Source organism: Meriones unguiculatus, chromosome 8, assembly GCF_030254825.1.
Source record: "Meriones unguiculatus strain TT.TT164.6M chromosome 8, Bangor_MerUng_6.1, whole genome shotgun sequence".
NCBI classification, from domain to species: domain Eukaryota; kingdom Metazoa; phylum Chordata; class Mammalia; order Rodentia; family Muridae; genus Meriones; species Meriones unguiculatus.
Window position 1 is genome coordinate 67208871 of NC_083356.1, and position 72089 is coordinate 67280959.

The 72089-nt window shown below is 39.9% G+C and overlaps 1 protein-coding gene across 1 annotated transcript; it reads left to right on the forward strand.

Annotated features, from left to right (window-relative positions):
* Window positions 1–9728: 9728 nt before the first annotated feature.
* On the forward strand, window positions 9729–39131 carry Tbpl2 (TATA-box binding protein like 2). The gene is made up of 7 exons (XM_021660480.2): window positions 9729–9791; window positions 11501–11964; window positions 12779–12866; window positions 15733–15824; window positions 22082–22249; window positions 26907–27001; window positions 39055–39131. Exons 1-7 carry the CDS (start codon window positions 9741–9743, stop codon window positions 39129–39131), a joined length of 1035 nt encoding a protein of 344 aa, XP_021516155.1. The 5' UTR covers window positions 9729–9740.
* The last annotated feature ends 32958 nt before the right edge of the window (window positions 39132–72089 follow it).

The following is a 72089-nucleotide window of genomic DNA, read 5'->3' on the forward strand; positions in this document are numbered from 1 at the left end:
TTTTTTTAATTATATATTTTGGATATTAGCCCTCTGTCGGATACAGGGTTGGTCTTTTCCCAGTCTGTAGGCTGTCGCTTTATTCTGTTGACTGTGCCTTTTGCTTTACAAAAGTTTTTAGTTTCATGTTTATTTGTTGATCTTAAAGTCTCTGCTGTTGATATTCTTGTCAAGAAGTTGTCTCCTGTGCCAATGAGTTCAAGGTTCTTTCCCACTTTTTCTTCTAATAAATTTAGTGTGTCTGGTTTTATGTTGAGGTCTTTGATCCACTTGGACTTTAGTTTTGTGCAGGGTGATAAATATGGATCTATTTGCACTTTTCTACATGTAGACATCCAGTTAGACAAACACCATTTGTTGAAGATGCTATCTTTTTTCCATTGTATGGTTTCGGCTTCACTGTTAAAAATCAAGTGTCTGTAGATGTGTGTGGGTTTCTTTCTGGGTCTTTGATTCGATTCCATTGATCCACCAGTCTGTTTCTATGTTAGTACCATGCTGTTTTTATTGCTGTTGCATTCTCTCTCTCTCTCTCTCTCTCTCTCTCTCTCTCTCTCTCTCTCTCTCGATTAGGGATGGAGATAACTCCAGAAGATCTTTTATTGTACAGGATGGTTTTAGCTATTCTGGGCTTGTTTGCTTTTCCATATGAAGTTGAGAATTGTTCTTTCTAGGTCTGTAAAGAATTGTATTGGTACTTTGATGGTGATTGCATTGAACCTGTAGATTGCTTTTGGTAAAATTTTTACTATGTTGATCCTACCAATCCATGAACATGGAGATCTTTCCATATTCTAATATCAATTTCTTTCTTTAGAGACTTGAAGGTTTTTTTTTTTTTTATACAAGTCTTTTAGTTGCTTGGTTAGAGTTACACTAACATACTTTATGGTTGTTTGGGTTTTTTTGTGTGTGTGACTAATGTGTTGTTTTCCTAATTTCTTTCTCAGCTCATTTGTCTTTTGTATACAGGAAGGCTACTGATTTTTTGAGTCAATGTCGAATTTGCTGAAAGTGTTTTTCAGCTGTAGGAGTTCTCTTGTAGAATTTTTGGGTCGCTTGTATATATTATCATATCATCTGTGAATAGTGGCACTTTGATTTCTTCCTTTCCAATTTGTATCCCCTTGATACCCTTGAGTTGTCTTATTGCTCTAGCTAGGACTTCAAGTACTATGTTGAAAAGATACAAAAAGAGTGGGCAGCCTTTTCTTGTCCCTTATTTCAGTGGTTGGTTTAAGTCTCTCTCCATTTAGTTTTATGTTGGCTTGTTGTATATTGCTTTTACTATGTTTAGGTATGAGCTTGTTTCCCTGGTCTCTCAAGACTTTAACTGTGAACTGGTGTTGGATTTTGTCAAATGCTTTTGTTGGCATCTAAAGAGATGATCATGTTTTTATTTTTTCTAGTTTATTCATATGGTGGATTACATTAATGGATTCCCTTATGTTGAACCACCCCTGCATGTGGAGGCAAATTTTAAATCTAAAAGTAAACAGAAACTAGTTCACCAAATATTTTAATAATAGTTTTCTTTAATTCACTGACTAGAGGGAAAGTGTCACTATCGATGTGACCACAGGATTCTCCTCAGTTAGACACTAAGGAAGTAGGCATCTTTGTCAGAGTATCACTAATGGACTTTAAAGTTATTATTGTCATTTTCTAGGCAAAGCCTGAATGGCTTGCAGGAAGAAGAAAGAAACCCAGAAATGGCTTTGTATAAAAGTGCATGGTAGCTTTTGGAGTTGGAACAGGAAGGTCAGAAGAGGTCCAGCAACTTGGTGGGAAGCTTAGGAGAGAAGAGGAACATGGTCACAGGAAGTTCTGCCAGGGACAGAAGGCCTGAAGATGGATCCATACATTCCACTGAGCTGAGGTGAGAAAATGTGTTGCAAACATTTCAAACACTTGCACTGGTTTAATTAATTACGAGATGCCTCCCACATGCTCGTGTGTTGAATCCTTGGTGTCTAGCTGGTGGTGCTATTTTGGGGGCTTCTGGGAACTTTGGGAGGTGAAAGCAAACTGGAGGAAGAGTGGCTTGGAGGGTGCATCCTTGACAGCCTTGCTTCCCAACACTTCTCTCTATCACAAGAGGAAAGGGCTCCTTTTTCATCCACACTCTCATGTTCTACCTAAAAGTATCCATGGACTGAACCCTACCCTGAACCATAAGCTCAAGTAAATCTTTCCTCCTTTATGGTGTCTGTGTTTGTGTCAGGTATTTGTTCACAGTAACATAGAAGTAACTAATACAACCCCTAACTCAAACATACACATGAAAACACAACTGTGGGTTGAGTTGTTGTTGTAAGTTGCTGTTAAAATTTACTATTAATTATCTTTTAGTAATGCTGCTGTTAGTCTTAAACAGCTATATACCCAAATCGCCACACAGAGACTGTGATTTATTTAATTAACCTAGAACACAATGCTGGGCAATAGTTACTCCATCCTAAACCTCCAAGCCCTCATAGTTTCCTAACATTTAGATTTACCCATTATACTTGCTTTTTGTGAAATCTTAGGTCGGGTTCATTCTCCACATGGTTCCAAGACCTTTGCTCCTGCCTCTGCTCTCCCAGTATCTGCCCTCTCTCCTCCTCTGCCTCCCACCTTCCTGTCCTCTGGCTCCTCCCATCTCCCATCTACTCCTTCCTCTCCACTGCTAAACATTGTGGCTGGTTGTTTTATTTTGTCATGTTTACACAAATTTGAGACAGGTGATGCTTAGTAAAAGTATCTCAATGCAAAGTCCAGATTGAAACCAGAGAACGGGGGGAGTGAAATCAGCATTTGAATGATCAGGGTTAAGCTGTACACATTCCAAAAGAACATTATACCAACAAGTTGTCATGATTTCTGTGGTGAATTTCTAATGCCCAGTGTCTCTGAATATACACTTTTGATAATAGAATATTTGCAGACAGAGATAAGATGAGGTCCTTGGGAAATAGAGTGAATCCCTGATCCAATTTGACTGTTTTCCTTGGAGAAGGAAGACGTTTGGAAAAGGCACACAGGGGAGTTGACATGTGAGGGCTGGAGTTACACCACCACAAACTGAGGAGCTACTAGAAGATTGAGAAAAGACCTGGAACAGAACATAGAGAGGGCACACAGCTCTGCTAACACCTAGTTTCTGGATGGTTGTAAAACTTCAAGACTGTATATTCCTCTTGATTAGACCATTCAGTTTGTGTTACGTCATTACTATAATTAGGAAACTACCACTGTACCACACCATTACCACACACATATATCATACTACTGTCACCACACACACACAACACAACACATAAAATCTCATCACATCAAAGACATGCCCTCATCCATACACACCATATCTCACACACATATGTGTATATATGTATATTAAATTGTATAAATTACACACATGTATCAAACACTACATATACACACTACACCATATCACATACAATATCCACACATTTCACACACATATACATACCACTTCACTCATACATATACACCATACCATGTACACTATAATACATACAGAATTACAGACACACAGACCCCTGCACACATACATCATCTCTCTCTTACACACATATACATATGCTAACTTGTATAAACTATACACATGTATCCAATGCTACATATATATACCACACCATATCACATACACAGTGCCTACACATACTACACACATATACATGCATCACTCATGTGTATACACTATACCACGTACCATAGCATACACACAGAATAACAGACACACACACACTATTGCTCAAATGTTTACTAAACTCAACACAGCCATGAATAGTGACACCCTAAGGACTGGGAGTTTGTGGAGGAGTCCAGTATGGAGTCAGGTTGTGCCAGAGGGTGACAACATGTCAGAGGCAGAATGCTGAGTGGGGAGGTCTAGAAAATGGCAGCAGCAGCAGAGAGTAGTAGAAGGGCATGGACTCATTCCGGGGCCCTTGTACAAGAGTTCCCAAAGTCCTTGGGAAAGTAGCTCAATTACTGGCGGCATATGGGGTGGTGGGGTCTGTTTTCACTGAATAATGAAAGGTGAGCTAAGTGCAGCCAGCTCCAGAAGTTAGAAACATCTAGAAGCTGACATCTGGCTCCCCATTTCACTGGCAGAAAGTAGTATAAATAATGAGCAACAGGAGGCAACCAGGTCCACCACCTCCTCTTAGCCACCCAGGCTGCCCACCCTTTGTTCTCACTTTTATGATTTTCTGTGTGGAGGTAAGAAGTTGGCTACTTTGTGGGTCTTTGGGGTAAGTGGGTGGTGGCTTGATTTAATACCTACTGACTGGGAGGAGGATGGGACCCTGGCTAGTTTCTGATGCAGATGTATTTCTATTTCTTCTCTAGTTAAGAGCTGGCTAAGGGAGGATAGCCAAGCATTCAGAGAACTAGGAGCCTGTCTCTGCTGCTGCTTGGGTGAAAGGAAGAGGAAAGGAAAGATATTGCTTTCTGGCCCTCTCCTTTTAGCCCCTGCCCCCTCCCAAAAGCAAACTGTAGCTAGAAACCATGAAAGTTGCTGTGGATTTTTTCTATATAGGAATTACACCAGGCAGGGGAGTCGGTGTTTAGGAAAGGCTGCCTGGCTCACTACTCCTCAAGGAATTCTCCATGCAGAAGGAAGAGAAAGTGGTCAAATATAGGACAAGGTGAAACAAAGCTCCGACTGAACTGAGTGCAAGTGACATGATTCAGGCATTCAGAAGAAAAGACACCATGACTGTACCCACATGAAGGGTGGTGACCCACATGAAGGCAGAATAGACCTGAGAGTGGCATCCCAGCACAAGAGGGCTGGAGGGCACCAGAGAGCACTCAGAGCTGGGAGGTGGAGTCTGGAGACTACAGAGGGAGAAGTTTTCTGTTTCTGAGTCCAACCTTAGGAATTTGTATTTTATTTTAAACACAGTGGGGGGGGGGAGGAAGTGCCTGAAGTTTGTGGGGTTTTATTGGTTTGTTTGTTTATTTTTGTTCTGTTTTTTATTTGTATGAAAAGAAGAAAATGATATGCTTTAGTAAGATGATCTGTTTTCTAGAAAAGTATCTGCAATTCTCTGTGCCCTTGTGAAGGCTAGGCACCTTGATTGTCTGGAAAGTTGTTTTGTTTGTCTGTTTGAGACAGAGTGTCACTGTATAACCCAGACTTGCTTTCAACTCATGATCCTCCTGCCTCAACCTTCCAAGTGCTGGGATTACAGGTGTGTGTCACCATGCCTAGTGGCAATTGCTTTCAATAGTCTCTATTCAGAGATGAGAAGACTGTGGCTTAGAGAGATTGAGCTTCTTGGCCAATCAAGAAGGACTCCAAATCCAAAGCTTGGTACTACTCTGCTTCCTCAAGAGAGGATTCAGATGAGAGCTTTTCCTTAGAAATTTTTAAACAAAACAGGATGAAAACAAATAATATGACTTTAAATTCTTGGATGCGGTTTGCTTCCCTATTGTTTGCAACTTTTCTATTTTTCATCTTTTTTTTGCCAAAGTATTGTATATCATATATGTAATATTATAAGTATTATAAATTCCTAAACAAAAATAAACCAGACTCAAAAGAGATGTGAGGCAGTGTATCCAATCTAAGTTGGCATGTGTAATTGCTGATAAAGGACCATGCAGAGAATACAGGCCCAGAGTCAGTTGCTCTGAGCAGGAACTGATAACTGAGACAGTCTCAGTATACTCAGATCCCGAATGGGGTTAATGACAGTGCTTCATACTTGGGGTGGGCTCAGTGATGGAATGTGTACCTGGGTTCAGCCCACTGCAATGCAGGAGGTGGGGAGAGTACTCACTCCCAGCTTTGTTGGAACACTTACGGGAAGCTCTTAGCTTAGTGTGTGAGGCCTAACAAGGATGTTAGCAAGTAGCTCTTACCCCGTGGAACCGTGGCAATCTTTAATCCCCAGCAAAGAACAACTTTAAGGTTTCAGATAAACTAATGTTCACCCAAACAACTGAAAACATCTCAAACACCCCTTTTCTTTTGAAACTTTTTATTTAAAATAACTTCAAATGTACAGAAAGTTACAAAGATGAAAGTAGACAGAAAAAGATTTTATCAAATTTGCTTACCAATAACATCACATTCCTTTGCTTTGTCACTTGAGCGACAGATCACTGCAAATTTCTGTCTCTGATTACTACTGATAACTTATTTTTTATTGTTTTAGAGGTTTGGAACAGGGTATACTGTAGCTCAGACTGGCCTTGAATTTAATAGGTAACTGAAGCTGGCCTTGAATCAATCTTGCCAAGTGCTGGAATTTCAGGTATAAGCTACAATGCCTAACATACTTATAACTCATCATTTACTCATTTTCCATTGCTGAGAAACAATTCCCACACACTTCTCTATTTACAACACTATAGTCTCATAAGCTCACATTTGTATAGATCCCAAACTTGATGACAGTGTAACCAGAAAAACTGCTAAAGCTAAAATCAAAGATAGGCCTTTCTAATTACAAGAGAAAATGCTCAACACTCTTAACATCAGTGAAGCACAAATATAAACTACAGTGAGTTGGGTGTGGTGTCATACAGCATTAAGCCCAACAGAGGCAGATAGATTGCTGTGAGCTCCAAGCCAGACTGGTCTATGTACCAATTTTCAAGCCAAACAGAGGTTCATTGTTTGGCCCTGTTTCAAAGAGTTAGACAGACAAACAAACAAAAACCCCAATTATCTTGAGATTTCACCTTACCCTAGCTAGAAAGGCTATAATTAGAAAAAAAAAAGCAACAAATGCTAGTAAGGATTCAGTAGTGGGAATTATATAGCATTGGTGAGAGTGTAAATTTATCTATCTCCTATGGAAATCAATATGGGGTATCCTCAGAAAACTAAAAATAAGATTTATATGTCATCCATCCAGTTTTGCATTCAATGTTGGTATAGTGTTCTTTTGAAATGTATACACCTTGCCCTTGTTCATTCAATGCTGATTTCTTCCCCCCGCCCCCCGTGCCCGTTTCAATCTGGATATTGCATTGTGATACTTATTCTAAGCATCCTGTCTCAACTGTGTGTAAACAGGCCAAAATAAAGCAACTAGCCACAATGTGGTACAAAGGGAGGAGCCAGAGAGCAGGAAATGAGTGGGAGGAGAAGGGGCAAGAAGAGAACTAGGAGAGAGAGAGCTGGAGGACAGATCTTGGAACTATGTGGAGAGATGGACTGGACCTAAGATATAATGTGGAAAATATAAATGTTAGGAAAGTATGAGGGCTTGGAGGTTTAGGATGGAGTAACTATTGCCCAGCATTGTGTTCTAGGTTAACTAAATAAACCCAGTCTCTGTGTGGTGATTTGGTTATACAGCTGGTTAGGACTAATAGCAGTGTTACCGGAAGGTAAATCAATAGTAAATATTAAACACCATTTACAACATAAGGATTCAATAGTGGGAATTATATAGCATTGATGAGAGTGTAAATTTATCTATCTCCTATGGAAATCATTGTGGGGTGTCCTCAGAAAACTAAAAATAAGTATTTATATGTCATCCAGTTTTGCATTCTTGTATTCATCCCTGAAAGAACAGAAGCACCAACGGATAGAGATACCTGCATATCGTTGCAGTATTCACAGAAGCAAGGTTATAGCATCTGAATGGGTGCCTGTCCATGATGAGTAAGTGATTATAGTGTGTCTGTGTTCATGTGTGTGTGCATGTGTGTGTGTGTGCGTGTACATGCATGCACCAAGTGGATAACTATTTTGCTACAAAGAAGAACAAAATTATCTTCTCTAGAGTACAGTAGGTAACCATGTTAAAAAGAGTAATAAACTAGCTAAAAAATCTCTATTCAAAAAGCCAGGGCACTGGTAGCCCAGAGAGCTGCACATGACCAGCATGAGATTGGGTCCCTTAGCATCTGCTCATGGGTAAATGTCTAAATTAGTGAACCAACACATTTATTACTTATAGAAGTAGGGGTGACTCAAAGGCAGCTACATCTCCAGGAAGCCTTCCTGGGTACTTTCTGGCAGCTACATTACTGAAGAGTCTAACCTCAACATGGAGGACTTGTGTAAAACTGCAAAGTTAGCAACAAAGCCAGACACAGAAAATGAGTGTGACATCTTTTCTGTCATATGAGGAGCCTAGAAAACATAGAGATAACATGAAAGTAGAAGGAGCTGCTAAGGAAAAGGAAAGCAGATAAGGGAGGGATACTTGAGGGTAATGCAGCACTGTCTAACTGAAGAATATCATATGGATGTATGAAAATGCCATGATGAAACCTAGTATTTTGTACAGTTATTATGGGCTAAACAACAACACACAAGAGATTACAGATTGGTCTAGCTATAGGAATAAGCCACTTCAAAGGTCATTTCTTTTGATGGACAAATTTACTTCCTTATAACCACAGAACTGAGGTATTCACTTGCTTGTTAGATATCAAGTATATCCCACTCTCCAGCCCAGGAAGTCACCCAGATTTCTTGGACCATGATCCATCTATCAGTAGTGAATAATCTTCCTCATGGCAAGGTCGCTTCATGCTCTGAAATCCCTCCCAAAGGGCAGCCAATTCTTTCTTGGTAGGGCAGCAAGCAAGGCCAAGCTTAACCAGGGTCCTCTTTCCTAACAGTGGACTTGAATTATTAATTACATCTTCAAACCCAAGAGCATATAGATTTGTTTTTAGCTAACTGGGAAATGTGTTTTGTTCATCAGGACAGGTATTTGGGGAGGCACCTCAGCATTCTGCCTGCAACATACTCTGCAAACTCATTAATAATCTACTTAGAGGCTAGAGAGCTGGCCAAGTAGCTAAGAGTGCTTGCTGCTTTTTCAGAGGATGGGAGTTCTCTTCCAGCACCTATAGTGGGCCTTAATGCCAGCTCAACAGGATGCTATGCCCTCTTCTGTCTCCACACACACAGGCACAGGCTCACTCAGACAGAAGCACACACACGCACTCTGTACACACAAGGGGAGGAGATATAAATAATAAAATAAAATTTGTATCTATTTTAGTCAGTTTGAGCTGACATAATAAAACACCACAAACTGCCCCACCAAGCCTGACTGAGTTTGAGTATTGGGTTTCTTCTACATGCTGAAAGGGTAGAACCTACTCCTGAAAATTTTCCTCAGGACATCACAGGAGCTCTGTAGTATGCACGTGTCCATGGACACGTGAATAAAGATGAATAAATATAAGAAATAGCACACCTGAGAATCTGGGTATGTGGTGCATGCAGTAAACCCAGCTCTCAGGAGCTGGGGGATATACAAGCCTGAGCTACACGAGAAGAGAAAGGGAAAGGGAAAGGGAAGGAAAAGAGAAAGAAAGGAAGAAAAGGAAAGGAAAACGGGGAGAGAAAACGCATTCCTTTCTCATGGTGCACTGTGTTAACCTTACTAAGCTGCTCTCCGGGAGGCACGGCACACCTGCGGGCCCAGTGATGGCAGCGGAAGCGGCAGTCGAAGCCTAGCCTGGCCTGCTCCAGCCAGCTCAGCAGCCCTCTTCATCTTCTGGATGCCATCAGCTGTGTCTTGCCTGGCTCATCAGCTCCTTCTGTGCATCTCACCTGGCTCCTCAACTTATTCACATCATCTGTGCAAGGGTGAGCTGGCCCCACCTCGTGCATGCTGCTGAAGGCTGATAAAGGGCTTCTGCTCCCAGAATCAGGCAGGTTCTACCGGGCTTCCGCAGCGTGCGTGGACGCTGGCACCTTTGCTTGTTCCCAGCTCTACATTGTGTGCTCTCCCCTCATGGAAGAGGACATGTACCTGGACCTCTTTCTGGAGCCATATGCCATCCAGGTGAGCCTGGCAGCCACATCGCTGAGGGCCAGGGCTGATGCTGGCCTTGGAGATATCTGAAACGCCAAATCTTCCCTAAGAGGCAGGCTGGATTATCCAGACCGTTCAGCTGAACTTGGAAGTTCATCCAGATAGCCAGGGTTGCCAATCAGACACGCTAGCTGTGAAGTTAGATGGCTCGGTGCTGGTGATAAAGTGCATGCTGCCTGCAGTCACGCCGGGTTCCTTTCGCTTTGCTAGGTCCAGGCCAGTCTGACGGCATTTGACTTCTCAAACCAACAGCGAACAATTAGGCTCTAGCTGGGCTCCTGCCTTAGCCTCTCCAGTAGCTGGGACTACAGGCCCATTCCACCACCTGTGACCTGATTTTTAGTCAATCTTCCCTACCCACCCCCCTCTTTTGAGACAAAGTGTCTGTGAAGCCCGGGCTGTCCTGAAATTCACTATGTAAACCAGGCTGGCTTCAAAGGTATAAGGATTAAAGGTATAAGCCACCACTCTAGAGGCTGAGGTCAGCCTTTGCGCTAATGAGACCCTGTCTCCAAAACAAAACAAATATCAATTTAAAATATTCTTAACATTTAAATCTCAGTATATTATTTATCTGTCCTAAATTCATATAATTTTTTTCATCTCTCTTCTGATTAGAAAAAGAAATAATGCTGAATCTTTTTATTAGTGAGTGTTGAGCCAAGTAAGACTATATCCCAATGTTTATACTCTAAAATGTGAAGTTATGGGGCAATAGAGATGGATGAGTGTTTAGGAGAAAGTACCAATCTTGCAGAGAACCTGAGTTCAGTTCCCAGCACCCATGTCTGTGGCTCATGACTTTCTGTAACTTCAGCTTCAGGGAGATCTGATGCCATCTTCTGGATTCCTTAAGCATCTGCTCTCATGTCCACATGTCCTCTTCACATATACATAATGAAAAGTAAGAAAAGCAAATCCTCAAAAATTAATATGTGAATAGGCAGTGGTGGTGCATGGCTTTGATCCAGCACTCAGGAGACAGAGGCAGGCAGATCTCTGTGAGTTCAAGGCCAGCCTGGTCTAGGAAGCAAGCTCAGGACAGCCAAGGCTACACAGAAAAACCCTGTCTTGGAAAAAAAAAAAAAGGAAAAAGAAATCAAAGCTTACAATTAACTGTTAGAGTACAGCTGCTCTCTTTAATTTTATAAATATCTTGAATTCAACTACACCTATTACACAGCTGGAGTTAGGGACAATTTAGTAGGCTATAAGTAAGTGAAGTAGGAAAAATATGGCATGATAAATGCTTTTCTATATTGTAATACATACTTATGAAAAATTCATTTGTTTTAATTTTCTGTGTATAGGTGCTCTGCTGCATGTATGTATGTGCACTCCGCATGCATGCTGCCCAGTGAGTAAATCCAAGAGGCTATCAAATCCTCTTGAATGAAGTCACACGTGGTTGAGAGCAGGCATGTGGGGGCCATGAAGTGGGCTCTCTAGAAGTGCAGTCAGCGCTCTCATGGGCCATCTCTCTGGCTCTTAAAATATCCGTTTAAGCATGCTGTCACTCTGTAGTAAATCTTGTTATACTTTGTAGTAGGAGGCAAGGTATGAATTTAAGTAATCTTGGACCACTTTTCAGACTGAACGCATTGCCTTCCTGTCACAGTGAAATCCCACTGGTGTAAGACACTGGCATTTTGCTTTCTTTTGCTTTGCAAACTGCCTAGGATGACTTTCCTCCAGCGATGTCTCAGCTGTTCAGCCCAGGAGCGCCTCTAGATGTGCACCCACTTATTCCATCCAGGACAGAGACTGTGTTTAATTCACATGTTGGTGGAGTGAAAAAAACACCCAGTGACTTTTCATCTGTGGATCTAAGCTTCTTATCAGATGAACTTACCCAAGAAAATAAAGTCCGAGCTGTCATTGGAAACAAGCATGAAACCAAAGAATGTTGTAAAACTCAAGGTTGGCAAAGTAAGCTGCAGGTGCCCGGTGAACAGGGCGATGGGCTGAGCTTGAATAACAGCAGTTCACCGGATACCCAGCCACATCTGTGCTCTGATGGTACTGACTCCAAACAGCCCTCTGCAAAAACACCAAACTCCAATGTCTTATCTATGGCATCCATAGTGTCCATGGCACCAATGAACCCTGTGCCAGAATGTTATGGAATTATGCCTCAGTTACAGTAAGTGTACTTGTTTTTTTATTATTTTTATTAATTACAGTTTATTCACTTTGTATCCCCCCTGTACCTCCATCTCTCCTCCCTTCCTAATCCCACTCACCCATGTCCCTCTCCCAATCCATTAATAAGGGAGGTCCTCCTCCCTTTCCCTTTGATCTTAGTTTATCAGGTCTCATCAGGAGTGGCTGCATTGTCTTCTTCTGTGGCCTGGTAAGGCTGCTCCCCCTTCAGGGGGAGGTGATCAAAGAGCAGTACTTATTTTTAAAGTGAGGGATGCTTCTACATACATAGTTGATATTTTAGAACATGACAAGTAATTTCAGGATAATGGTATAAGAAGAATTTCAGATTGCCTTATGCTTTTTCAGTTCTTAATCGATTATAACTAATGAGTCTTATTAATTATAAAGGGAAGCACTACTTCTTGGTCCCCTAAGAGGAGGTTCAAGATTAAAAGACCTTTCAAGAATAAGATTTTATTGTTTATGCCAACACACTCAAGTTGTTAATAGTGGCAGTTAAGCTGGGTAAAGACAAAGGATATAAAATTGAGTTTGATTTGCAAACTCTTTTGTGGCTTCTGTTTTGAGACAGTGCTTTTTATTATAAAACTAAGTTTTAATTTAGGTTACAAAATGTTAGAAAATGTTATTTTAGCACATGAAGTTTACAGCTGACTAGGGACCACAGTACTTTATATTTCCCACTGAGAATTCTTTCTCTAGCAAGTTGCTAATGCAATCGATGAGATAAGTTAGGAAGCTGGTGTTGAAGCTGTACTGTTATGACTTTCTGGGTTTACTTGTTTGTTTAGGAATGTAGTTTCCACTGCAAATCTGGCCTGTAGATTGGACCTGAGAAAAATAGCTCTGAATGCCAAAAACACAGAATATAACCCAAAGGTAAGATTCCTCAGTGTTACTTTCAACCATTATTTTTTTTTTCCTTAGGATATTTTCTATTGTATGATTTTGAAATTGGCTTATTTCTTTATTTTCTAAAAATAAATAAATTCTTTTAAAATTATTTCCTTTTTTTTATGTTGTTGGTGTTTTGTCTGCACGTGTCTGTATGAGCGAGTCAGATCCTCTGGAACTGGAGTTACAGACATGTGTGAGCTGCCATGTAGGTGCTAGGAATTGAACCTGGGTCCTCTGGGAAAACACCCAGTGCTCTCATCCTCTGAGCCATCTTTCCAGGCCTAAAGATAAATTTTTAGTGAAAATTTTTGTTAATTCAGAAAGTTAACTATCTCAAAATTTCTTACATTAGAAAAACCATCATTCTCAGGGCTGAATAAAGCAATAATTGAACAATCCTAAAACTAGATCATTCCTTGTCATTCAAAAAGATTTTTCACTACACGTCTTTTCAGCCCTGTGGAACACTAGCTTTCTTGAATTGCCAATGTCTTGCTATAAAGTGTAACCATGCCTGGTTGAAAAATACTGTTTTTCTAAATGCTGGCTCACATAGCTGACACATCTATGTTTTCCTATTTATAGTTTCTTTTTATACAGAAGCTAAATTGTTTATAAAGTTTAAGCCTCTGTTTGCTCATGGATGATTTAGTGATCTCCCCACCTAAAGTTTCTCTCACTGTGTAACCAAGCTAGCCTCCATCCATAGAAATTTGCCTGCTTGTGCCTGCTGCCTGCTTCCTGCTGTTTAATAAAATCTGTTCCCTGTGTCTCACCAAGGACAGGCATCCTGTTTTCATTGGTTTGTTTGCTTACAGAATTTGGATTTTTTAGTCCCATCTACATTTAATGATTTCTCAGGGTCTATACTTTGTAGAAGAAGGCAGGGTTTGAAGCTAAGACCTATACAACGATGCATAATTCTTTGCTCCTACTGAAAAACAGCTTTCTGGATTCAGTGGTGGAACATTTGAGGGGTGAGATGATTAAAAAAAATCACAATGGTAGGAGAGACAGTGCATATCAAATCATTAGAGATAAGCACTTGGTCTCAATGACATCTGAATATAGTGTTACTTATTACCCAGACACAGTATAGCTTTCCCTTTTATGTGTCACATATATGACTACAGATAAAAATAACTGGTGAGTCTGGACATGGTGCTACACACTCTATAATACCAACACTTGAGAGGCTGAAGCAGGTGTAGCTCTGAGTTCAAGGCCAACCAGAGAGTCACAAAGCCAGCCAGGGTGACAGAGTGAGACCCTGTCTCAAAAAACAAAAGCAAAAGAAACCAAAGTAGGTGGTGCATTTGAGAGACTGGGGCAGGGCACTGTTTGCCTGGATCATACAGGGGGCTGTAGAAAAATTTTGCTCTCCCTTCCCTTTCCCCCTCTTCCTCTCTTTCTCTCTCTCCTCTCTCTCTCTCTGTCTGTTTCTGTGACACATACACACACACACACTTTAATGAGTACCAGAAGGTGATACATTTTAAAATGCACATGAAAAGCATTAATGAGTATTTATCAATTCTCTGGTCTGGCTCAAGGTTTTTCAGTGTTTACAGTTTAAATTGCAACTGCTTGTCATTTGAAGTGATCTATGATTTTTTGGAGTAGCTGGCCCCCACAAGAGGTAATCTTGCGTGGGACTTACTCCTATGTCATTACTGGCCTAGTGCGTAAAGGAAAGTTGGAGAAGAGAGTGTAGAAGCAGTAAGAGGTCATTTAGTGCCATGTCACTGTGATACGCTGACTGGTCTCAAGTGCGTTAGTGTCCTTGAAGGGTGTACCAATGAGCAGGCCTAAAGATACACAATGAGGATTGTGAAGGCTACAATCTGATGAAACAGATTTTTCTCTTAATTTTTGAGCATGTCTGTCATTATGTATATTGTGTTCTGTATCTTAGTTGTCTTGGTGCAGTCTAAAATCTTACAACAACATACGTGATTACATGCTTTTGTTTTCTGTGGTGGTTTTGTTTTTTTCTTGAAATAGGATTTAGCCATGTAACTTCAAATTTTCTTAAATTTGAAATTCTTCTTCCTCAGTCTCCCAAGTGCTGGGATTATAGGTATGTAACCACATGTTGAACATATGTATATGTATATATATGTATATGTTTATATATATATGTGTGTGTGTGTGTATATATATATATATATATATATATATGAGTTCAATATGTGAGTTCAGTATAGTTTTGAGATAAGATCTCATGAATTCCCAACTGGCCCCAAACTTAAAAAGCTTAAGAATGATCTTGAATTTTCTTTCCCCATCTCTACATCCAGACTGCTGGGCTTCTAGGTGTGTAGCACCAAATGTGGCTTGTTCCCTGCTGGGGATCAAACTCGGAGCTTCCTGTGTTCTAGGCAAGCCCCCTGCTGAGGCAGCCATGTGCTCAGCTCTTCATCTGTACTTTATTCTCTTCTTAAAAGGGTTCTGTAAGAGAAAATGGAAGTATGTCAATATAAATATAACTAGGTGTGGTTTTATTTCATATCCTTATCAAGTTCTGATAATGTTGAAGGTTACTTAATTTTTTGGTGTATTAATTGAGGACAACAGTGAACTCAAGTTAGTCTTGTTATGAATATAATTGAAGGAAATAAGACAGGTCCTCTAATTTTAGCTGTTACTTTCAAAATATAATATTTTATATAAAATAATACTTTATGATTATAATTTTTGTTAATGAGGCAAGATCAGACCCAGGTATTGCTTAATTTTCTCGTCCAGTTCCAGTTTCCTCAAGAGTTCTGTACATAGCCCAACTTTCCAACAAGGTTAGTGGTAACTCCCAGGAAAGACTAATTCTCCCATTGGCTTTGGTTTGCAGAGGTTTGCTGCAGTCATAATGAGAATCCGAGAGCCAAGGACAACAGCCCTCATATTTAGCTCTGGGAAACTGGTCTGTACAGGAGCCAAAAGGTATGAGGATGACGTTTCTACCCCTTTCCTATAGGTAACTCATTGTGTAAGAAAAGAAGCATAGCATTTATGTAAAGGCTCACTGGAGGAGCAACATATTTTTCATTGCCAAACAGTTAATATGACATTAAAAGTTCTTAGTCTTACATACAATACAAACCTATATTCCACACTTGATAGTCACCAGTGTTTGGTTAAAGTTCAACAATCTTGATTATAAAAACCTGTTTTCAATACATACACATAGGTTATATATTTAATATCTCTAATATAAATCTGTATATATTATATATATCTGTATAGATCATATATAACACTTACATATGTTATATATAACACTTATGTTAAAAAACAAGTACACACATGCACCCATTTGCAGTTATGACAAGATGTCATAAACCTAGGGACATTACTGTGGATTTTCTTCGTTACAGATAAGGTGGTAGAGCTTTCTAAATGGGACAGTTCTTGAGTATTCACTCCAGGGGTCTCTCTGAGAAGATTTATCTTTCATGAAGCTCCTACAGAGGCTATTCTAGCTGATGTTTGCTTTTTCACTATAAAGCTGGGAGAAGAGCTGGTGCCCTCCCTGTGTCAAATGGAGAGCAACCTCCCCTTCTGACATTAAAGTTGCTACAGCTATTACCTAATTTCTGTCATAATCCAATGTTTATATTTTATATATCTGTTTCTATTTTGTGGAATAGTTTGAAGAATACTGGAGTTAGCTCTTCTCGAAGGATTGATAGAATTCTGAACTGAAACCATCTGGCCCTGGGCTTTTTTTTTTAATGGAAGACTTTTGATGACCACTTCTATTTCTTTAGGGGATATAGGACTATTTAATTTATTTACCTTATCTTGATTCAGCTTTGTATATGGAATCTATCAATAAAAATGTCCATTTCATTTACATTTTTCAAATTTTGTTGCATATGGGCTTTTGAATTAAGGACTAACGATCCTTTGGATTTCCTCAGTGTCTGTCATTATATCCCCCTTTTCATTTCTGATTTTGTTGATTTGGATAGTGTCTCTCTGCCTTTCCATTAGTTTGGCTAAATGTTTATCTCTCTAAATTTTCTCAAAGAACCAGCTCTTGGTTTCGTTGATTCTTTGAATAGTTCTCTTTTTTCTAATTTATTGATTTCAGCTCTGGGTTTGATTATTTCCAGCTGTCTCCTCCTCTTGGGTGTGCTGCTGCTGCTTCTTCTTTTTTTTTTTTTTTTCCCCTAGTGCTTTCAAGAATGCTATTATGTTGCTTGTATGAGATGTCTTGAATTTCTTTATGAAGACACTTTGTGCTATAAACTTTCCTCATAGAACTGTTTTCATTGTGTCCCCTAAGTTTGGGTAAGTTGTACGTTCATTTTCATTGAATTCTAAGAAGTCCTTATTTCTCCCCTGACCCAGCTGTCATTGAGTAGAGAGCTGTTTAGTTTCCATGCATTTATAGGCTTTTTGCTATTTGTGTTATTGTTGAAGTCTAGTTTTAGACCATATGATGTGGTGGTCTGATGTGATACAATGGATTATTTTAATCTTCTTGCATCTGTTGAGGCTTGCTTTGTGCCTGACTATATGGTCAATTTTGGAGACAGTTACGCAAGGTGCTGAGAGGAAGGAATACTCTTTTCTGTTTGGGTGAAAAGTTCTGTAGATATCTATTAAGTCCATTATTTCTCTATTTAATTTCTGTCTCAATGTTCTGTTGCTTGGTGAGAGTGGGATGTTGAAGTCTCCCACTATTAAGGTATTGGGATTGATGTGTGATTTAAGCTTTAATAATATTTCTTTTACAAATGCGAGAGGCCTCATGTTTGGGGCATAGATGTTCAGCATTGTGATGTTCTCCTGGTGGATTTTTCTTCCCTCTTTTGACTAATTTTGGTTGAAAGTCTATTTATTAAATATTAGGATGGCTATTCCAGCTTGCTTCTTGGGTCCGTTTGCTTGCAAAACCTTTTTCCAGCCCTTTATTCTGAGGCAGTGTCCATCTTTGTTGCAGAGGTGTTTCTTGAATACAGCAGAATGCTAGCTCCTGTTTCTGCAACCATTCTGTTAGTCTTTGTCTTTTTAGTGAAGAGTTAAGTCCATTGATGTTGATAGATATTAGTGACCAATGATTTTTAGTACCAATCCTCAGCTACAGAGGCACAAATAATTCATTTCTGCCTACGAACATGGGCTACAATATGCTAAATTTATTGAAAAGCTTACATTGTTTAAATTTATATATTCATGATTAGTGAGATTTAACATTTCTTCATAAGCATGTAAAGTGCTTACTATATCTTTTGCTCAGTAGTCTAGAGATATTTGTCTTTTGTTAACAGATTTTGTTAACAAAATTTACATATTTTGCAATTTTATGCTGCAGGTATTTTTCCAGATAACTATTTATCATGTTTTAAAGAAGGTTTTTAAAATACAACTTAAATTTGTTGGTACATAGTCAGTTGGTTCATTTTTACCCTTTATTTGATTATTTGGAATCTTGTTTGGAAAACATTCCCTTTGTTGAACATTATATATTTCCCAATGCTGTGACCCTTTAATACAATGCCTTATGTTGTGCTAACCCCCAACCATAAAATTATTATTTTTTTGCTGGGAACCAGCCCTGGGGTTAGGACAGGGCCTAAAGAAGGGTGGATGTAAGGGCAGCAAGGGAGGAATGAGTCAGGCACAGAGATCAAGAGGACTTTTACATCCTGACTGACTGGCAGTCTAGGTACTTCTTTATTTATACAGAATTTAGTAGGCAGGGATAGATGCATGCTGTTCCAAAATATAGATCATACCATGTTTGTCCCTATACATGTTTTAACTTTCACTTGGTCATAAGTTTAGTCATTATTGATGACATGACATGACAGAGCAGTGCTATCTTTTAGAATCACTTTCCCTCATCAGTCCCACAACCCAACTTTTAACAATATTGCAATTTTATGGGCATGTTTTGCCAAAGCATAACAGCCTGTTCTTAGACTAGTAGCTCTTGCAGTTTCAAAGGGACTAAACACAAAGAAAACATCCAAGCCAGCCTGGGTAAATTGTCATGTCCCAAGCAGTGTGTTATCAACTTTTAATAGAGTGCTAATTGATGTTTTGTGTCAGGAACTTTTCCATTTTTATGTTTTCTTTGAGAGATGTATCAATTTCTGCAATTGTATCTTCAGCACTTGAGATTCTCTATTCCATCTCTCGTATTCTGTGGTGATGCTTACCTTTGTGATTCCTGATCTCTTCTCTAAGTTCTCCATCTCCAGGGTTTTCTTGGTTTGTGTTTTCTTTATTGATTCTAATTTCAATTTCATGTCTTGAACAACTTTATTCATTTCCTTCACCTGTTTGATTGTGGGTTCTTGTTTGTCCATGATGACCTCTATTTGTTTGTTTCCTTTTTATTTGCCTCTAATAATTGCATAATCATAGATTTAAGATAATTTCCTGGTGTTTTAGCTGCATTAGAATATCCATTGATTTTGGAGGGAATTCTAGTAAAGTCGTGATGTCCTGGTTTTTGTTGATCATATTCTTATACCAGCCTCAAGCCATCTGGTTGTCTATAGCCTCGATTGTTCCTGGAGCCTGTCTCTGGAGTCTGGAGTAGTCTACAGGAAGATGAGATATATCCAGGGGCTTAAGAATGGTTGTTGGAGATTCAGATGTAGCTAAGCAAGGGAGGGCGCTGTGCTGAGTTCAATGTCTTTCCTGGCCCACTGTCTATGACTCAGGTAGGCCAGGCAGCTGGGGCACAGGTAGAAAGATCTCCAAGCCTAGAATTGCTTCAGTGCCCCACAGCCTTCTTTGGGATGATGAAAAATGGGACTTGGGTCCTGTGCGTAGCTCAGCTCTGCTGGGTTCACTGTCTCTGGTGGGCTAGCTGTTTCTAGCCCAGGTGGGCCAGGCAGCTGGGGAGCAGGCCCGAGCCTAGAGCTGCTCCAGTGCCCCACAGGCCTCCTTGGGGAGGAGACTACAAGAGTCTCTTTGAGTTAGAGCCTCATAAGGAAGTCTCTGGAATTATTTGAGTTACAACCTCCATAGCATAAGAAAGACCTTCAAGTAGGCTCAGATGATGATATCCTCCTAAAAGTGGGAGAGGTAGTACATTTCTTGGGACATTCCTGAGAAAGCATAGAATCAGTACTCCAGGGAGAAGGCATAAATGATTCATAAGAAAATTTCCGGGGCTTGAGAGATGGCTCAGTGGTTAAGAGTACTGTCTGCTCTTGCATATAGACCTGGGTTCAATTCCCAGCACCCACATGGCAGCTCACAACTGTCTCTAACTCCAGTTCCAAGGGATCTGACACCTTCACACTGATGCACACTAAATAAAAATAAAAATTATTTAAAAAAAGAAAATTTCCATCAATGGAATGTCCCCAAGTTGTACAAATAATAAAAGACCCCCAAGCATGCGACATGTAGAGATCAAGGCAATAAGAGTGGGAGACTGCAGCACAGTGATTGCATCACTAGGCTCAGCTTTGCTGGATCTTTGTCAAGCAGCTGTGCTGCCTTTATGATTTTTGCTGTTCCCATTAGATATGGCTGTGCCAATTTTTGTAGCTACTCCTGAACTTTAATTTTGCTACTTTTATGAATCATAATATAAATATTTTTGTAGATAGAATTTTGCAAAAGGGTTCATGATTCACAGGTTGAGAACTACTGATCTGGACCATATTCTATCTGAAGAAAGTGCCCTGTACCTCTGCTGCCCATTGGGATAGCTACTGGTCAGTGTGGCTGTTAAAAACTGTATATATTTAAATAAATTGGATTGAACAGGTATAAATTTTTTTTTCAGTATAAGATATCCATGATAAGACATTAGGGTCCTAAATCTGTTTTCTAATGTTTGTGCACATACACACACATACACACTTTGAATTGTGGTTAAAATAGGAACCTGTATGAGAAATTTACAATGAAATAAGCCTTCCTTTTCTAAATGTCTTTATTCCATTCCTAACTTGTGACATGGCCTTGTTAAGCAATATCAGGAGTTAGAAAAGGGTTGGGAGAAACAAGGATAAAGTGCATGAACACCATTCATAGAAGAGAACAGTGAAGGATTGAGGGAAGAGAATAGAACACTTCCAGGCAAGCAAAGGCAACCTGGCTTTCTTTTAGGAACTGCTGATTTACAACTTAAAGATGGGGTCACCACAAGGAGCACTTTGTTCACATAATTCACTCACCAGGCGTGGCCTCTGTCCAGCAGCCCCTTCTGGTCATTGTTGTTGGGCCAGGGGAACAATGTCAAATGAAAACTACAGGCTCAACTCTTAGGACTTCACATTTTGACATGGAATTGAGCTGGGCCTTTGGGAGAATGTAGCTACAAGTTTGGATACATTTCCCCCTCGTATCGAATATGAACCAGAGCAGTTGTTTGAGAAATCTGAGAAGCTTGGGCAAGTTTTAAGAAATTTAAATTTGTTTTTGACAATTTGTCTCAAAAAGACCTAAGTCTATGCCACTCATTTGGCACATATCTTTCTTCCTTGTGTTGGTGTTTATTTTTTAATGTCTTCATACTTCTTTTTGTTTCTATATTAATGGTTTACACACTTTTAGAGCAGGTTATTTAGGCTACAATGCGTACCAAAAGCATTTTGAAGGCTCTGGACAGCAATTTGCTAGACCCCAGATAAAGAGCATCTTGTGTGTCAGACGTCAAATCTGGTCACGGCTCCTCAAACAAGATTTTAGGTCTGAGTACACACTTTGAGAAATGGTGCAGTAGTTAGTTTTTCAAATAACATTTAAAACAACTAAAACAAAAGTACTTTCTAGATAAGAAATGACCAATCAAGGTTTTGAGGTTTGGTTCAGTTCAACAACTAAATTGTCAGATCCTTGGGAAGACATTATAGACAAAGGTATGAAAGGAAGGTCCTTCCCATGGAACTTCACTTATTTTTCTTTTATTTTTATAATTCTGAGGATCACATCTTGCACATGTTAAGCAAGTAAAGTCACTGAGCTACATAGCAGCCTACAGACTCATAGGTACATTGAAAGATGAACATAGTCTGTATATGTAATAGAAATAGTAAAGGAGTCAGAGTGAATAAGATGCTGTTAATCAACTAGGTGTGTGATGCATCCCTGTAATCTTAGCAGTTGGGAAATGAAGCAGGAAGATTGCCAGGAGTTACCCAGCAGCCTAAAGAACCAAAGAGCCAGGCTATCTCAGAAAACAACCAAAAATGCCTTTAATCATATTTTCATCTCCCCAGTGAAGAGGAGTCTCGACTAGCAGCAAGAAAGTATGCTCGTGTGGTGCAGAAGCTTGGGTTCCCTGCCAGATTTCTCAATTTTAAAATTCAGAACATGGTTGGAAGCTGCGATGTGAAATTTCCCATCAGGCTGGAGATTTTGGCACTAACCCACCAGCAGTTCAGTAGGTATGGTAGTTATTAAGAAGTTAGAAAATTCAGGCTGCTTATACAAGATAGTGTTCAGAGAAAGTATCCATTTACCAAATAAATAAATAGATAGATAGGAGGAGGCAGGTGGCTGACTGGATCATGATGCTGTGTCAGTGCTTTGAAAGAGTGGTTCTCACAGCAAACTTGCATGGTGATCACTTGGGCCATTTTAGCCAACATCTCTGATTGGGCGGCTCCATCAGGAAAGACTCAGTCCTACAAAGTTCATACCCAACATTGGTACTGCTGGCCTGAAGCTCTCTATGTCCAGGTCCACTAACTGGTTAGATTTTTAAAATAGGCCTAAGTAGCTTTGGAAATGGCAGTGGGAGAAGTGAAGGGGTGAGAATGATAGCTGGAGGGGGAAATATCGGATGGGGGAAAGATGGCTGGGGCCTATCCTGTGAGTATGATCCCATCCTGATGTGTTTATTTAGGAGGGGGCATCTTTGTATAGTTGTAACTGTCACAACAATGCAGTATTTATAGTATTGCTAACCTAAGGGAGTATTCGAGCCTTCCTTGCTTCTTTAAGCCTAATCTCCATAGCCAGGGTGACTCCCTGTCCTCAGCTCAGCCCTCGAGAGGATAGTTCAGGCTTCAGAGATCACACCCTCCATCCCTGAATATACATATGGGCCAAAGTACCTGCCCTACTATAGAATGACAGGTGCTTTTACTTTCTCTTGATCAGTTCAGTCTTGTCCCAACCTTTTATGTCCTGTGGGAGAGCTGAATCTGCTCACTCAAGTAGGTAAGGTACAGTGGAAAGGAGCTTTGTTAGCTTTCTTTTCAGACTTAACCCCAACAGAAATTCAAAATGTCTGGATCCTTCCTTCCTTCCTTCCTTCCTTCCTTCCTTCCTTCCTTCCTTCCTTCCTTCCTTCTTTCCTCCCTCCCTCTCTCTTTGCCTCCCTCCCTCCCCTCCTTCTTTTCTTTCTTCCTTTTGTTTTGTTTGTTTGTTTGTTTGTTTGTTTTGAGATAGGGTTTCTCTCTATAACTGCCATGGCTATGCTGAATCTTACTTTGTAGACCAGGTTGGCCACCTGCCTCTCCCTCCCCAAGTGCCCAAGTGCTGAGATTAAAGGATGTGGCACCATGCCCAGCTACTAGTCTGGATTTATTATTATTATTATTATTATTATTATTATTATTATTATTTATCACAATGTATTCAATTTGTATTTCTTCTATGGCCCCCTCTCTCATCTCCTCCCAAACCAACCCTCCCTTCTTCTTCTTCTTCCCCCATGCCCCTCCCCCAGTTCGCTGATAGGGGAGGTCCTCCTTTCCTTCTATTTGGTCCTAGCCTATCAGGTCTCATCAGGAATGCTTGAATTGTCTTCCTCTGTGGCCTAGCAAGGCTGCATCACCCAGGGGGTGGTGATCAGAGAGCCTGCCATTGAGTTCATGTCAAAGACAGCCATGCTCCCCTTACTAGGAACCCCACTTGGAGACTGAGTCTAAGTGCTACATATGAGCTGGGGGTTTAGGTCCTCTCCATGCATTGTCCTTGTTTGGGGTATTATTCTCTTCAGGGCCCCCAAGGATCAGTTCTTTGGCTCTGTTGGTCTCCTTTAGGAGCTCCTGTCCCCTCCAGGTCTTCTCTGTCTACCCCTTCTTTCATATGATTCCCTGCACTATGAGTCTCATCCTCTGCTGTAATACCTCAATCAGTAGAGTCTTTCAGGCCATCTGTGTTAGGTTCCTGTTAGTCTGGACTTTTCTTAACTGTCAAACTATAGTTCATTTCTAGATCTAGCTTAGAAAATACTTTCTTCCTCCTCCTAATTGTTTTATTTCCTCTTACACACAATTTGCTTATTGAGTGGGTATAGCATCTGTTATGCTTTTTTATTTTTCAAAAGTCTGAGTTTTGTAGACAGCTCCCTCACTTCCTCATGCAATATATATTACCTCTGGGTGAGTTTTCTTCTCCATGCTATGGTCATTTATAGACTTGGTAATACTCTATTTTAAATATGTGAACATAGCCGTTTTATTCATATTCTCGAGCCACGGGTCTCCAGCCTCCCTTCTTAGACCACAGGAACGATCTCCACCTCAACTCAAAGCATGGCTGAGGTAGACTCCTTGTCCTCCTTTCAGGCTGTGCAGGCTTCTTTCACTTCCTTTCTCAACAACATACTGAGAGAGTGCTGTTGACAGCAAAAGTCACTTGTTACCATTTTCACTTTCTGAAAAATGAAAATGCCAAAAGGGCAAGATCAGAGTCAGCAACCTGGCTGTTATCTTCTTGAAGTGGCCTACACCAGGCTCGTGTTCCCAGCCAGCCGGGTTTATGATCACAGTTATTTTTGTTGTGTCTGGCTGGAAAGTATACTTTATATTCCAGAGACTATGTGTTTCTAGTCTCATTTTGGCCTCCCTCAGAACTGCCCCATCAGGCTGGCATTATTGTTCACTTTGGGAGCCTTAGGGACTTTTCTAAGCAGAGAGAGTTCTTTTTAGCTTTTTTTCCATGCCCATAGCTTGTGTGAAACATGGCACCCACCAGTCATGATCATCATGTCAAGTGTAGTTTAGGGTCTGAAAATTTGCATTTCAACATCTAATACAGGTGTGTCCCAGTTTTGTATCAAGTTTTGAAATCAGGTCTGGCTATGTCATCCAGCCTGGTCTCACCCTATAGCAATTCTTCTGTGTCAGCCTCCTGAGTGCTAGGATTATAATAAGCATGCACCAGTATGTCCTCATGTGTCTTTGGGAAGTATTGAACCACTGAGCTACACCACCATAGTCTTTCTCTCACTACCTTCTCTATCAATCTATGTCACAATCATCTTTATAGCTTTCTATGAGAATTCCCACTTCAGTTTTAACCTAAAAAGATGTGCTAATAAGATACTTGCTAAGGGTCTAAAATCCAGGTGTAGTAGATGATGATGTGCTACTGGCCACCTATGTGGCCTTAGTCCCTTGTCCACATGGAATATGCTGACTAAAATAAAGACACACTGTCAATGTTAGTCTTCAACTGTGGTAGTTGCTCTGGAGCTAAGTTGCTCTGTGTGCTATGGGACTCTGAAGAGAGCACTTTGTGTTACTGTGGATATGAAGAGTCAGGAAAGCACTGTAAGACATTTCAAGGTTGAACTGGCCAAGAAATCATCAGGTGTTTGAAATTCATTCTCTATTGGATGGTCTCTGCCCTCTTTTATTTATAGTGATACACAAAATAAATAATACATCTTTGATCAGGAATTCATTGTGCTTGTCACTTTAGAAACATGGTTTTGGAACTGACCTTCATATGCTTTATGATGATAATCTTGCTGTGGTCACTTTTCTGTTTCCAGCAATGGCTTCTACAGTTTTATTGGTTGAAGAACCGCAGGCACTTGTCAGTGTGGTTTGGTTCATTCTCTTTGTACAAAGGTTAAGGTTACTTCTGGTATACCGGTTTTCACGCCTTGTTTTTCTTATACCTATTCTCCATGAGCTGTTACTTTGAGAACAGTTGTATTTTTGTACCCTCCTCTTGCTCTATCAACTTCTCTGGGGTGGACAGCTCAACCATTTCTATGGCTTTGTGCCCTTCTTTTGCTCCATGGAGATCCAGCATATGTTTTAAATAAATCTTAGTGATTTCCTACTTATAGAATCACACTGTGAACTTTACATGTTTACAAGTAGCCATGGCCTTAAACTACTTTTATTTTTATTTGCTAATTTTTGTTTACGATTTATAAATATATACAAAATGTGCTTATTATTGGGAACTTGGAAAATTCTTTTAAAAATGCTTATATACTATTACTGGCAAGCTTTAGTTCAGTGATAAAAGGTGAAGAATGTTTAACAAGATCTTCAAGTATCAAATCTGATGCTGAATGTTAATCTCGGTTTCTCTTCATCTAGGATGGCTTATAAATGGGAGAAACAATGGCTTATGAATTGGAGAAGTTAGCTCTTAAGCTGGTCCTAATACTCAGGAAGCTGAGGCAGGAAGGCCACAAGTGCAAAGGCAGCCTGGGCTATGCATAGCGAGTGCTTGACCAGTCTTGGAAACATACCGGAAGACACTGGTATGATGGTGAACACCTGTAACCCCAGCACTCAGGGAGGCAGAAGCAGGAGAATCTCTGTGAGTTCAAGGACATCCTGCTCTACAATGTGAACACAAGATAGCCAAGGGTACACAGAAAAACCTATCTCCAAAAACTGAAAAAAAGAAAAAGGGAGGAAGGAAGGAAGGAAAGAAAGAAACAGATAAAATTTAATCATTTTTTAAGCCTGTCTCACTATGTAGTCCAGACTTATCCTAAATTCTCAATCCTCCCTTGGCCTCCATAGTGCTGGGATTTACAGGTATGAACCACCAGATTTGGATCAACCAAAAACTCGGTTTTGAATGTTTTAAGTGTCTACACTCAGGGTTAGGATTGTATCCCAGTGTCACAGCACTTGCCTAAATGTGTGAGGTTTTAGATTTAATCCTAGCATGAAGAAAAGTCTACACTCAAGGTACCACTCTTGCTGAGGTAGCTCAAAAGTTGTTAGTAAAATGGCGCTTGTTTACAGCTGTGCGATGAAGTTTAATATGTGGGGACTTGAATGTTCTGGAATGGTAGTGAACAGTAGTGCTATTTATCACTTTTTGTGTCAACAGTTATGAACCTGAGCTGTTCCCTGGCCTTATTTATAAGATGGTAAAACCACAGGTTGTGTTGCTCATTTTTACATCTGGAAAAGTTGTGTTGACAGGTAAGTTATATATTTACTATCTCACTCCATAACATGGAAAGCTACATGTATGCTACGTATGTACTACATGTATGAAGGTGTTTTCTGGGCTGGAGAGATGGCTCAGAGGTTAAGAGTGCTGTTTGCTCTTCCAGAGGTCCTGAGTTCAATTCTCAGCAACCACATGGTGGCTCACAACCATCTGTAGTGAAAGCTGGTGCCTCTTCTGGCGTTCAAGTGTGCATGCAGGAAGGCATTTCCTCCATAACAATGAGGTTTTGCTATCCTGGGGAAAAGAAAAATAAAGGGAAAATGACATTACCTTCAGATCTCAATTCTTTTTTTTTTAATTTTATTTTTCTTATTAGTTACACTTTGTTAACTCTGTGTCCCAGCTATATCCCGCTCCCTCACTCCCTCCCCAACCCCACACTCCCTCCCTGGTCTCCCTGCCCCTTTCCAAGTCCACTGATAGGGGAGGACCTCCTCCCCTTTCATTTGACCCTGTTTTATCAGGTATCTTCAGGGCTGGCTGCAAAGTCCTCCTCTGTGGCCTAACAGGACTGCTCCTCCCCTGGGGGGGGGGAGGTCAAAGAGCCAGCCCTTGCAGATCTCAATTCTTAAAATTCATATTGCTTGATGCGTATTTTTAACTTGCCATCCTGCTTTATACCAGCCATTATCACACATGCAACCTAACTTGCTACTTCAATCTCTTCAAGAAGGCTTTTAATAAAGCTGCACAATGTTCTAATGCAGGCATTGGCATATTCTCTGTAAAGGACCAAACGCTAAATATTTAGACTTTATGGCCCCAATATTCCCTGCTGGAACTGGCATCATATAGAGGGTTTGGCTTGGGAATTATTTGCCTATGATTAAAAGTGTCACATAAAAGTACTCTTTTATTTCCTCTCAATCACTTAATGTACAAGTCGTTCTTGGGTCACAACCTGACAATACAGTCAGTACAGGCAGCTTTTGTCGCTGCCCTACACTTCCTGACTTCTTGTCTCTCAGGTTACTGAATAAAACATGTCTTCCCATTGCAGATGCTTCTGTTTTCCTTTGTGTCTGTTACTTATAAATTGAACAAGCATTTGACTACTTTGCTTGAGAATTATTAGTGTAAGTGCTCAGAAGTCAAACTTTGGTTTAAGCATATTACTGTTTTCAAAGTTCTTAGCATAAATTACCAAGGTATTTTAAAGGCCTCTACTATATATTCTCCTGCATCAAACTTTCCTTCCAAACAGTGTATCTGAACATGTTTAACCAAATCTCCAGCAGCATTTTAAAAAGTCTGGGTATGGTGGCACTTGCCTTTAATCCAGGCACTTGGGTAGCAGAAGTAGGCAAACTTCTGCAAGTAAGAGGTCAGCCTGATCTGTATAGCTCTAGGCCACCAACCAGGTATACCTAGCAAGACCCCACCACACACACAACTTGGCTAATTCAAGTCACTGTATTCATAGTTGGTGTGTCTGTTGCTAAGATATGGAGATGAATTCATGAATCTGGTGTTCAAATGGCAGACTCTTAAGTGTGAGTATCTAGCAGGTACACATACTGTATTAGGACGCAAATATCCATCTGGCAGCAATCTAACACTGTGGAATTACATTGCACTGAATCTTAGGGAACCAGAAGTTATGCCATATGTACTTAGGCCAACCATCCAATGCCCCTAATTCTGTCGGATGTTCTTCAAGGACAATAAGCTGGTCTATGTCTTTGTAAAATGGTATGGTTTTTCAAAAGACTTCACAAAATGGTAGTGCATTTAGCCCTCCCACTTTTCTGTAAGAAAGACTGATGTCTTGCTGGTAAGGAAATTGAAACTTGGAGTACAGATAAGATGCTTATGATTGCAAAGTTATTTAGTGGTAGAGCTGACATTTGAGCTCTTACTCAATTTCGAAGCCAGCCCTTTCTCAGTACACCAGGCCAAGTCTTGTTACCTCATGGCCAGGGTTAGAAAGAGTGTGTATATCAAAGAGGCAGTCTTTGAGGTACATAGAAAAGGCTTGGTAAGCTTTGCTTAAAATGCCAGGGTCACCTAGTTGGGGATGCTGCTATAACATATGGGCATTTGTTATTGGTTGTTAACTAGACTGTAAGACTAAGTTTTCCTTTGATGTCCATATTCACTAAGGAAATGTTGGATGAGGTCTGGTCCACAGTCAGAGGGAAAAGTGTTTGCTTAGAATGTAAAAGACCAGGGCTGCAGAGATGGCTCAGCCGTTAAAGGCTAGCCTCACAACCATAAATATAAGAATGTAAAAGCCTGGGCCTGCTCCCCAGCACCAGAACTAGTACTAATGTTACAAAATCTTGTTTTAACACATGGAAATGCACACAAGTGGCACTCAGTTGATGGTTTTCAGTGTAAAGGATGGAACACTGGCTCCACGTCTTCCTCATAGTAGCTGCTTTATGATTTGGTAACTTCAATTTCTTGTTCCTTGATTCTATCATTTAGAAAATGAGGAAAATGTACATTCTTTTGTATCAGAAATCTTTTTTTTTTCTTTGATGTAAAATACCAGCAGGGTTTCTGTTTCTCAGGAGTCTCCAGGTGGTATGCTCTTCATGTTTGTTTTTTCATTAAGTAATTTATTTATTTACTTTACATCCTGATTGGAACTTCCCCTCTCTCCTCTCCTCCCAGACCCTACCTCAACTCTCCTCCCTTCTTTCTTCTCAGAGAAGGGAGACCTCCCACGGATATCTACTGCCTTGGCATATCAAGTTGTAGTAGGACTGGGTGCATTTTCTGTTGATGCCTGTACAGTTAGGGGCAAGGGTTCCAAAGGCAGGCAACAGAGTCAGAGACAGCCCCTGCTCCTGCTGTTAGAGGTCCCACATGAGGACAAAGCTGTACATCTGTTACTTAAGTGTAAGGGGCCTAGATCTGTCCCATGCGTGTTTTCTGGTTGGTAGTTCAGTTTCTGTGAGTTCCTATGGGCCCAGGTTAGTTGATTCTGTAGTTTTTTGTGTGGTGTCTAGGACCTCTCTGGTTCTTTCAATCCTTCCTCTCACTCTTCCATAAGATTCTCCAAGCTCCACCTAATGTTTAGGTCTTGTATCAGTTTTCATCAACTGCTTGATGAAGCCTCTAAGATGACAGTTATGATAGCCTCCTGTCTGCAAGTATAGTGGATATTATTAATATTGTCATGGTGGGCTCTCTTTCATGGCATGAAACTCAATTTGGGCCAGTCATTCATTGGCTATTCCCTCACTTTCTGCTGTCTCTTTATCACTGTACCTTTACAAGGCAGAGAAAATTGTGGGTGAAAGGTTTTGTGTCTAGGATGGTATACTCATCCCTCCATTGAAAGTCTTGCCTGGTTATAGGAGGCACTTTTCATGTTCTGTAAACCCTGTTGCTAAGAGTCTTAGCGAGGGTCATCCTCATAGATTCCTGGGATTTTCTGTCTTAGACTTCTAGCTTGCTTCAGAGATATCCCCCCAACTGATTCCAGTTCTCTCCCCCACCATCCTTCCCACACTTGATCACTCCTACTCTTCCCATCCCCTCCCCATGCAGTTCTCTTTCTCCATCTACCACATTCCCCTTCTCAGTGAGACTGAAGCATCCTCCCTTGGACCCTACTTGTTCCTTGGCTTCTTTGTGTATTGTAGTTATTGTACTTCATGGCTAAAATCAACTTATAAGTGAGTACATAGCATGTTTGTCTTTATGGGTCTAGGTTATCTCATTCAACATGATCTTTTCTAGTTCCATCTACTTGCCTGCAAAATTCATGATGTCACTGTTCAAGTGAGATTCCATTGTGGAAATATACAACATTTTCTTTATCCTTTAGATGAGGGACATCTAGGTTGTTTCCAGTTTCTAGCTATTACAAATAAAACTGTTATGAACATAGTTGAGCAAGTGTCCTTATGGTATGGAACATCTTTTGGGTATATTCCCAGGAATGGTATAGCTGGGTGTTGAAAATATTTTCTCAGGAAATTCCCAAGTTTCTGAGAAACCGCCAGATTGATTTCCAAAATGGTTATATAAGTTTACACTTCCACCAGCAATGGAGGGGAGGGTTCCCCTTGTTTCAAAACCTCTCTAGAATGAGCTGTGGGCTTGAGTTTTTGATCTTAGCCATTCTGATGAGTGTTAGATGGAATCTCAGAGTTGTTTTACTTTGCATTCTCCTGATGACTAAGCATGTTGAACATTTCTTTAAGTGCTTCTTGGCCACTAAAAATTCCTCTGTTGAGAATTCTCTGTTTATCTCTGCACTCTATTTTTTAATTGGGTTGTTTGGTTTGTTGCTGTTTAATTTCTTTACTTGCTTATATATTTTGGATATCAGCCCTCTCTTAGATGTAAAATCTTTTCCCATTCTGTAGGCTATCATTTTGTCTATTGACCTTTGCTTTACAGAAGCTTTTCAGTTTCATGAGGTTCCATTTATTAATTGTTGATTTTAATGCCTGAGCTCTTGGTGTTCTGTTCAGCAAGTTGTTTCTTGTGCCAATGTGTTCAACACTTCTCCCTTCTTTCTCTTCTATCAGGAGAGATTTAGTGCATCTGATTTTATGTTGAGGTCTTTGATCCACTTGGATTTGAGTTTTATGCAGGGTAATAGATATGTATCTGTTTGTATTCTTCTACATGCAAATATCCAATTAAACTAGCACTATTTGTTGAAAATATTTTCTTAGTTCCATTATATAGTTTTGGCTTATAGTCAAGTGTCCATAGGTGTGTTAGGTTTACTTCTGGGTCTTCAATCTGATTTTATTGATCAACTTGTCTGTTTTTACGCCAGTACCACTCAGATTTTATTATGATTGCTCTATAGTACAGCTTGAGATCAGAGATGTTGATACATCCAGAATTTTTTTTATTATTATACAGGATTATTTTAGCTATTCTGGTTTGTTTTTTGTTTTGTTTTGTTTTCATGTGAAGTTGAGAATTCTTCTTTAAAGGTCTGTAAAGAATTGTGTTTGAACTTTTTTCTATTTCATTTTTTATTTTAGCTTTTCCTTATTAAATCATTTTACAGCCTGATCCCGCCCCTCCCTCCTCTCCTTCCAGTCCCATCCTCTCCTCAGAAAAGGGGAGCCCTTCGGGGTAACAACCCACCCTGGCATCTCAAGTTGCAGCAATGGAGGGAGGGTGACATAAACCCACCCTTAAAACCTCCCACCCAAAATTTGTCTTGCCTACAAGAAGTGTAGGGATAAAGATGGAGCAGAGATTGAGGAAATGACAAACAAATGACTAGTCCAGTTTATGTTAGCATTTTGATGAGGATTGCATTGAATATGTAAATTGCTTTTAGTAAAATGACCATTTTTGCTGTGTTAATCCTACTAATCTAAGAACATGGGAGATCGTTCCATTTTGGATTCCTCCTCCTCCTCCTCCTCCTCCTCCTCCTCCTCCTCCTCCTCCTCCTCCTCCTCCTTCTCCTTTTACTTGACGTTCTTGTAATATAGGTCCTTTACTTGCTTGGTTAGATTTACACCAAAATATTTTTTATTATTTTTGGCTGTTATTGAAGGGTGTTATTTTCCTAACTTTTTCTTCATCCTGTTAATCACTTTTATAAAAGAGGGATACTGATTTTTTAAAATTAATTTTGGATCCAGCTATATTCCTGAAGATGCTTGTCAATTGTAAGAGTTTTCTAGTAAAAACAAATTGGGGGGGTCACTTATATATACTATCATATCATCTGCAAATAGTGATATTTTTACTTCTTTCTTTTCAATTTGTATTCCTTTGATCTCCTTTAGTTGTCTTATTGCTCTAGCTAAAATGTAAAGTACTGTATTGAATAGATATGGAGCAAGTGAGTAGCCTTGTCTTATCCCTGATTTTTGTAGAATTGCTTTGAGTTTCTCTCCATTTAATTTGATGTTGGCTATAGGTTTGCTTTTATTGTGTTTAGGTATGGGCCTTGTATACCTGATCTCTCCAAGACTTTCATCATGAAGGAGTGTTGGATTTTGTCAAAGGCTTTCTTTAAGCATCTAATGAGATAATCATGTGCTCTATTTTTTTCATTCAGTTTGCTTATATGGTGGTTTACATTGAGGGATTTTCACATGTTGAGCCATTCCTGCATCTCTGGGACGAAGCCTATTTGATAATGGTAGATGATGTTTTCCATATGTTCTTAGATTCAGCCTGTGAGTATTTTAGTATCAGTGGTTACAAGGAAAATGGGTCAGAAATTCTGTTTCTTTGTTGATTCTGTGTGGTTTAGGTATCAGGGTGACTGTGGCTTCATAGAATGAGTTTGACAATGTTCCTTCTGTTTCTCTTTTGTGGGATAGTATTGGTATTAGCTCTTCTTTGAAGGTGTGGTAGAATTCTGCACTAAAACCATCTAATCCTGGGTTTTGTTTTATATTTTTGTTTTGTTTTTTGGTTGGGATACTTTGAATGACTACTTCCATTTCATTAGGGATTATAGGTCTACTTAAGTTGTTTACATGATTTTGATTTAACTTTAGCAGGAGGTATCTATCAAAAAATTGTCCATTTTATTTAGACTTTCCAATTTTGTGGAGTGCAGGCTCTTGGAGTAAGACCTAATGATTCTTTCAATTTTCTTGCTGTCTGTTGTTATGTCCCCTTTTTCATTTCTGATTTTGGTTATTTGGATATTGTCTCTCTGCCTTTTAGTTAATTTGGCTAAAGACCTGTCTATCTTTGGTTTTCTCAAAGAACCAACTTTTGGTTTTGTTGATTCTTTGTATTGTTCTTGTTTTTAATTTATTGATTTAAGCTCTGAGTTTAATTATTCCTGCCATCTACTCCTCTCAGGTGTGTTTGTGTCTTTTTGTTCTAGAGCTTTTAGGTGTATTGTTAAGTTGCTAGCATGGGATCGCTCCTAGTTCTTTATGAAGGTGCTTAGTGCTCTTAGCTTGGCTTTCATAGTGTCCCGTAGGTTTGAGTATGTTGTGCCTTCATTTCATTGAATTACAGAAAGTCTTTAATTTCTTTCTTTATTTCTTCCTTGACCCAGTGGTCATTGAATAAAGAGTTGATCAGTTTCCATGAGTTTGTGGGCTTTCTGCTGTTCCTGTTGTTGTTGTTAAAATCTGATTAAATACAGGGTGTTATTTCAATTTTCTTGTATCTGTTGAGACTTGCTTTGTGGCCAAGTATATAGTCAATTTTGGAGAAGGTTCCATGAAATGCTGAGAAGATGGTATATTCTTTTCTGTTTGGGTGAATGTTCTGTAAAAATGTTAGGTCCATTTCATTCACAACAGTGCTTAGTTTCTTTACCTCTCTCTTTAGTTTCTCTCTTGATGACCTACCTGTCCATTGGTGAGAGAGGGGTATTTGACCCAACCCACAGGCTATTTGAAATGGGTCCACCTGGAAGAGGGAATGGGAATTGAGAGGGGCAGAGACACGAAGAATGGAGGCCAAGGCAGGTTTCTGTTCAAGGCCCCATTTACTAAACATACAAACAGCACTTATAAAGCAAAGAATCACAAGCAAATTTTCTCATGTGTCACCTCATCTGTGTCACCTGGCAAAGTGTCTGAGGATTCATTCAAGATTACACAAGGTTTGCTATCTTGTTCCCAGGAGTTTATTATCTAGTTCTTAGGAATGAAACACCCCACTGGAAAAGTTGCCAAGGTCAGTCTCTGAGAAACTGAACTTTAGATTAGAGCCATGTCTGCCAAGGCTAGGAGGCAAAACTCCATTTACCAGACTCCTTTAGGTATTAAAGTATCCTACTCTTAATGTGTGTGATTTGATGTGTGATGTAAGCTTTGGTAATGTTTATTTTATGATTGTTAGTGGCCTTGCATTTGGGGGCACAGATATTCAGAATTAAAACCTCATCCTGGTGGATTTTTCCTTTGCTGAGTATAAAGTGTTTTTCCCCACCTATGTCTTTTTTTGGGGTATTGAGTCTTTGATGTTGAGAGATATTAATGACCAGTGATTGCTAATTCCTGCTATTTTGATGTTGGTGGTAGTAGTGTATGTGGATGGGGTACGTGCTTACCTTCTTTTGGTTTTTCTGGTGTGAAATTATTTCTTATTTTTTCATTAGTGTTGGAGTTTTCCTGCTAGTATCCTTCTAGGGTTGGAGTTGTGGGAAGATATTATTTAAATTTGGTTTTATTATGAAATACCTTGTTTCCTCAATTTTGGTGACTGAAGTTTTGCTTACCTCTGTTGTCTCTTAAAGACTGCAAGACATCTTCCCAGGCCCTTCTGTCTTTTAAAGCCTTCATTGAGAAGTCTGGTGTAATGCTAATAGGTCTGCCTTTACATGATACAAGGCCCTTTTGCCTTGAGGCACTTAATATTTTTTCTTTGTTCTGTACATTTAATGTTTTGATTATTATGTAGCAGGAGGATTTTCTTTTTTGATCCAATCTATTTGGTTTCCTTTATGCTTCTTGTATGTTTATAGGCATAGTTTTTTTTTTTTGGTTTTTTTTTTTTTAGGTTAGGGAAACTATCTTCTTCTATGCTTTTGTTGAAGATATCTTCTAGGCCTTAGAGATGGGAATCTTTTCCATCTGTTCCTATTATTCTTATGTTTGGTCTTTTCATAGTTTCCCAAATTCCCTGGATGTTTTTTTGTCAGAAATGTTTCAGATTTAATATTTTCTTTGATCAGTGTTTCAGTTTTTTATATCCTATCTTCTATGACTGACATTCTTTCATCCATTTTTGGTATTCTGTTGGTGATGCTTGTGTCTGTATTGTCTGTTCTCTTACCAGAGGTAAGTTTTCCATTTCCAAGATTCACTCAGTTTATGTTTTCTTTATTGCTTCTATTCCATTTTCAGATCTTGAACAGTTTTATTCATTTCCTTCAACTGTTTCATTGTTTCATTGTACTTTCCTATATTTCTTGAAGGGATTTATTCATTTCCTATTTGAATGCCTCTATCAGCTTCATAAGCTTGGATTTAAGGTCATTTTATTGTGCTTAAGTTGTAATGGGTTATTCAGGGCTTGCTGTAGTAAGATACCTGGGTTCTGGCAGTGTCATATTTCTCTGGGTCTTGTTATCTTATCCCTTGTGTTAGCAGATATCCAATAATGCAGGCAGAGTTGTGGGCCAGAAAATGGAGGTGCAGGGGAGCATGTGAGTTTAATGGTTATTGGGAGTGCTTTAGGGGGACCAGAGGGCAGAATATGGTCTTACCTGGGTCCCTGATGACAACAGGCCTCTCTTTATGTTTGAGTGCAAAGTTTTTAGGTACAGTATTTTATATAAAGTCTTATGGAAAAAGCAAAGTAGTGTTTATCCCAAATGCCAGATCTGTATTCCATGTTCCTCAAGGAACTGTAAAAAGAATGTCATACCCTTAGGTATGCTTTGTTGTTCATGCATGCATCACCTATCACATGCCGTTCTCTGATAGCAAGAAGCCTATTCCAGATACAGGTATCTACAAAGCCAGAGGCAAGATACTTGTCAGTAGCCTTGTATTTTTGATAACCTCATTTCCACCAAAATGATTTCTTTGGAAAGGAAAATTTTAATATCCTGAACTCTGATGAGACTTTAGGGGAATTTCCACCCCAAAGGAGCAGATTTTCTCTTATCCATTAGTAATGTACTTTGTCATCTGCCATCTTTCAGGATTCAGACATGCAGACACACAAATTGCAAACTACTTAGCAAGGAATAAATGCAAATTTGACATTAGCAGCCAAAAAATTATAAGGACTTCCTCCTTACAATTTAACATTTTTTAAATGAAATTTGTAAAACAAACTTAAACACTGGAAAGTGGACTACATAGGGCATTTAGTGCATTTAGTATTCGCCAGTTCTAAAACACTTCCATGGCTCCAAATAAATCTCTGTATCATTGAACAGTCTTCCATGTTCTCTAGCAGCTACTAGTGTCTGTTGCCATCATGGATTTGTCCATTTTTGGATGTTTCCTCTAAATGTAACCATTCCTTTCTTTGGGAAGGTGCCTAACCTTTTTTTTTTTTTCAGTTGTTGAGGCATGTCCAAATTTTGCCCTCTCTATGGCTGATTGTGTGCATACACTGATGTTTTTATCCATGGATGGCATGTGGGCTGTTTCCATCTCTTCTTTCTATAACTGCTTACTGTTACAATTCCAGTCTGCACTGTATACCTGCTTCTGGTTTTGTGAGGGGTTTACCCAAGTGGAATTGCTTCATTGTGTGGTGATTCCTTACCTGTTGAGGAACACCCAAACTTGGGAGTTGAACCAGGTTTTATATTCCCTCTATCAGTACAGAGGTTGCTTAACTTCCACATCCTGACTACCAGTTCTTTTTTTCCTTTAATAAAAAGCATTACAGCTCGTCCATGGTACTGCATTCTGGTTGATCCTCCTTTTGAATTGTCTCCCACTTTAGGCCTAGAGCTAAGCCAGATAGTCACTCTCAGATTTCCTTCTCTCTTCCTTTCTAGCTCCACATATCTTAAGGAAGGGTCCTATGACTTTAGTTGTTTGAAGTTATTCACACACCAATAGGTTGTTGGTTTTGTTTGCTTGTTGCCTTGTCTTTTAAACAGGGCTGGCTATGTAACTCAGGATGGCTTTGAAGTCATGACCCTCCTGCTTCAGCCTTCCAAGCATGCATTGGGTGCTAAGAGTTTCTACTGTTTCTTCCATTATCCTCTTTTCTTCTTAGCTTTCTGCCTGCTAATATGCCAGATATTTATTCCTGTTTAGCTCACATAAAAGGAACCACACTCACATAAAAAGAACCAGTCCATAACACTTACTGGGCTGTCCCCTATCTACATTTGAAGGTGGAGAGTATGATGTTTGTTGGTGAGAGATGAGAGATGAATAGGGACTGACGTATCTCAAGGGAGAGAATCTAATCTGTTTTTTTTTAATTTTATTTTTCTTATTAGTTACATTTTGTTAGCTCTGTGTCCCAGCTGTATCCCTCTCCCTCATTCCCTCCCCAACCCCATACTCCCTCCCTGGTCTCCCTGCCCCTTTCCAAGTCCACTGATGGGGGAGGACCTCCTCCCCTTTCATTTGACCCTGTTTTATCAGGTATCTTCAGGGCTGACTGCAAAGTCCTCCTCTGTGGCCTAACAGGACTGCTCCTCCCCTGGGGAGGTGGGAAGGTCAAAGAGCCTGCCCTTGAGGTCCTGTTAGAAATCGTCCTTGTTCCCCTTACTTTGGAAAACTACTTGGTTACTGAGCTACCACGGGCCACTTCTGAGCAGAAGTTTTAGGTTATATCCATAGATGGTCCTTGGTTGAGTGTCAGTCTCAGACCCTGTGCCCGGATATATTTGGTCCTTGTAGAGCTCCTATCCTTTCCATATCATACTAACTCCCCTTCTTTGATATGATTCCCTGCACTCTGCCGAGGGTTTGGTTATGAGTCTTAGTGTCTGCTTTGAAACACTGCTAGGTAGAGTCTACTGCAAAAGGCATCTGAAAGACTCTAATCTGTTTTTAGTGCTATATGTCCACATTTGTCATATTATAGTTCACAATTGCTGACACCTAAAATCCAAAAATTAAAATGCTATAAATTTCCTTCTGATTGCTTCCAATGTGTTAAAATAGGAATCTCCTTAAATGGCTTTACCTAGTCTAGAACAATAAAAACAGGACACTAACTAGAAATGAGTGGATCCAAGGCAGTCATTTTGCCAGTAGCTAGGTCAGGATGCTGGAGATGTCACTCTTAGGTCACTCACAGTACAGTCCATCCATATTTCTACTGAGCCCTGAATGACTGAAGAGAAATGACTGGGGAGAAAATGCTAAAGGAACCTCTGCCCTAAGGCATGTGTTTGTATGGCTATAGTGTTCCTTCTCCAGTTTTTTCCTTTATTAGAAATGCCACCTACTGGGAACAATTAAAAAGGTGCCATCTTGAAACCATCACAAAACTGGGCATCCTTGTAATCCCAGCACTGGGGAGGCAGACACAGATGTCTGAGGCCACCTTGGGCTGTTTAGCTAGATCATTTCCCAAAATAAAAGAAACAAGAATTGAACATGGCAAAATGAAATTTTAGCATTAAAAAAATGTTGGTGCTGTTATGTTAAAGTTTATATATACTTTGATTTCTTTATAGGTGCCAAAGAGCGTTCTGCAATTTATGAAGCATTCGAAAACATGTATCCTATTCTAGAGAGTGTTAAGAAATTCTGAGTATATCATTGGGCTTCTAGTGATGGTTTGGATATGTGTTGAAGCACAGCAGTGAAAGAGCTGCTTTCTTCTACACATGGCTCTAGAAGTCTCCCATGTTTTCTAGAAGACACTGGCCCCTGTTTCTATGTTAATGGGTTATGGGTATTTTGTTTGATTTTTGTCTTGTTTGGAAATAAGGTCTGTTATATCCAAAGTGCAGTTTGATTTATTACAGAATGATTCTGTGTAAACAGCTATGATTAAAAAAATGAAACTTTCTTGCTCAAAATGACTCTTGTATGTTATTTATTTAATTATAAAAAACAAGAACAAGTGAATTTAATTCAGAATTTGAAATACTTCAGGACTTGCTAAGCTAAGGCATTGAGTCCGTGCTTTATTTTTTATTTTTAAGTCTGCAGGGTATTAATACATAGAAATTTCAAGTGACTCATATCTTGATACTACCTGTAAAATCATAGTCTATCCATAGAAAGTCATGTTTAATTTTTTTTTTTTTTCATGTGAAGTAAGGAAGAAGCAGAATTCAAACCCTTTGGTGACAAATACTGTGAAAATTCCTTGGGGAAAGCCAATGAAATAAACCAAACTTTAAAATTCTTTGTTTGAAATAATCAAATTGTTTATTTGAAATTGTTCTCCAGTAGCAACCAGCCTGTTATTCTGTTGTTATGCTGATGGCATTGTGGGTTGTTTGGTTTTGCCTTCTTTTACACACAAGGTGTACTATATAGCCAAAAGTGCACTTTGACACATTCACTACATTTTAAAATCTTAAACTTTCAGGAGTCATTACAGTTTAGGGAAAGCCAGTTAGAAAACAACACAGGGAATTTGGGCTTTTTAAAATTACTTTTTCAATTCTACCTGATTATATTTAAATATACCCTGGAGAAGTAGCGTAGATTTCAGGTCAAAGATCTAGCTAGGCTGTAGACACTAACATTTGAATTGAGCATGGGAAGTTTGACTGGGCACATGCTCTTGTGAATCAGGCTCTAGCCCTGATATGGTTACTGACATTGTCCCTTGTAAGGTAGACTTTATTCACCAGGTAGAATACATAGAAAATACCACTTGGTACCTAGAAGGCAGTGCTGAGTGCTGGGATGTGTGAGTCAGGGGAGAAAGTCCCGCTGAATTCAGAGCTTTTAACAGTGGGCAGCCTACCAACGCTATCCTTGAGATCCTTTTTCCAGCTAGCCATGCAGCCCCACCTCTCTGTCCTCCAGCTATGACTTAAATCCAATGATCTGATATAAACACACTTTCTCTAAAGAAATTTAGAGGAAGTTGTAATGAGTACAGATTCTCTTAAAGCATGGCCCAGTGGGTAGGGAAGACAAAAGCCATTAGCACACAGTTTTCTGGCTTTGCTGGTGGTACTTTGCTCAGGAGGCTGCCACAGCAGGTTTGAGGGTTGCACAGGCTTCTTAGAAGGCACTATCCATTAAAACCTGATTTTAAATATATATACCTTTGATTTGCACCTTCAGTATGTTTTTCACTGATGTATTAGGCTGCTAGGGGAGGTTTTTGCCTTAACCCTCTGGGCATTATGGAGATACTAAAATTATATCCACAACTAGGCCAAAATCAGGCAAGGTTAAGGGATTTTCTCCAAATCCTACAGTTATTAACTAGGACAATGAGCCGGACTTCAAATTAGTCCTGAGATCCAACTTTTTCCCAACTTTTCTTCTTAAAGTTTTAGCCAAACCTAAAAGTATCCTTAGAAAACAGATTTAATTTTCTTGTTCCATTCTCACCTTTTGCAGAGACTACTTTTGAATGCAGAGCATCCCATTGTGTGGCTCAGCAGGTGTTACAGCCCTGTGGAGGGCACTGAGTAGGACCCTGGACTCCCAGAGTCCCTAGTTAGCTCTGTGTGTCACCCACTCTCACCCATTCAACTTGACAGCGAGCCTGACTACCTAAGTTGCATGGGCCCCTATATTAGAGGAAAAGGATACCTGTTGCATATGTTCCCTGACCCTCACACACACTGAAACACTCTCCGCACCTCTCCTAATAATCTCCATAAGTTTATCAAGTGCCTGAGCACAGAAATGTGCTGGCTACAGCCCTGTGGAAAGATTCCAGTTCAAGGAGTGAAAAACTAATGGTGGTGTTTGAGCAAGCTCTTCTGGCAAATGCGTCTTCACGCACACCTCCCCCCTCCCCCAGCAAATAAGCCTATAAGAGGCTGGGCAGGGCACCTATCATTTGTCCTTTGTGGCAAATGTCATTGGTTGCTCAAGAAAATAAAAGAGCCACTTTGGGCAGAGTGCAGGGAATCTTATGAAAGAAGGGGGAGATTGACCTGGAGGGGACAGGAGTTCCACAAAGAACAACAGAACCAAAAAATCTGGACACAGGGGTCTTTTTCTGAGACTGGCACTCCAACCAATGACCACGCATAGAGATACAGAACCCCTAGAACCTCTGCACAGAGGTAGCCCATGGCAGCTCAGTCTCCAAGTGGCTTCCCTAGTAATGAGAACAGAAACTGTCTCTGACATGAACTCAGTGGGTGGCTCTTTGATCACCTCTCCCTGAGTGGGGAGCAGCCTTACCAGGCCACAGAGGAAGACAATGCAGCCAGTCCTGATGAGACCTGATAGGCTAGGGCCAGAGGGAGGGGGAAAAGGGCCTCACCTATCTTGTACTTGGGGAGTGGCATGGGAGGAGAGGAAGGAGGGAGGACAGAATTGGGAGGGGATAAGAGAAGGGGCTACAGCTGGGATACAAAGTGAATAAACTATAATTAATAAAAATAAATTAATTAAAAAAAGAAAAGACAACATTAAAATTGTTTCTAGGTGTCCACTAATCCACAAGATAGCCCCACTGCTTCCATTTGCTTCTCTCCTGCCATTAGGAGTGAGAAGACCACAATAAAACAAAAGGATATTTACAACCACAGTTGAGTCTGAAGGTAGCCATTTTTTAAATGGATGTTGTGTTAGCAATCAGGCACCTCCACAGCCAGGCCCAGAGACTCAGTCACAGAGGGATGTCATCACTAGCTTCCAAGAAGTGACGCATTCCCACTGTCACCACGAATTGCATATTCTTCCCCTGTGCACTTGCTACATTCCTTTATAAAAGGCCTGTTCCTCCCTGACCCCACCTCTTATTCCCTCCATCCTCATCCAGACACAGCCTCTGTATCTCCTCCTTTAATAAACCTCCCATGTGAGATGTCACAAGATGTGATTTTATTGTGTCTGCAGCACAGATTGTAATATGGTGTAACCCTGGGAATCACTTGAGTTAGGTTTCCTAGCTTTCATGTAGATTACATATTCTTCTACATATGTATATGTAGGAAACACCAACAGTAAAGAGCAAAGAGGCTATGGCAAGACCTAAGTGTACAGGAAGAGCTGTGAGTAGGTATGAGATCACACAGGGTAGGTTAGGGGCTTAGGTGGAGCCTCGAAAGATATCTCAGCAGTTAAGAGCACTAATTGTTCTTCTAGAGGGCATGGGTTTGGTTCCTAGTACCCACAGAAAGGTTAACAGCCACCTGTAACTCAGCACCTGGCAGTCAGGAAGTGTAACCACTGATACAAGCTGTCAAAACACCCATAAATGTAATAAAGTAAAATTGAGGGGGGGGATGTGGCAGAGATGGGGTACAGGTCCTAATTTCAACCAAAGTCCTAAAAGCATTCCCTTATTAGAAAACCCCAGATTCACTTTTACACAAGTAGAGGCACAGAACATCAGAATTCTGTAGCGAATCAAAATTCCTGCAGCCTGAAACCACAGGAATACCCTCATGTACATAACAAGAATTACTTGCTGGAAAAAGGCACTACACTTTAACCTAAAGAGGAATTCCCTTGTTTCTCCTCCTTCCCTTTCTTCTCCTCATCTGCCTCCTCCTTCATTATTATTAAAAATAGATTCTTTTCTCAAATAATACATTCTGATCATACAGTCTTCCCATGTATATCCCACATCCTATTTCAAACAGGTCTATTCCCTTTCTCTAGTTAGAACAAACATCTAACGGATAATAATAAAATGTAACAAAGTAAAACACAAGATAAAACAAAAACTAACACACGAATTGGACAAGATAAACAAGAAGAAAACCTAAGAAAAGGCACAAGAATCAAGAGATCCACTTGTTCACTCACTCAAGAATCCCTTAAAAACACTAAACTGAAAGCCATAAAACACAGACATACATGCACCCACACATACAAAGGACCTGCTGTAGACCTGTGTAGGCCCTGCGCACGCCGCTTCAGTCTCTGCGAACTCATATGAGCTTTGTTCATATTTATTTAGAAGGCTTTGTTTAGTGTTCTTCATTAGTGTTAGTATTTATTTTAAAATGATGCCATGCACACAACAGATATTATATGAAAGAGATTGGATGGAGGTGGAGAGATAGAAAAAGGAAAGAAAGAGACGTGGTACGGGGCCCTCAGGAAAGAAAGAGAGGCAGAGAAAGCAAGAGAGGAGAGTAAGAGAGACACAAGGTGTTGGGTTGGTCCTTTTATAGCTTGTACAGGCACAGCTGCATCTGCCATGCACATCATGCGGGTGACACATGACAACATCATAGGTTACTAGGCAACCTAGAAGCAGGCTGCCTATATGCTAACAATCACACACACACCCGTCCTTATATTCTTTCTTCCTCCTACTCTGAGGGGTTTCCTGAGCTCCGAGAGGAGGAACCTGATGGTGACATTCCATTTAGGGCTGAATGTTCCATGGTGTCTTACTCTCTGCATAAAGTCTGGCTCTCAGGCTTTGTATTTGTTCCCATTGTTGAAGAGGGAAGTTTCTCTGATAATGGCTGATCAATGAACTGATCTATGAGTATAGCAGAATATCACTGGGAGTAATTTTTTTCTTTTTGTTTCTTTTCTTAGGCCATTTGCATTTCTCCTAGGTCCCTGGGCTGTCAAGCTCAGGTTCTTGTTTACACAAGTAATGTCAAGTATAGGTTCTATCTTGTTGGGCCCCAAGTCAAATAAAATATTCGTTGGTCACTTGCACAAATTTTGTGCCACCACTGCCCTAGCACATCTTGCAGGCAGAACACCATTATAGCTTAAAGGGTTTGTGGCTAGCTCGGTGTTTGTATTTCTCTTTTGTGTACAGAGTACTTCCTGTCCCAAAGATACTAGAATGTAGGGGCGAGGTTTATATAGGGCTTCTCTATGTCCAATGAGTTATATAGGTGTTTTCTTTTTTTTTCACTTTTTTTTATTATTAATTACACTTTATTCATTTTGTATCCCCCCATAAGCCCCTCCCTCCTCCCCCTCCCGCTCCCACCCTACCTCCCCTTTCTGCATGCATGCTCCTCCCCACATCCACTGATAGGGGAGGTCCTCCTCTCCTTTCTTCCGTTCTTAGTCTATCAGATCACATCAGGAATGGCTGCATTGTCTTCTTCTGTGGCCTGGTAAGGCTGCTCCCCCCTCAGGGGGAGGTGATCAAAGAGCAGGCCAATCAGTTTATGTCAGAAGCAGTCCCTCTTCCCATCGCTATGTAACCCTCTTGGACACTAAACTGCCATGGGCTACATCTGTGCAGGGGTTCTAGGTTATCTCCATGAATAGTCCTTGGTTGGAGTATGAGTCTTTGGGAAGTTCCCTGTGTTCAAATTTTCTTGTTCTGTTGCTCTCCTTGTGGAGTTTCTGTCCTCTCCAGCTCTTGCTATTTCCCACTTCTTACATAAAATTCCATTCACTCTGCCCAACAGTTGGCCATCAGGCTCAGCATCTGTTTTGATAGTCTGCAGGGCAGAGGCTTTCAGATGCCCTCTGTGGCAGGTTCCTAGGTTGTTTCCTGTTTTCTTCTTCTGGCCTTCAGAGGCCCTCTGTAGCAGGTTCCTAGGTTGTTTCCTGTTTTCTTCTTCTTCTGATGTCCATCCTCTTTGCCTTTCAGGATGGGGATTTAGCGTTTTAGTTAGGGTCCTCTCTTTTGCTTAGTTTGTTTAGATGTACCAAACCCATTAGAATCACACCTGACTTTTCAACAGAGACTATGAAAGCCAGAAGGGCCTGGATGGATATCATGCAGACCCTAAGAGAACACAGATGTCAGCCCAGGCTACTATACCCCGCAAAACTCTCAGTCCTTATAGATGGAGAAAACAAGATATTCAATGACAAAAACAAATTTCAACAATACCTACAAACAAATCCAGTATTACAGAAGACACTAGAAGGGAAAATACAACCCAGGAAAACTAGCTACATTCAAGAAAACACAGGAAATAAATAATCTCACTTCAGTAAAACAAAAAGCAACCAAGGACACAACCTGATGACCACAGCCAACATCAAAATCAAGGGATCTAACAGCCACTGGTCATTAATCTCTCTCAACATCAATGGACTCAATTCTCCAGTAAAAAGACACAGATCTAATTTATTTATGGAATCCAAGATAATAACTAAATTCTGCCATGGCATGTAGAGTGAGAACTTTTAGCAGGGTATTTGGAAGTCAATGTCCCATTGGACTAGAAAGAAGACAGGAGCCTGAGTTGTTCAGTGATATTTAGTACTATGGGGTTCAGGCTAAAAGGTGAGCATGCTTCTCACTGGAGAGCAAGGGTGCCTTTCCTTGGCTGGGGTTGGGTTTCTCTTTAGGAGAGGAAATATGCTTATGGTGTGGGTGACGCCACTCAGCCCACACTCTTGGCTTTGGAATGGATCAAGACAACTAAGGCAGAAAACACTGCTCAGGTGCAGTAAATTCTATTACCACAAGTTGGCAGCACATGCCTCGAGTGCCCATCCCCATTTCCTCAGGAAAAACACATAAAGACCCTTTGCCAGAAGAGGTTGCAGAAGTACCACCCATTGTTTCCCAACCTGCTAAGTAAGGCTATCATGACTGGCTAAGTGGGGGCCATCTTATACTAAGCACAGAGTTGTGGTCAGAATGTAGGAAAAGAGATATTTCAAGCCTGTCAGTAGCATCAGTTAGAAGTTGTCATGGGGCCCTATTCTATCATGCAATGCTGTCTTGAAGACTTAAGTTATTACTAACTAATATAGAGGTATAAGAGTAAAAAAAGGAAATGGTAAATCATTTTTGGATTTAGATGGTATGATAACATTTCTGAAAACCTCAGGGCTGTCAATGAAAAAGCTACTGTCATGCTCCCTTCCAAGAAACAGGTAGGTTAAATGCAGATTTTTACCCCTGCTCCTCAAATCCCTTAGTCTCATCATGCTCTTTAGCAGAACTTCTGTTGCAGTCTCCCTTGTCCATCTTGCACCCATATCAAGGGGTTCACACAGATCTCCTGTTCAAACTACCTCTCCCTTGCCATCCTGCCCACCCCCAGCGCTATCCCCCTTAAAATAGCCCCTTTAAAAGCCTCTATGCATATGATAAAGCTCCATGAAGAGGAAAAAAATCTCTTAAAGGAGTCTATGAAAACACAAATAGGCAATGGAAGGAAATGAATAAAATTATTCAAGATCTGAAAGTGGAAATAGAATTAAAAAAAAAAAAACCCAAACTGAGGGAAATCTGGAAATGAAAAATTTAGGAACTTGAATAGAAACCAACCACAGAGGCAAGCTTCACCAACAGAATACAAGAGATGTAAGAGAGAATCTTAGGCATTGAAGACACACTAGAAGATTATGGATACATTGATCAAATAAAATGTTAAATCTAAAACCAAACAAAAACAACAACAACAACAAAACCCTCCCAATAGGAAATATCCAATAAATCTAGGATACTATGGCAAGACAAACCTAAGAATAACAGGAATAGATGAATGAGAAAAAATCCAGGCCAAAGGCTCAGAAAATATTTTCAACAAAATAACAGAAAAGCTTTTCCTAACCTAAAAAAGGAGATGCCTATAAATGTACAAGAAGTATACAGAAAACCAAATAGATATGGACCAGAAAAGAAAATGTCTCCCTACACCCCTGCACAGAATAATCAAAACACTAAACACGCAGAACAAAGAAAGAATTAAATGCTGCCAAGGGAAAAGACTAAGTAACATATACAGGCAGACCTATTAAAATGACACCTGTTTTTCTCAATGGAGACCTTAAAATCCAGAAAGGCCTGGGAAGATGTCTTGTAGTCTCTAAGATACCTCAAATGCTAACCCAGACTACTATACCCAGCAAAACTTTTAACATAAATGGAGAAAATAAAATATTCCTTGGTAATATATATATATATATACACACATATATATATATAAAGATACACACCCCCACATACCCAGCCCTACAGCAGATGTTAAAAAGTAAACTCCAATCTAAAGAGGTTAACTGTATCCAAAGAATCATGAGGAATAAATAATTCCAGACCAGAAAAGTCAAGTGAAAAGAAGTGTGCATGTACATATGTACATACACACACCACCACCAACAACAACATAACAGTAATCAACAATTATTAGTCACTGATATCTCTCAATATCAGTGGTTTCAATTCCCACACTAAAAAGATACAGACTAACAGAATGGAAACAAAAACAGGATCTATCCTGGTGCTGTATCCAAAGCACTGTATCCTTAACATCAAGGACGGACAGACAGACAGACATCACCTCATGGTAAAAAACTGGAAAAATATTTTCCAAGCAAATGGACTTAGGAAGTAAGCTGGCATAGTCTTTCTAATGTTTAACAAAATAGACTTCAAACCAAAACTAATCAGGAGTGATAAGGAAATACACTACAAACAAACAAACACCAAAATGACATTAAATTCTTAACATCTATGCCCCAAACACAAGGACATCCAAATTTGTAAAAGAACTTCAACAGCTTAAATCACTGATCCACAACACTGATAAGTGGGAAACTTCAATGCCCCCTCTCACCAATTGATGGGTAATCCAGACAAAAACTACACAGAGAAATTCTGGAGTCAACTAAAGTTATAAATCAAATGGACCTAATGGATATTTACAGAACATTTTGCCCAAACAGTAAAGAATATACCTTTTTCTCAGCACTTTATTGAACTTTCTCTAAAACTGAACACATACACACAAAGCAAGTCTCAACAGGTACAAGAAAATTGAAATAACACCCGGCATTCTATCTGACCACCATAGATTAAAGCCGTGTATCAACAATAACAGAAGCAACAGAAATGTTACAAACCCATGGAAACTGACTAACTCTCTACTGAATAAAAAAAAAATGGGTAAAGACAGAAATAAAGAAATTTTAAGATTTTATAGAATTAAATAAAAACATAATATACCATACCCTACCTTATGGGACACAATGAAGGCTGTTCTAAGAGGCAAGTTCATAGCACTAATTGCCTACTTAAAACAATTGAAGAGATCTCATACCTACAAGTTAGCAGCACACCTGAAAACTCTAGAGCCAAAAGAAGCAAGCATACCAGTGAGGAGATGACAAGAAATAGTGAAAAGCAGGGCTGATATCAACAAATTAGAAACAACAAAACAATGCAAAGAATCAATGAAATAAAAAGTTGTTTCTTTGAGAAGATAAGATTGGCAAACCATTATCCAAATTAAATATAAGGCAGAGAGAGAAGGTCCAAATTAACAAAAAGAGAAATTTCAACAAAGCAGGACATGACACCAGACAGTCCAGAGAAAAACTTGTACTCCCTCAAACTGGAAACTACAAATGAAATAATTTCTCAATAGATACCACTTACCTATCGATTTAAAGGAAAGCTAAATCAAGAGCAGATAAACACTTTAAATATAAATATAAACCCCAAGGAAATAGAAGCAGTTATTAAAAGTTTCCCAAGGAAAAAACTCAGAGCCAGATGGTTTTAGTGCAGAATTCTACCAGACTTTCAAGGAAGATTTAATGCCAATACTTCTTAAATTATTCCACAAAACAGAATCAGAAGGAACATGACCTAATTTCTTTTATGAGGCCACAGGTACTCTGATACCCAAGCCACATAAAGACTTAACAAAGAAAAAGAATTAAAGAAATCAAAGAAACCGATCAGTTTTTCTTATGAACCTAACTGCAAAAATGCTCAATAAAATACTTGCAAACAGAATTCAAGAACCCATCAAAAGATAATTAAGCATGATCAAGCATACCTCATCCCAGAAAGGCAAGAATGTATCAACATCATAAACTGATAAATTCAATCCATCACATAAACAGACTGAAAGACAAAAGCAACAGAATCACCCTATTAGATGAAGAAAAGGCCTTTGATCAAATCCAACATTCCTTCAAGATAAAGATCTTAGAGAGATTAGGGGATAAAGGGGATATACCTCAGCAAAACAAAGGCAGTTTTCAGCACACCTATAGCCAACATCAAATTAAATGGAAAGAAACTCAAAGCAATTTCACCCAAATCAGAAACAACACAAGACACGGCTGCCACTCTCTCCATACCTGTTCAATATAGTACTTAAAGTCTTAGCTGGGGCAATACAACAACTGAAGGAGATCAAAGGGTTACAAATTGGAAAGAAAGAAGTCAAAGCATCTTTCCCTTCAGATGCTATGATAGGATTCCACCTGGAAACTTGTACAGCTGATAAACACTTTTGGCAAAGTAGCTGGACACAAAATTAATTAAAAAAAATGAGTAGCTTTCATATATGAAAACAACAAATGATCTGAGAAAGAAACCAGGGAAATAGCACCTTTCATAATAGCCTCAAATAATATATAATATCTCTAATCAAGCAAGGAAAAGACATATAATAAAAATGTCAAGTCATCAAAGGAAGAATTTGAATATATCAGAATAAGGAAAGATCCCTCAAAAATCATGGATTGATAGGATTAACTTTGTTAAATGTGGCCAACCTACAGATTCAATGCAAATCACCATCAAAATTCCAACACAATTCCTCACAGAGCTTAAAAGGACAACTTTCAGCTCCATATGGAAACAACAACAGAAAAACCAGGATATCTAAAACAATCCTAAATAATAAAAGAACTGCTAGAGTTATCACCATCCCTGATTTCAAGTTTACTACAGTGTTATAGTAATATAATAATAAAAATAAAGCATGGTATTGCCACAAAAACAGATAAACTGATCCAAGGAATAGAACTGAAGACCCAGACATAAGTCCACACAACAATGGACACGTGACTGTTGACAGAAAAGCCAGAAATACACATTGTAGAAAAAAAAAAAAAGCGTCTTCACCAAATGGTGCTGGTCAGACTGGATGCTTGCATTTAGATGAATACAAATAGATACATCCTTATCACCCTGCCAAAACTTTACTCCAATATATATACAACCAGATACACTGACTTCATTAGCACTGGAATAGACTATACAGAACACTGATAGTGCAGCCACTAAAACCAACAATTAATAAATGGTACATTATGAATCAGAAAATTTTCTATAAGGAAAAGGACTCAGTGTGGTTAACGTACGTACTTTTAAAGACTATTTTAATTATGTTTCTTATGGTCTTTCTCCCTACTCCACCTCTGTCCTGACCCATGGGAGTTCAACGGGTTCCTAAAGGGGGAGGGTGGAAAGAATTGGGGACAAAGAGACACAAGGAAGGAGGCTAAGTCTGTTTGTCTGATCAAAGCCTCGTTTATTTGAAATTTTTACCCAACTTATATAGGGAAAAGGCAGGAAAAGTGGGAAGGCTAATTTACTGCTGCAGAAGATAGCAAGAGTGCTTTATGGTTTGAGATACCTCCTGCAAGATACCTTAAGAATGTTTCCTTAAGATGTCTCAAGGATGCTCCAAGACTAACAAACAGATGTTCTCACATAAATCTATCACCCATGACCTAGGGTCCTAGTGCAGCTGTTGGTAACTTTTCCACTAATTAGCACCGGCTCCACTAATTGGCTTTGGCTTCAGTAAATAGCTTTGGCTCCCGGCACACCTCAATCCCTTCCAACACCAGGTAGGAGAGAAAGGTTAGTGGGGAGAAGGGGAGTAGTTTTCTTTAGCTACTTCCTGCTCCTTAGGGTTGTCAGATTCCTTGAGGCAAGTCCAAACTGTGTTTCAGGATATCTCCAACTTCTCATCATGCTGCAGCAACAACAACCAGGAGCAGCACCAGCAGCCTTCTTCTTTCTCAGAGTATCCTTTCTCTCTCTAGGCTCTGTTCTTTATTCCCTATCAGAGTCCTCAGAATTAAACTGTCTGCAGCTGGCAAGAACCCCTCTCACATCCTGCAAGAAGCAAATAGTTTGCTGCTTTAGACAGTCTGAATCAGCCCCATATCCCACACCTGGGATTAAAACACAAACTTGTTTACATATCATAAACCAAAACTTCTACAACACCGTGTTGTAGAAAAATGGTTGTTAATATCTACTGTTAACACACATAATAATTATGGTGGTTATTATTTAACCAGCTGTTATATAAATAAAAGACAGACACCTGTTAGATTTTTAATATGCCTTAAGCACTGGAGCTAGGCAGAAACTAACCCTCTAAGCTATCTTGGTATCTCCCAGCCCCACGTTCCATGCCAGGTGCTTTAATTATTTCTGTCTGGGCTACTTTCCATCCACAATTCCCATAAATACTTGCTCATGCTTTCCATTTAGGCTGATTATCTCCATCTCCCAATCTTCAGAGGCAGCTCTTCCCAGTTACATACTTCTAATTCACATTTAACCCATAGCAGCTCTGCTTTTCTTCTTTCTCCTCTCCTGTCTTCTTCCTCTCTTCTTCTTTTCCTCCCCTGATCCTTTGTCCTCCAAAGCCCCAAACCTTAGCTTCCCCTATGTTATTTCTGCCCAACCCAGGTATGTAGTCAACTTTATTTAGCCAATCAAGGATAATTTGTGAGGCAAAGTTACATAGCATCATTTTGGTTATTTGAGAGTTTGCTCCTAGAACAATAAGAATCTTGGGGCAGTTAACATCAGAATACAAAGTACCAAACTGTGCCATAACAACACAGTCATTCAGAAAAAGCTGCAGCCTACAAAATGGGATTTTTTTTAACTAACTCCACTTCTGATTGAGAGCTAATATATAAATATTATATCTTGAAATCTTGAAAGTATATATCAAGAAAAAAACCCAATTAAAAAATGGGGTGCAGATCTAAACAGAATTCTCAATAGAGGAAACTCAATGGCTGAGAAGTACTTAATGTTCAACATTTGCAGCTATAAGGGAAATACAAATTCAAAACTACTATGAGATTCCATCTTACACCTGTTAGAATGGCTAAGACTAACAGAAAAAGTAAGTGAGAGCTCATGCTGGTGAGGATGTGGAGAAGAACACTTAACATTGTGGATGGGAGTACAAACTCATACAACCACTATGGAAATCAACGTGGTGGCTTCTCAGAATGATGGGAATAGATCCACCTCAAGATCTAGCTACACTGCTCTTGGGCATACCAAAAGGAAGCTTCATCCTACCACAGAGACACTTTCCCAGTCATTTTCTTTGCTGCCATATTCACAATATCAAGAAATTGAAAACCTAGATGTGCCTCTGCATAAGAATGTATAAAAAATGTGATATGTTTAATACAATGCAGTATTACTCAGCCATTTAAAAAATGACATCATGAAATTTGGAGGCAAATGAAATAGCTCTTAAAAACTGTCTTCAGTGAAGTATCCTAGACTCAGATAGACAAATATGGTATGCATTTGCTTATATTAGATATCAGCTGTTAAGTCGATGATAACCAAGCTACAATCCATAGAACAGCAAAGGTTAGGTATAGAGTAAGGTACTGGAGGGAACAGATACATCTCATTAGGAAAGGGAAATAGAATAGATAGTCCAGTGGATGTGGATGAGCAGGGCTGGAGTAAGAGATTAAGTTTTGGGAAAAGGGACATGAGGGAGAGAATATGGAGAAAGACATCTAAAATTAAATGTCATTTTATGGGTAGTACAGAAACCAAATACATATATATGAAGGTGATCTAAATCACCAAATAATGGTGGAGACAGAGTTCCAACTGGCCATGTCTTATCTCGGAAAGAAGCTTCCAATACTGAGCTTGGGTTAAATCTAACTGAGTTGTTGGCCAAAGGGTTCCTCTGGGTATCCCCAGACAACACAGGCTCTGGCCAGTACTATAGGTTGCTCTCCACAAACTGACAGAAAGACCCCATTGCTGAAGATGGGGAGGTCCAACTGGAACTTCACAGGTCTGCACCAAGTCCACTGCCTATATATTATGGCTTCCAGTTTAGTGTTTTTATGGTATTCCTGAGTGTTTGAACAAGCAGATATCTGATTCTCATGCCTTCTCTTGGTCTCTTTTCCTTCTGCTTGTTTGTCTTGTCCAATTCCATGTGATGATAGTTTTGTATAATCTTTGTTTTGTTATATTTTAAAGAAATGAATGAGGGCCGGAGAGATGGCTCAGAGGTTAAGAACACTGGCTCTTCTTCCAAAGGTCCCAAGTTCAATTCCCAGCAACCACATGGTGGCTCATAACCATCTATAGTGAGATCTTGTGCACTCTCCCAGTGTGCAGGCACATATGCAGGCAGAATGCTGCATAAATATTAAATATATAAATCTTAAAAAAGAAATGAATGAATTAAAACCTAGTCACTAGGTTAAAGGTTAACAACTGACCTGTCACATATCTGTGGAGAGAGAAAATAATTTTCCTTTAATAGAATAAACCTGGGTATAGCACTCACTCCAGAACAGATCTTATGTTCAGGAGTATTGACCAACATATTATGGACCCCATTGTTTTCTTGTGTTTGTGTGTACTTTTATTTGGTTACAGTTTGGTCAGTTTTTATTTATTTGTTTGTTTATTTATTTATGTTATTTTTCTTTTTGGGTGTGCTTTTATTTTATTTCATTGATTTTTGGGGTTTGTATTATTTTACTAGGATTTTTTTGAGAAATAACTTAAAGTTGGGTGGGTAGTGACAGGGAGAGAGAATCTGTCTGAAAGGACTTTGAGGGGAGAAATATGAAATTTAAAAACATAGTGCAAATAAAAAACACACAAAAAACCCAAAATGAAACAAAAAGAGAAAATGTCATTGTACCTCCATGTGGAGAGTTACTTCAGCCTTACAGTGTCACATGTAGCACATGGGTCTTTTTATTTTATTTTGTGTCTAATTCTAAATCTGATTAAAATTTTATTTATGTGTTGGATTGCCTGGAACTGCTTCCAAATTCTAAATCTTTGCACCCTTCTCCTGCTCCATGGGTCATTTTGGATATTTCTAGCATCTCCTGCCAATATTTAGCAGACCTGCGCGGAGCAGCACCTACACAGGTCCCAACCTCGCTGCATAAGTGACAGCACCCTATGATGTGGACACCGCGGACGGTCTCAGAACAGCCCTCCCTGCTGCCTCTGCTGCTCCAGTACCTGTGGTATGGATCTTTGCCAGGAGAGGGCAGAGGAGAATCGCTTTCAGAGAAAGGTGCTCTTGCAGTTTCAGTGAGTCTATATGGAATGCTTTTTAGCCTGGTGGCACTGGACAGGGAGGAGTTTTCCTCCTGACAGTAGCAGCCAGCCGTACCCTGCACCCTGTACCCTGTATCCTGTACCCTAGTGTGGGTTTCAAGCTAGCCAGGAACAGCCTTTGGTTCTATGCCTGCCAGCTACAAGGTGGGGCAGGCACATGTGTGGAAATAAGTGAGCCCAGGTAGATGAAAAATCAGTCTTTTAAAAGTGATCAGAGATGAAAAGAATTAATTATATAGATGTAACACAGATGCCTCCAAACACTAACGATAGAACAGACCTCACAGGAAAGGTCTGTGAGGTCTGGTAGCTTCAAACAGGTAAACATCTGTGTAAATGTTGATGAAAATGCTGAGATGAATCCATTGTTTGGACTTAAAGATCAGTGTGATTGACTGAAAGGAACTACAATAACCAGATACGAACACAGATGGGCTACCAATGCTTGATTTTTGGCAAAGACAAAAATAGAGAAAGAAAGAATATCTTCAGCCATTATTGGGAAGACTTAAAATCCATGTCCTTCGCTCTCAATTTGCATAAAAGGCAGCTCAAATTAACTAAAGGCCTTAATACAATACCAGAAACTCTGAACCTATTAGGAATACAAGGAAAACCTTCAAAATATAGGTAGAGGTTAATACTATGTTTTCTTTAGCTCATATTTAGCTCCCTGTATATTCTATAATCTGGTGTCTCTCCAGAAGTGAGTATAGGCTTGTTAGAAGATATCTTATTTAACCAGTTAAAATTAGTCATATTAGAAGAAAAGATAGATGAAAGGACAGTAATGACTTACATATGTTTCTAAAGGGCCTTAGGTGGCCACCTGGACTACTGTGACTTGCACAGAGACTAATCCTTACTCTCATCTGTCTAACTTGATCATCTCACATACTGCTAAAAGCCCTTTCACCTGTCTTTCTTCCTCAGCATTGCAGATTCTGCTATTTAACCCTTAATCTCCTCTTAACTACAGCCTTGGCCCTCACTGCAAGATCTGTGAGCAGCTTTCAGTTTTTACCTTAGACTCTTTTCTCTTAATACCTACAGACAGCTACCTTCTGCCTCAATATGACAGTTATACTACTCCTGGGAATCTGCCTAGGAGTCTCACTCAGCATGTCAGAGAGATAATTGCATGTCACTTTTCACTGCAACACTATGTACAGCAGCTAAGTTATGGAAACAGCTTAGATACCCCACAACAGAGGAACATAAAGGACACCTGGGCTATATACACAATGAGATTTTTTTTTCCCTTAATCATAAAAAAATAAAAAAAGATTGAACATATATTTGCAAAAAAAAAAAATAGATGTAACTGGAGAGAACTCTATTAATGAAAATAAGCCATTCTCAGAAAGGCAAATAGCACGTTTCGTTTGTTTGTTTCTTTTAATATGAATGGCTGTTTTTACCTGTATGTATGTCACTTCATGTGTGCCTGGTGCCAGAGAAGACTAGCCAAAAGAGCAGTGGGATAACTTGAAATTAGAGTTGTAATCTACCACATGTATCTCATTTAAGGTTTCCATTGCCATGACCACAGCAACTCTTATAAAGAGAAGCATTTAGTAGGGGCTGGCTTACAGTTCAGAGGGTAAGTCCATTATCATCATGGCAGGAAACATGGTAGGATACATGCAGACAAAGTGCTGGAGAGGTAACTCAGAGTTCTACATCTGGATCCAGAGGCAGCAGAAAAAGACAATGAAACAGTTGTCAGGCTTGAGTATCTGTGACCGCAAAGCCCACCTCCAGTGACATACTTGCTTCAATAAGACCACACCTACTCCAACAAGGCTATACCTCCTAATAAGTGACTCTTCCTACTAGCCTATGGGGCCACCCATTTTTATTCAAACCACCACATCCCACTCCCTGGCCCCCATAATGCAAAACTACATTTAGTCCAACTTCAAAAGTCTCTGTAATCTGTCATAGTCTCAGCCCTATTTAAAAGTCCAAAGTTCAAAGTCTCTTCTTGGACTCATGCCAATCTCTTAACTTTAATACTTTGTAAAATCAAAATGAAAAAGAGATTGCATATTTCCAATATATGATGGATAGGATATATATTCTAAAAGGGAGAAAAGGGAGCATACTAGAAAATACTGGATTGAAAACCAGCTGGGCAAACTCTAAACTCTGCATCTCCTTGTCTGATGTCAAAGTGCTCTTCAGATCACTAACTTTTTTCAGCATTTTTTGACTGCAATACACTTCTTTCTCTTCGGCTGTTTCCACTCCCTGTTAGCAGCTCTCTTCAGCAGGCATCCCATAGCTCTGGCATCTCCAATATTTTGGGGTCTCCAAGACAATCCAGACTTCATATTCACTGCTTCATGCAATGGCCTCAATAGGCCTCCATTAAGGATACTCCCACATGCTTGGCCTCAATGGCTTTCCCTACTCATGCAGGGACATTCCATATCCCTCTTTTTCTGTCCTTGACCGTAACACCAGAACCATGTGGCCAAAGCTGCCAAGTTCTGCTGCTTGCTAGCGCTGGAGCATGGCCCACTTGTTCAATTACATCTTTACCAGATTTCTGTTTTCCATGGTTTCCTTCACTGTCAAAACTTGGTTGTCCAGGAACAGCTCTCTAGACCAGGCTGACCTTTAACTCTGAAATTCACTGGAATTAAAGGTGTGTACTCCACAATGGACATGAGCTTTTCTTTAATTCCTTTTCACATGTTGGAACCTTAGCTGGGTGGGGTCTTGCCCTGAGGACACCACTCTCTTTGTTCCATTTAACATTAGTCTTTTCTTTAATCTGCTTATTTCCTGGAACAACAATGGACTTAGATCCATTCCACTTCTTGGTGCCCCTTTTCTTCTCAAATTATACATTTTACTGTTTTTTGGTTTGGGTTTTTTGCTGTTTTATTTTGTTGGTTTCTTTGTTTTGTTTTTGTTTAGCTTGAGTCTTTTCATTATAGATCTGCATATGAGTGAACAGTAATAAACACAGGACAAAGTCCATACTATGCTGTTATGAGATGTCCTCTCTTAACCCATAATTCTTAATTTTAGCCTTAGGCAGATTTCTTTGGACAATGGCAGAAAGCAGCCATAATTTTGCCAAAATGTCACAAGAATGGTCTCTAGTCCACATACTAATATTTGTTAGGCCTGGCACGACCTGAAAGGCGACTGTAGGAAACTCAAAGACCATATATCCATGCAAACACAAGAGGTTTATTCAGACCAACACATGAAGAGGCTACTCTGTAGTCAGCAAAGAGCAGCCCTGAGAGACAAAGGCCTTGGATTTTTAAAGGATAAAGGGCGGGAAGGCTCAGGGGTTGCAGTCTTGGCAATTCAGGATTGGATGAGGTGGGAGGGCGACTAGCTAATCCTATGTCTTCTCTGAGGAGTGGGGCTGTGGGCTTTTGGTCAAAGGTCAGGGGCTATTAAGGAGAGGAACTGAGGCCATCTGGTCTGGTGCTAGACAATGTTATCACACAAGTGTGGATCTGGTCATTTTTCTTTACTGAGTGGAGTTCTTTGCTTGCTCACTTCCTTATCTCTGAGCAGATGGCCAGGGTCAGGGGTGGTTACATTTCTCTGTTCTCTGGAAGACTACTAAAAGGCTTTAATTGACACAGACCTAAAACTCAAAAATATAGGTTTCATGACAATCAAAAGAAATATAGGTTAGAGTTAGTCTGATTCTTTCATATTCTCCTTTGAAACATCTTGAGACATTCCCCCACAGTTCAGATGGAAGACCTTCAAAACCATTGTCTTCCATGCTCCTATTATGTCCCATTAAGTTCTGCTTAAAACATTCAGCTGCACTTCTAATCCAAAGTTCTAAAGTCTGCATTCCCCTAAACAAAAGCATGGTTAGGTCTATCACAGCAATACACCAGTCCCTAGTACCAACTTCTGTCTCAGTTAGGGTTTCTATGGCTGTGAAGAGACACCATAACCATGGAAACCCTTATAAAGGAAAGCATTTAACTGAGACTGTCTTACAGTTCAGCTGCTTATTCTACTATAGTTATGATGAGAAGCATAAGGGATGCAGGCAGACATGGTTCTGGAGAGGTAGCTGAGAGTTCTACATCTTGATCCACAGGCAGCAGAAAGAAACAGTGACACACTGGCCAGGCTTGAGCATCTGAGACCTCAAAGCCTCACATCACCCCAGGGACACACTTCCTCCAACAAGACAAGCCTCCTAATGTGGTGGTCATCGGTTTTATTCAAACCACCACAATGTAGAATCTGGGGGGGGGAATCAAACCCATATCCATATCCTCTGTAAGGACTTAACTACTGAGCCAAGTTCCGGACACCAAGATGACATGTATTATCTCATATGTGACTTCTAGATTCTGTACAGATATGTGAAAAAATAAAATAAAATTGTCCAGAAAAATAAAAAGGGAAAACAGAAGAGTTGAAATCAGGAAGATAGTAGTGTTAAGGGAGAGAGTATGCCCAACATACTAATATAAAAATTACACAGATACACACACACACACACACACACACACACACACACACACTTGTACAATAGCATCAATATGGCTGAGAAGATAAAATAAATCGTTGCTGTACAAGTCTGATGACCTGAGTCCAATCTCTGGGACTCATGGTAGAAGCTAAGACCTGAAAAATATGGTATATATACACATACACTTATTCACTCATTTATATACATAGACACAATAATACATAAACAATTTTAAAATTAGTAAGTATTTTGGAGATGGATGCACAAACATCAGGAGGTACTGGAGATAAGGCCTCCCAATATTCTTTTGCCTCCAAAAGCCCCAGATTCCAGACTGGGCTAAGTTAATGTATCCTATTAGAGTGTGACACACTATAAAATTGATTTTTTTTTAATGGAAACTTTTATTTTTATTTTTTATATTTTATTTTTTTATTATTAGTTACATTTTATTAACTCTGTATCCCAGCTGTATCTGCTCCCTCATTCCCTCCCAAACCCTCTCTCACTCCCTCATCTCCTCCCTGCCCCTTTCCAAGTCCACTGATTGGGGAGGACCTCCTCCCCTTTCATCTGATCCTGTTTTATCAGGTATCTTCAGAACTGGCTACAAAGTCCTTCTCTGTGGCCTAGCAGAACTGCTCCTCCCTTGGGGGCCGGGGAGGTCAAAGAGCCGACCATTGAGTTCCTGTCAGAAATAGTCCCTGTTCCCCTTACTATGGGAAACCAGTTGGTTACTGAGCTACCACGGGCTACATCTGAGCAGAGGTTCTAGGTTATATCTCTACATGGTTCTTGGTTGAGTGTCAGTCTCAGAAAAGACCCCTGTGCCCAGGTATATTTGGTCCTTGTGGAGCTCCTATCCCTTCCACATCATACAAACTCCCCCTTCTTTCATATGCTTCCCTGCAGTCTGCCAAAGGTTTGGTTATGAGTCTTAGTATCTGCTTTGATACACTGCTAGGTAGAGTCTCTCAGGGGCCCTCTGTGGTAGGCTCTTGTCCTGTTACTTGTTTTCTCCTAATTCCAATGAACCTCCCATTTGTCTTTCTAAGTGAGGATTGATCATCTTACCCCGCGTCTCTTTCTTGTTTATCTGCTTTGGGTGTATAGATTACATTATGTTTATCATATCTTATAGGACTATATGAGTGAATATATACCATGTGTGTCTTTCTCCTTCTGGGATAGCTCATTCAGAATGATCTTTTCTAGATCCCACCATTTGCCTGCAAATTTCATGATTTCCTCCTTTTTTGATTGCTGAGTAGTATTCCATTGTGTAAAAATACCACAATTTCTGTATCCATTCTTTTGTTGAGGGACATCTGGGTTGTTTCCAGGTTCTGGCTATTACAAATAAAGCTGCTACAAACATGGTTGAGCAAATGTCCTTGTTGTGTACTTGAGCAAATTTTGGGTATATGCCTAGAAGTGGTATACGTGGATCTTGAGGAAGCACTAATCCTAATTGTCTGAAAAAGTGACAGATTGACTTCCAAAGTGATTGTACCAGTTTACATTCCCATCAGCAATGGAGAAGGGTTCCCCTTTCTCCACAACCTCTCCAGCATGTGTTGTCACTAGAGTTATTCATCTTAGGCATTCTGATGGGTGTAAGGTGAAATCTCAGGGTCTTTTTGATTTGCATCTCCCTGATGGCTAAGGATGTTGAGCATTTCTTTAAGTGTTTCTCTGCCATTCTATAGTCCTCTACAGAGAATTCTCTGTTTAGCTCCATACCCCATTTTTTAACTGGATTACTTGATTTATTGCTTTTTAACTTCTTTAGTTCTTTGTATATGCTGGATATCAGCCCTCTGTCAGATATAGGGTTAGTGAAGATCCTTTCCTAGTCTGTAGGCTGTCGTTTCGTTCTGACAACACTGTCTTTTGCTTTACAGAAGCTTTTCAGTTTCATGAGGTCCCATTTATTGATTGTTGCTCTTATAGCCTGTGCTGTTGGTATTCTGTTCAGGAAGTTGTCTCCTGTGCCAATGAGTTCTAGGCTGTTCCCCACTTTTTTTTTTTCTAACTGATTTAGAGTATCTTGTTTTATGTTGAGGTCTTTGATCCTCTTGGACTTTAGTTTTGTGCAGGGTGATAGATATGGATCTATTTTCATTTTTCTGCATGTAGACATCCAGTTGGACAAGCACCATTTGTTGAAGATGCTGTCTTTTTTCCATTGAATGGTTTTGGCTTCTTTGTCAAAATCAAGTATTCATAGGTGTGTAGGTTTATTTCTGGGTCTTCTTTTCGGTTCTATTGATCCTCCTTTCTGTTTTTATGCCAGTACTATGCAGGTTTTATTACTATTGCTCTATAGTACTGCTTGAGATCAGGGATGGAGATACCTTCAGATGACTTGTTATGGTACAGGATTGTTTTGGAGATTCTGGGTTTTTTGTTCCTCCATATGAAGCTGAGAATCTTTCTTTCAAGGTCTATAAGAACTGAGTTGGTATTTTGATGGGAATTGCATTGAATCTGTAGATTGCTTTTGGCAGGATGGGCATTTTCACAATGTTAATCCTACTAATCCATGAGCAAGGGAGATCTTTCCATCTTCTGATATCTTCTTCAATTTCTTTCTTCAGAGACAAAGTTTTTTTCAAACAGGTCTTTCACTTGCTTGGTTAGAGTCACACCAAGGTATTTTATGTTCTTAGTGGCTATTGTGAAGGGTACTGTTTCCCTGATTTCTTTCTCTGCTCTTTTGTCTTTGGTATACAGATGGGCTTCCGGTTTTTTTGAGTTGATTTTGTATCCAGCCACTTTTGAAGGTGTTTATCAGCTGAAGGAGTTCTCTGGTTGAATTTTTGGGGTCGCTCATGTAGATCATCATGTAGATATCATATCATCTGCAAATAGTGACAGTTTGATCTCTTCCTTTCTGATTTGTATCCCCTTGATCTCCTTTAGTTGTCTTATTGCTTTGGCTAGAACTTCAAGTACTATGTTGAAGAGATATAGAAAGAGTGGGCAGCCTTGCCTTGTCCCTGATTTCAGTGGGATTGCTTTAAGTTTCTCTTCATTGAGTTTGATGTTGGCTATAGGCTTGCTGTATATTGCCTTTACTATGTTTAGATATGTGCCTTGTATCCATGATCTCTCCAAGACTTTAAACATGAATGGGTGTTGGATTTTGTCAAATGATTTTTTTGACATCTAAGGAGATGATTATGTGGTTTTTCTCCTTCAGTTTGTTTATGTGGTAGATTACATTGATGGATTTCCCTATGTTGAACTACCCTTGCTTGCCTGGGATGACGCCTACTTGGTCATGGTGGATGATATCTTTGATGTGTTCTTAGATTCTGTTTGCAAGGATTTTATTGAGTATTTTTGCATCAATGGTCATAAGAGAGATAGGTCTGAAGTTCTCTTTTTTTGTTGGGTCTTTGTGTAGTTTAGGTATCAAGGTGACTGTGGCTTTATAGAATGAGTTTGGTAATGTTTCTTCTGTTTCTAATTTGTGGAATAGTTTGGAGAGAATTGGAGTTAGCACTTCTTTGAAGGTCTGGTAGAATTCTTCACTGAATCCATCTGGCCCAGGGCTTTTTTTGGAAGGGAGACTGTTGATGACTGCTTCTATTTCCTTGGGAGATATAGGACTATTCAATCTTTCTACCTGATCTTTTGGTAGATGGACTCTATCTAGAAAATTGTCCATTTCTTTTAGATTTTCAAATTTTGTGGCATATAGTCTTTTGTAGTAAGACCTAATAATTGGATTTCCTCATTGTCTGTAGTTATGTCCCCCTTTTCATTTCTGATTTTGCTGATTTGGATAGTTTCTCTCTGCCTTTTAGTTAGTTTGGCTAAAGGTTTGTCTATCTTGTTGATTTTCTCAAAGAACTAGCTCTTGGTTTCATTGATTCTTTGAATAGTTTTATTTGTTTCTTATTGATTGATTTCATCCCTGATTTTGATTATTTCCAGCTGTCTGCTCCTCTTAGGTGCATTTGCTTCTTTTTTTCTAGGACTTTCAGTTGGGCCATTAAGTTGCTTGTATGAGATGTCACAAATTTCTTCTTGAAGACACTTAGTGCAATGAAGTTTCCTCTGAGCACTGCTTTCATTGTGTCCCATAAATTAGGGGATGTTGTACCTTCATTTTCGTTGAATTGTAGGAAGTCTTTAATTTCTTTCTTTATTTCTTCCTTAACCCAGCTGTCATTGAGCAGCAAGTTGTTCAGTTTCCATGTGTTTGAAGGCTTTTTTCTAATTCCATTGTTGTTGAGGTGCAGCTTTAGTCCATGGTGGTCAGAGAGAATACACGGAATTATTTCAATTCTCTTGTATCTGTTGAGGCTTGCTTTGTGAACAACTATATGGGCTATTTTGGAGAAGGTTCCATGAGGTGCTGAAAAGAAAGTATACTCTTTTGAGTTTGGATGGAAAGTTATGTAGACATCTGTTAGGTCCATTTGATTTAGGACCCCTGTAAGTGCCTTTATTTCTTCATTAAGCTTCTGTCTAGATGATCTGTCCCTTGTTGAGAGTGGGATGTTGAAGCCTCCCATTATTAAGGTGTTGGGATCGATGTGTGATTTGAGTTTTAATAATGTTTCCTTTATGAATGTAGGTGCTCTTTTATTTGGGGCATAGATGTTCAGAATTGTGATGTCCTCTTGCTGGATTTTTCCGCTGATGAGAATGTAATGTCCCTTTTCATCTTTTTTGATTAATTTTGGTTGAAACTCTATTTTATTAGATATTAGGATAGCTACCCCAGCTTGTTTTCTGGGTCCGTTTGCTTGAAAGACATTTTTCCAGCCCTTTACTTTGAGGTAGTATTTGTCTTTGTTGCAGAGGTGCGTTTCTTGATGCAGAAGAATGTTGGATCCTGTTTCCACATCCATTCTGTTAGTCTGTGTCTTTTTATTGGAGAGTTGAGTCCATTGATGTTGATAGATAATAGTGACCAATGAATGTTAGTTCCTTTTATATTGGAGTCGGTGGTCTTACTGTGTTCCATTGCTTGTTTTCTTTTTAATTTTTGTTGGGATATTATCTGTGTGCTATTTTTTCTTGGGTGAAGTTGTTTTCATTGGATTGGAGTTTTTCTTCTAGTATCTTCTGTAGGGCTGGTTTGCTGTGTAGATATTGCATAAATTTAGTTTTGTCATGGAATGTTTTGTTTTCTCCATCTATGTTGATTGGAAGCTTTGCAGGGTATAATAATCTGGGTTGGCATCTGTGGTCTTTTAGAGTCTGCATGACACCTGCCCAGGCCCTTCTGGCTTTCATAGTTTCTGATGAGAAGTCCGGTGTGATTCTGATAGATCTACCTTCATATGTTACTTGACCTTTTCCCCTTGCTGCTTTTAATATCTTTTCTTTGTTCTGTAGATTTAGTGTTTTGACTATGATGTGACGTGATGTATTTCTTTTCTGGTCTAGTCTATTTGGTGTTCTGTAGGCCTCTTGTATATTTATGGACATCTCTTTAAGTTGGGAAAATTTTCTTCTGTAATTTTCTTGAAAATATTTTCTGAACCTTGGATCCCGGAGTCTTCTTTTTCATCAACTCCTATTATTCTCAGATTTCGTCTTTTCATGGCGTCCTTGATTTCTTGGATATTTTGTGTTTGGGACTTTTCTGATTTTACTTTTTCTTTGAGAGAAGTATCAATTTCTATGAGTGTATCTTCAGTTCCAGAGATTCTCTCTTCCATTTCTTGAATTCTGTTGGTGATGCTTACCCTTGTGGTTCCTGATCTTTTCTCCAAGTTCTCCAACTCCAGGGTTTTCTCAGTTTGTGTTTTCTTTATTGATTCTAATTCTGTTTTCATGCCTTGCACCATTTTCTTCATCTGTTTGAATGTGGATTCCTGTCTCTCTAAAATGATCTCTATTTTTTTGTTCATTTCCTCTCCATATGCCACTAATTGTCTCTCTACTTGTGCCTCTATTTGTTTGGCTATATTTGCCTGTGTTTCTTTAAAAATTTCGTCCACTTCCTTTTTCTTTGCCTCCAAATGACTGGCCAAATCTTTGATAGATTTGTTAATTTCATTTTTAACTGTCTGAATTTGCATGGCTATTACTCTGAAAGAATTGTTTGTTTCTTCTTTATGAGCCTCAAATAATTGGATAAGCATAGCTTTAAAGTCATTTTCCTGTGCTTCTGATGAATTGGAGTATCCATTAATTTTGGGGGTTGCTGGTGAAGTCATGATGTCCTGATTCATGTTGAATGTGTTCTTTCGCCTACCCTTAGCCATTGGCTTATCTGAAAACGTCCCTGTTTGTTTCTGGATTCTGCAGATCAGACTGGTACTGTGTCTTTCTGGTGTCTGGAGAGTTCTTCAGGAAGCTGAGAGCGTGTGTGTTGGAGCACTATGTGTACCTGTGGGAGGAAAGTACGCGGGTGCAGAAGGGCAAATGCAGGCTTGCGCGCAGTAGCAGGCACTGGTGATAGTTGCTGTGCAATTTCTGGCATTAACTGCCTTACCTCCTCAGTTGGGCCCATAGGGTAGGGGCTTCAATGTCTCAAGTGGCCCTCTGTTTCCCACAGTGGGTATGTGGGTGAGAGGGGTCTGATGCCTGGCTTTTATTTTAGAAGGACCCTGGATCTGGGGCTCTGCAGATACTCAAGGGCATACTCACTCTTATGCAAGTCGCATCAGCAGGGATCAGGGATCTCTGCTCTCTGGTTTGGCCCTGCTTTGTCCGCAGGAGGACTGACAGGCTCTGCCAGCTCAGTGTTGCTGCCGCAGGCAGGTTAGAAAGTCCAGCTGCAGCTAGAGACTGTGATGCCAGTCCAGATGCCTTCTGGGAGGTCCTGGGTGCCATCCACTGTGCTCTCTAGGCCTGCGAGCCCAGTGCCTGGTAAGTCTAGCTTGTATGATGGGTTTGCTGGGCTTTGGTGGGTATATAGTGAATTATCTGTCTCTGAGGGATTGGGCGGGCCGTTCAGTCAGTGGCTGGGTGACCCTGCAGAGCCAGTATGGCAAGCAGACCTGGGACCTCTCAAGCAGGTCACCTCAGCAGGGATCGGGGTATCCAGGCTCTCTGTGGGTATGTATGGCAGAAGTCAAAACAAATACAAGTCAAACAACACTTTAGTTTAGTTTTAGAAAATTGTATATTTATTAAAACCAACCTATATGAATAAATTTAAAAAACAGAACTTTTTAAATATAGAAATTTGGTGTATAAGTTAAAATGAGTTTCATATTGTTTGGGGGAAAAGCAACCAAGAAGGTGGGGAGTAGGTTGCTGGGAAGTGTCCCGGAGGGCCTGTCTTCCTGACTATTTCCTGTTTTCCTCTATACTTAAATAAACAATACTATACGTAGAGGAAGAGGAAAGGAAATATGAGCCATGAAAGCCGCGAGAGGAAAGATGGATAAAGGGGGCATCGGCAGTGTGCTGGATAGTTTTATATCAACTTGAAACAAACTAAATTCATTGGAGAAGAGGGAACTTCAAGTAAGAAAATGCCTCCTTAAGATTGGTTTATAGAAAAGTCTGTATGGCATTTCTTAATTAGTGACTGATGAGGGAAGGCCCAGCCCATTTTCTGTCTTCCCATGCCCTGCACACCATGAGGGACTAGAACTTCCAAAACTATGAGCACAAAGAAACTCTTGTTCTCAAAATGTCATGTATTTTGATCACAGAAACAAAAAAGGTAACAACATGGCATATTATATCCTGAACATAAAGCCTTTTAGAAAGGAATATCATGGCTAACAATACAGGTCATGATACTTCCTATATGAGTAGCAGCCCAAGAATACCCAGAACTCATGAACAACAAGCATAATGGCATGCTTTTGTAATTCCAGCACTGAGAATATGGAGACAGGCAGATGACTAATGCATGTAGGCCAGTTCATCTAAACTAATTTTCAAGCTTCAGGCCAATGATAGATCCTGGCTCATAAGACGCTTTGGCTCATAGGTGACACTGGTTGTTGAGAAGGAATGGCCCCCATAGACTATATGTGTGTGAAAGCTTGGCCTATATGGAGTGGCACCATTATTAGAAGATATGGCCTTGTTGGAATAGGTGTAACCTTGTTGGAGGAAGTGTATAGTGTGAAAGTCTCCTTCTGCTGCCTTCTGCTATCAAGATGTAAACTCTCAGCTCCTTTTCCAGCACCATTCCTGCCTGCAGGTCCATCATATTTCTTGCCATGAAGATAATGGACTAAGTCCCTGAAACTAGAACCCAGCCTCAGTTAAATGTTTATTCTTTATGATAGTTGCTATGGTCATGATATCTCTTCATAGTAATAAAACCCTATCTAAGACAGAACTTCAGTGGTGACACCAGAGGTCAATGTCTGTTTTCAGTGTCTATGGTGCTTACACTCGAACACTCTTGTATACATGCAAAACAAAACAAGAAGTCCTGCCTCCCATTTAATCCATTCTTCAATTCTAAAATATGCTTCAGTAAATAAAAAATTCCAGAAAAAGAAATCATTTCATTAAGGACTCTTGAGAGGGTGATGTACATTTGACACAGGGTCTTATAAGAATGTCAAAGGTGACAGGGCCCAGGGCTGTGACTAAGGGGATGAAGACTGTGCAGGAAGCTTCATCTACTTCTAAAAGCAACACTGGCTGAGTGTTGAGATCCATTGCCCTGGCAACAAAATGCTTCTCATTCTAATACATTCAAAGGTACTGCTTAGTCTCCAGGCCAATCAGCAGATTCCAAACAGGACCCCTTTTCCTATTCCATAGCACACTCCCCAAGATGTAGTCTTTAAATACTGTTGGTTTAGAAACCATTCAAAAAGGAGACCTGAGCTGGGAGAGGTGGCACACAGTGTAATCCCAGCACTGGGAGGCAGAGGTAGGCCAATCTCTATGAGTCCAAAGCCAGCCTGGTCTACAAAGTGAGTCCAGGACAGCCAAGGCTACAGAGAGAATCTCAAAACAAAACAAAAACAAACAAACGGAGACCTGAAATGTCTGGTGTGGTGGCACACAACTTTAATTCCAGCACTCAGGAGGCAGAGGCAGGTAGATATCTTTGGAATTCAAGGCCAGCTTTGTCTACATAGCAAATTTCAAGATAGTCAGGGCTACATAGACCCCATCTCAAACAAACAACCCCTCCCAGAAACCAAGCCCCCACAAAACAAAAAAATATCTATGGAAGTTAGAGAGATGACTCAGAAGTTAGGAGTTCTTTCTGGGTTGGCAAAGAAAGTATTTGGGTAGTTTGGTTTCTATCACTCGTGTCAGGTGGTTCAGCCTATAATTCAAGTGCTGCACACACACACACACACACACACACACACACACACACACACACACCTCTAAAAGGAGAACTGTGGCCAAGGAAGAGTAGCAGCATTGGCTTTCCTGGGTCAGGATCTCCACTATGTGGTCATAGTTTGACGCCATAGGCAAAAGGCATTGTCTATTTCCTCCATCAACAAGAAGATGAGCTCAAAAGTTCCAATGTTTTAGGACTCTGCTTCCTGTTGTGTGAAATACTGGAGCAGATGAGGCTGCCTGTAGAACTTGTTTGGATGAGTAACTGAGGCAAGAACAACCCACCACACACACATACACACATAGCTCACATGCAGACTAACAGGTACAAATCCTTAGTTTCCCCAACTGAAGGGCTAAGAACATTGTCTGATACAATGTAAGGCCCAGGGAAGTAGAATCAGAGACTATACCATAGTTATGAAATGCTTAATAACAAAGCTCTGGGATAAAGTGAATCTATGCTCTTGGGCTTCCCATAATTTGTAACTGCCTTTATTGAAGGTATATTACAATATCAAGAAGAACATTTTCCTCCTGAAAGATTTCAGGCTGTGCTTCCTTGTAGAAAACATTCTTAGAAGATAGCACCAACCCTGTCCTCCATTGTATCCCCAGTACAGATTTTATAATGTCTTTTGTGTGTCAAGCCATAAGGATGTATTTTTTTGATGAAACTTTGACCTCCTACAGTAACATACGATTGTAAGCTTTCTCTCTATTACACAATCATATACAACTAATGCCAAGGGCATGGTGATGGTTAATATTGGCTGTCAACTTGGCTGGCTCTAGAATGAACTAAAAGAGAGTCTTCTGAAAAAAATTATTTGAATCATCAGGAAGAAAATGATTAGGTGTTCTTTCTTATAGACATGTGGGATTGTCACTGGATTATCCTCAATGTCAAGGTAAAGCTTTGAGTCCTTCCTCCCCTTCTCCCCAGTGGGAGAGGTTCTCTGGTTTCTTGGTAAATGGAGTCTCAGTAGAAAATATGAAGCCCCTGTATATAAGTGATTTCAAACCATATTTTGCTCTATTTTCAAGTTTAAAAATTGTATTATACAAAGGCTACAACTTTGGGGCCATCTATAACCATTGGTTTGTTGTAAAGACAATATTAAAGTAAAATAAAACATAATGTGCCTTGCAACCGGGTCTTAAATTTCTGCTAACGATTAAGGAAATACCTGAGAAGATACATGGTAGGTAAACAGAGCGGGAGTATTCTACAGTGACCTGGAATGGAAAGAAGGGAGACATTAGAGAATTAGAGAATTATTCTTCTGATGCCCCTCAGAACACTTCTCATTGTGAGGGAAGAGCAGTGAAGATTCCTGCAGCATGCTGCCTGCAGGTTGCTGCCTGGCTGTGAATTCTGAGTGATGGCTCATCATGGAGCCATCACCAGTGGTAGGAAAAACCTGAGATGCAAGCTGAGGGCAAGGCATGGGCACCAGCACTGGCACAGGAAACTGGTCACTCAGGTCCTAGGCTGTTAGTGCTCACAGGTCTCCTTGCTCTGGGCCAGAAATATGGAGGTGTGAGGTGATAACACCATGTGGTGTGCACTGGGGTGGGGTTAGGGAGTGGGAGAGTGGAAACTGGCTGGTGCTGCTGTACAAGGGAGCTGCTTGCCACTAGCCTGCGCCTCCTGATAGATCAATTGCTTCATTTCCTCAGTGGAAATATAGTTATGATGTGGTAGTTGGTGTATTGTCAGCTTTCAATAACTACGAGCTTCATCATGTGTTAAGAAACACCTGGCTCAAGCATTTACTGCACCATCCTACAGTGAGTAAACGTGTGCTTGCAAGATCTTAAGAGGTGCTAGTGGATGTGAAGTGCCTGTGGAAGACAGGACCTTTCTTCCCTACTGCTGATTGCTTGACAGCACCAACCCTGTTTTAAATCAGCAATCTGAGGCCGTTAGCCTTCCTGAAGACCATCTTTTTCCAAGAGGGTCTCCTAAAGACAGGATGTCATCATGAACTTCTGAGTTCTTGACCCAGTAGTGATTATCAGTTTTGGAGTTTTATGATGCTAGCGACAGTCAGCTTTCGAGGAACATCACTATGAAAATGGACCAGTAGAGCAGGAAGAGGCCCTTTTCTCCCTCCCTCTAGTTTTCCCAGCTGCTGCATACATGGAAACAAGTTATAGTTTAAGCCTGAGAACAGTTCATCTTACCACAAAGCTTTTAATGTATAATTGTGTGAAAGCCAACATCCCCATGGCCTTGTGTTCAGAAACCTCTATAGAGTGACTGTGAATGATGGAATTGCAGTTCTCAGAATCATGACAGCTGGGGAGGGGTACTGCCTCATGAAATCATGGAAACTGTGGAGGGAGTTGTAGGTGTCTTTATCTACACTGTATTCGAATGTGAAACATGTTGGCAGCCTTCATTCTTGCCTCAAGAGACTCGATACACTCTTACTAATTAGTAATTCATCACTACCATTTTTTTACTAAACCTGGCCAAATTCAGAAAATTTTAATATTAACCCTATTTGAATCTCAACTAGGATTACAAAATAGCTCTGTATAACTTAATTAGGCCAGAAAGAACTAGATGTGTGGCCACTTTGTGTAAAAAGGCTGGAAATAACAGTTTGTGGATCTCTGCAATGGGCAACCTGACCTCGAAAAGGAAGTGCTACAACCCACAGTTTGGGCTCTGGGTTTAAAGATGTTTATTTACATAGATACCATGTTTTCTTTTAACATTCAGTATAAATCCCAAAGTTCCTGCAAAGCACACTCACTAAACTGTATTTTTGTGAACATGAATAAAAGTAAATACTTCATAATTTTCATTTTTTTTTTTACTGAAAAAATTGTTTTCATGCAATGTGGCACCTTTGTAAGACAATAAAATTGAAAGTTCCATTTTTAACACCAAAAACCAACTAACCAACCAAACAAAAAATGCCCCAGGGGTTAATGTTTCAAGAAAATAGGGAAGGCATTGTGCCTTGCTTGATTTAACCCGTGTTTGATTGAGAGCCGGTGATCTGTGGAAGACGGGCTCACTGTAGGTATAATGTAGATAAAACATGTGATTAACATTTTCAAAGATTTGTTTATTATTAATGCAGTGTTCTGCCGTATGTGTGCCTACAGGCAAGAAGAGGACACCAGATCTCATTACAGGTGGTTATGCGCCACTATGTGGTTGCTGGGAATTGAACTCAAGACCTTTGGAAGAACAGCCAGTGCTCTTAACCTCTGAGCCAACTCTCCACCCCGTGTGATTAAGTTTCTAAGCACTCTAAAAATATAATGTATGTTATACAGAGTGTCTACCTCAGCTTAAGGAACTGTGGTGGTTTGACTAGGAATGGCTTCCATAGGCCAACAGATTTTGAATGCTTGGTCACTAGGGAATGACACTCTCAGGAGGCGTGGCCTTGTTAAAGTAGGTGTGGCCTTATTGGAGAAGGTGTGTCATTGAGATTGGGGTTTGAAGTTTCAAATTCTGAAACTGGCCCAATCTCTCTGTCCGTGCTGCCTGCCAATCCAGATGTAGAACTTTCAGCTACTTCTTCAGTACCATGTCTGCATGTGTGCTGCCATGCCTCCTGCCTTAGGCAATGGACTAAACCTCTGGTCTATAATCCAGCCCCAGTGAAATCTTTTGCTTAATAAGAGTTCTTGTGGTAGTGGTGTTTTTTTGTAACAATGGAAACCCTGACTAAGACAGGCACATTTCTTAGAATGCCAACCAAATCACTGTAGCTGTAAGACCTGGGGTCTCACAGCTCAGGAGTTCAATCGCGCCCTTCCCAGAAACTCCCCCAGACCAAGAC

Excerpts from the sequence above, each read along its gene's own strand:
- Tbpl2 (XM_021660480.2), top strand. The coding sequence starts at position 9,741 with ATGGAAGAGGACATGTACCTGGACCTCTTTCTGGAGCCATATGCCATC. Across the intron at positions 11,965-12,778 it reads GGAATTATGCCTCAGTTACA|GAATGTAGTTTCCACTGCAA; the intron begins GTAAGTGTACTT and ends TTGTTTGTTTAG. Across the intron at positions 12,867-15,732 it reads ACACAGAATATAACCCAAAG|AGGTTTGCTGCAGTCATAAT; the intron begins GTAAGATTCCTC and ends TTTGGTTTGCAG.